Here is a 72,089-nt window from a genome sequence, read left to right as displayed (position 1 = left end):
GAAATCACGCATCTACGATATTAACATTAAATAGCTCGTGCTAATGTGTAGTTTTCCTGACGTCATGAAGTTGCGTATTTTTGAAAAATAATTCGAGAGAAGCGAGTAGCTCTTATTAACACCTCAAAACGTTAAGTATAAAGGGCAATCAAATGAAAACCGATCAACCACGGAATGGTTCCATTCAAAAGTAATCAACACACATTAATCCCACAGATAGACGGGACAATCTACTCTTGTTTCATAGGACGCGGTCGGCCGCTAGCGAATCGACAACAGCACACATTTTGCACTCCTTCGTCGGACTGAAACCGATGTGCACGCATGTCTTTCTTGATGTCACCGAAGATGTGTAAATCACACGGTGAAAGATCCGGCCTACACGGAGGATGTTGCACTGTTTCAAACCAAATCGCCTATGCGTGGTCTTCATCCGTTTGGCAGTATGAGGACGAGTTTGTCATCCAACAGGATGATTCCTCTGCTCGTCGAGTTCCTTTAGCGTGGGACCACAAACATTCCCCTACGCTATGAAGACACGTCGCAGAAACTGCGATGCGCCATAAAGTTAAAACGCCCAGGAATGCTGTCGGACGGAATAGTCCTCTCGTCTCGTCCCTGAAATGCTAAAGTGAGCTGGTATGCAGTGGTTGGATACCAGTCCATAATTCTGTTAACAAATTTAATAAAAAATAAACCAGTTTATAACCACGTCAAAAGGATGTATAAAAATCTCAGCAACCACTATCAGAATTTAAATTACAAGTGACTTTTTCTTTGGGAAGCAATGCGACTGATGGTACAGTTAAAAAAAGCCTATAAATAACATTTAAGAAAAGGATCTAAGGAAATGATCTTAGGAACAGTTTTCTGAAATCTTGATATTAAATGCAAGCGTTAACATGAATGTTTAATAAGATCAATAATGTGACATTTAACAATACAGTGTCCGCCCCCCCGTAGCTGAGTGGTCAGCGCGACAGAATGTCAATCCTAAGAGCCCCGGTTCGATTCCCGGCTGGGTCGGAGATTTTCTCCACTCAGGGACGGTGTTGTGTTGTCCTAATCATCATCAATTCATCCCTATCGACGCGCAAGTCGCCGAAGTGGCATCACATTGAAAGACTTGCATCAGGCGAACGGTCTACCCGACGGGAGGCCCTAGTCACACATTTACATTTACAGTAAAACGTCACTAACACGAATCCGAAGGGACCGAAAAATCAGGAGTTCATGTTAAAAAAAATCGTGTCAAGTGAAAAACACAGATTTTAATAAGTATACATGTACAGCAGTACACTAATGTGTAATACACTACACTATTAATCACGTTATTGTAGACTAATAACACTATAAAGTGATTGTAAAATTACAAGTACTCATAAATTATGTACGATACTTTCCTGCAAAGAAATCGGTAATTGTAATGATAGCATCCGTAAACCCAGCAGCGACGTCGGATGTTGAAGCGAACCGTTCTAAACAGTCCAAGGCTGTAAACATCTCCTGACGGGTAGGTGGAATGGTATCTGTATTCTCTTCCCCTTCACTTTCTTCTGATGACCCTTCTTGCACCTCGTTCACAGCTTTTGGCACATCCGATTCCACAGAAGTATATACGGCAGCATCGTCGTCTACACTAATGAATCCTTCCAACCTAATCCCAGGATTCGCAACGTCCTGCAGAACGGTCCATTCATCACATGAAGTGCCATCTTCTAACTCGTGGACATCTTCAGTGTTGCTATGTCTCCAAGCTCTGTTAAAGCACTTCCCTATATGATGTGGCGATACTGAGTTCCAGGCTGCTGCGATGGCTTTTATTGCGTCAAGCAGATTCCAATTTGGGGTTGCACTATTGTTTCCAGCGGCACAAATTGCAGCTCTTCATGAGAGAGATTATGCCTTGGTCCAAAGACTAAAGGCGGCTTGTGGCATTGGGTGGAAAAAACTGAACCTTTATGTTGGATAGGTTCAGATCATGAACGTTATGGGCAGTAAATCTGTCCAATGTAAGAAGAACATGTCTACTTTGAGCAACCATACGACTGTTGAAACGGAGAAACCACTTGCAAAATGATGTGCCAAAGATCCAAGCTTTCTTTTGGTGAGAGTAGATGCAAGGTAAAGTGTCCATATTTTTGTTTTTAAAACAACGTGGTTTCACGGATTTACCGATAACCCAGAGACGAAACTTCTCACTGCCGTTAGCATTACAGCACAGTAGAACAGTCACACGTTGTTTGCTTCGTGCTCCATCGCGACACTTATCACCTTTTATCTCCAGGGTGTGATTTGGAAAAAGATTGTAGAAAAATCTAGTTTCATCCATGTTAGACACATCACACGAGGCATACTTTTCCCTCGTTCGGTTGAATTCATGCAAACAACTGTCCGCACTTTTTTCATCAACTTTATTTGCTTCACCACAAATTTGTACAGATGAAATTGAATGTCTCTTTTGGAACCGATACAACCAACCAGCAGAACAACGGAAGTCTTGGAAGCCCATATGTTAAGCAATATCATTTGCTTTGACTGAATCACAAGGCCAGTTAAAGGTATGTTAGATACGCGCATACGATTGAACCATTCTAGCAGTAACGTCTCGATGTCTTCATACTTGGCGGTACGAAGTCGTTTAGATTCGTTTCCAGAACATGATGCCACAGCATTAATAATTTTTCTCGATTCTTAATAATCGTAGATAAAGTAGATTTAGGTATTCCAAACTGCTCTGCAACTGCTGTTTTCTTGATACCACGGTCCACTTCATCTAGAATCTTAAGCTTTAACGGTACATTTACAACTGTCTGTTTCCTCTTTGCCATTTTCGCGTACCGGTTGTAACTGTAGTTTTTATTCAGTATTCTAACTTGATACGGCTACGGCTAACAGAACACCTGTGAAATCTGGCACTGAGTACGTTCCGAAATGCTGCTACCCACATTATTGAATGTCTTACAATGTACAGCATACGCTAATTGTTGAGGTGATAATCGCTGCTACCGACGTACAATACGTTAAAAACAAGTTAACAGTAAGTATAATTAGCTTTGTAGCTTCATTTCCTACATTCATTTCGGAAAAAAATTACGCTTTAGAATACTCTAAGGTCGGAAGTTTGTGTTACAGTGAAATTTAATTACGCTAGGAACTGAAACAGAGTTCGTAATCGCCTTAACCGAAATTCGTGTTAACCGATAAAACATACCATAAGAACTAATGTTTTCCTGGTGGGACCAATATTTTTTTCGCGTTAACCTCGAGTTCGTCTTACACGAGTTCGCGCTAACGAAGTTATACTGTAACAATATAGTCCATATTTATGCTTTACGTATCTCCAGAAACGATTAACAGATAATTAAAATACCACATCCACTGGAAAATAAAATACATCGCAAGTAATCAAGAAAAACAAACAATCCAAGTAAATAGGCTGATGACAAGTTTACATATAATACAATCAGTTGGTTGTACGGACGACGTGCCCGTACAAGGCCAAAAAAGCTACTTCCTTCTGTTTGTGAACACGTTTTTAGGCTCTCGCATTAGTGCAGTTAACAGAGAAAGCCACCTCTTTAGAATTAACCTTTCTTTTACTGAAATCACAATATAAACCACATGTGAACTCAGGCTATCCTGTAACAAATAAATTACTAATTAACAAGTTTGGAAGAAATTACAACACAAAAGTCACTGTAGGACACAAAAGTCACTGTAGGAAAGTGGGAAAAAGCGAATTGTGCGCTGAAATTACGTTATGTTGTGCTTAATTTAGATAACACTAGTTAGCGCGGCCGAACTCAGGGAAGAGGTTTCCATACTGCCAGTTTAATAGTAAAAAATAGACAGTAAAATGTCTTGAATGAGATCAGTTCAAAGGTTCACAAAAACTGCTTTACAGACGACGATGGATAACCAGGATGGCACGTAAGAGAATAGCCTTTTGACACAAACTATTACCGTTTGACCTATAATTGATTGCTAATCGTAATTTCCAGGAAGTAGGAACGTAAGTCTACAATCGCCAGATCAGTGGCTGAAGTCGGTTTAGCATAAACACCAATCACCCTCGTGTTGAATCCTTTGGAACTAGCTGACAAGAAAACAACACAGCGCCACAGTGGACATAGGTTCTTTCCGAGTGATGTAAATCCAGGAACAAGTAGGTGCACGAGCAACACACCGAAATAAATTGTGCCGGCCGGTGTGGACGAGCAGTTCTAGGCGCTTCAGTCTGGAACCGCGCGACCGCTACGGACGCAGGTTCTAATCCTGCCTCGGGCATGGACGTGTGTGATGTCCTTAGGTTAGCTAGGTTTAAGTAGTTCTAAGTTCTAGGAGACTGATGACCTCAGATGTTAAATCCCATAGTCCTGAGAGCATTTTTTTTTCGAAATAAGTTGTACAGTGGGCTGTCTCTACTGATCTTGCCGACACAGGACATCACATAACCCGCTTCGACTAACATTCCAAATGCAGCAGAGCGTCAAGGATCTTACCAGCAACGACGTCACGACGGTTACTACCTGCCGCCGCCACACAAACCGCTTAACACCCGATCACTGACAGAAAGTCCGCCCCTGGTCAGCGCGACGGAATGTCGTACCTAACGGCCCGGGTTCGATTCCCGGCTGGGTCGGAGATTTTCTCCGCTCATGGACTGGGTGTTCTGTTGTCCTTATCATCATCATTTCATCCCCATCGATACGCAAATAGCCGAAGTGGCGTCAACTCTAATGACTTGCACCAGGTGAAAGGTATACTCGACGGGAGGCCCTAGCCACACGGCATTTCCATATACTGACAGAAAACAACCATCCCTGTGGTCAAGCTTAAATGAACATCATCGTCTCTGTACTTCCTTGTGGCGGCGGAAAGTTGCTCTGACTCTACCACCGCCAGTGATGCTACCAGCCAGACGGGTAGATCGATATTGGATAGCGCCAGGATATACTCTCATGACACAGTCTCCCCGTTAGATAAATTTCTTAACGCCTGTGGTGAAATGGAATAAAATTATCGTGTGGCATTGTTGGTCGGGGGACCCAATTGGGGAAGTTCAACTGCAGTGCTGCAAGTCTTACTTTATGTGGCACCCCATTGGGCGACTTGCGAGTCGGTGATGGCTAGATGATGAAAAGACAACACAACACCCAGTCCACGGGCGGAGAAAATACCCAACCCGGTCGGGAATCGAACCCGAACCCGCTTCATAGCAGGCAAACGTGTTACCACTCAGTTAAGCAGGCTGAAAACGCCTGTGGTGATGGTTTTGAATGGAATCATTTCATATTTCCATTACGGCGGGTATTCAGTTTTCGTATGACTGCCCCATTTATGTACTGAAGATAACATGACAGTTTCAGAATACCATAACGACATTGTATAAAGTAAAAAATGCGAATATAACATATGCTTTAGTAATCCAAGGTGTCGTATATTCTAACTGTTTATTTCTAAGAAAGTTACATTTCAGTAGTTGGTTGGCTGATTTGGGGGAGAGGACCAAACAGCGAGGTCATTGTTCCCACTGGGTAAGACAAGAAAGTCGGCCGTGTCCTTTCAAAGGAACCATGCCGTATTTGCCTGAACCCATTTAGGGAAATCACGGAAAATCTATATCAGGATGGCGAGGCGCGGATTTCAACCGTTGTCCTTGCGGATGCGAGTCGAGTGGGCAAACCACTGCGCCACCTCGCTCTGCATTTCACTCAGTCGACTGTAGACTGTAAGTAACTATCAGATTTTGGACCTCTTTTTGGGACAATGTAGATTACATTTGATTTACACGTACAACAGGAACGTTTAACTATTATTCTGTTTCGGCTTCTGAGGTTAGGACTTTTGAACATCGTCCTTTCTGTTATGTAAATTGAAGGTGGAGGAAGATGGAAGGAAAGTAAAGGAAGGGAATTGATGATACAAGCGGCACCGAGACTTGCTGGACCAGGTCTGAAAGTCGGGATTTTCTACTTAGTAAGCAATTACGTTAACCACTGCGCTACCCGGAAAAAGTGCTAATCGCCAAAGCGCGGACAATCTAATCACTCTCCCCGGCCGACCCACACATCCACCTAACGCCACCACTTATCCGCAGTCACCTTCCACGTTCTCCGTGCTTGATTACTTTAGATTCCCGCTGGAGCTCTACATCTACATGGATACTCTGGAAATCACATTTAAGTGGCTGGTAGAGGGTTCATCGAACCACCTTCACAATTCTCTATTATTCCAATCTCGTATAGCGCGCGGAAAGCATGAACACCTATATCTTCCCGTACGAGCTATGATTTCCCTTATTTTATCGTGGTGATCGTTCCTCCCTACGTAGGTCGGTGTCAACAAAATATTTTCCCTCTCGGAGGAGAAAGTTGGTCATTGGAATTTCGTGAGAAGATTCCGTCGCAACGAAAAACGCCTTTCTTTTAATAATTTCCAGACCAAATCCTGTATCATTATTGCGACACTTTCTCCCATATTTCGCGATAATACAAAACGTGCTACCCTTCTTTGAATTTTCTCAATGTACTCCGTCAGTCCTATCTGGTAAGGATCCCACACCGCGCATCAGTAATCTATAAGAGGTCGGACAAGCGTAGTGTAGGCAGTCTCCTTAGTAGGTATGTTCCATTTTCCACGTGACCTGCCAATAAAACGCAGTCTTTGGTTAGGCTTCCCCACAACATTTTCTGTGTGTTCTTTCCAATTTAAGTTGTTCGTAATTCTAATACCTAGGTATTTAGCTGAATTTACGGCTTTTAGATTAGACTGAGTTATCGTGTAACCGAAGTTTAACGAGTTCCTTTTAGAACTGATGTGGATGACCTCACACTTTTCGTTATTTAGGGTCAACTGCCACTTTTCACACAATTCAGATATTTTTTCTTAATCGTTTGTCAGTTAGTTTTGATCTTCTGATGACTTTATTAGTCCATAAACGACAGCGTCATCTGCAAACAACAGAAGACGGCTGCTCAGATTGTCTCCCAAATCGTTTATATAGACAAGGAACAGCAAAGGGTCCATAAGACAACCTTGGGGAACGCCAGAAATCACTTCTGTTTTACTCGATGACTTTCCGTCAATTACTACGAACTGTGACCTCTCTGACAGGAAATAACAAATCCAGTCACATAACTGAGACGATATTCCATAAGCACGGAATTTCACTACGAGCCGCTTGTGTGGTGCAGTGTCAAAAGGCTTCTGGAAATCCAGAAATACGGAATCAATCTGAAATCCCTTGTCAATAGCACTTACCACTTCATGTGAATTGCTTCACAGGCACGATGTTTTGTAAACCCATGTTGACTGTGTATCAATAGACCGTTTTGGTTCAAATGGATCTGAGCACATGGGACTTAACATCTGAGGTCATCAGTCCCCTAGAATTTAGAACTACTTAAAACTAACCTAAGGACATCACACACATCCATGCCCGAGACAGGATTCGAACCTGCAACCGTAGCTGTCGCGCAGTTCCGGACCGCTCGGCCACCGCGGCCGGCCATAGACCGTTTTCTTCGAGATAATTCATAATGTTCGAATGTTGTTGTTGTGGTCTTCGGTCTTGAGACTGGTTTGATGCAGCTCTCCATGCTACTCTATCCTGTGCAAGCTGCTTCATCTCCCAGTACGTACTGCAGCCTACATCCTTCTGAATCCGCTTAGTGTATTCCTCTCTTGGTCTCCCTCTACGATTTTTACCCTCCACCCTGCCCTCCAATACTAAATTGGTGATCCCTTGATGCCTCAGAACATGTTCTACCAACCGATCCCTTCTTCTAGTCAAGTTGTACCACAAAGTCCTCTTCTCCCCAATTCTGTTCAGTACCTCCTCATTAGTTATGTGATCTACCCATCTAATCTTCAGCATTCTTCTGTAGCACCACATTTCGAAAGCTTCTACTCTCTTCTAGTCCAAACTATTTATCGTCCATGTTTCACTTCCATACATGGCTACACTCCACACAAATACTTTCAGAAACGACTTCCTGACACTTAAATCTATACTCGATGTTAACAAATTTCTCTTCTTCAGAAACGCTTTCCTTGCCATTGCCAGTCTACATTTTATATCCTCTCTACTTCGACCATCATCAGTTATTTTGCTCCCCAAATAGCAAAATTCCTTTACTACTTTAAGTGTTTAAGTGTTAATGTTCGAATATATGTTCTAAAATTCCGCTGCATATCGACATTAACGATATGGGCCTGTAATTTAGTGGATTATTCGTCCTACCTTTCTTGAATATTGGTGTGACCTGCGCAACTTTCCATTCTTTGGGTACGGATCTTTCCTCGAGCGAACGGTTGTATATGATTGTTAGGTATGGAGCTAATGCATCAGCATACTCCGAAAGTAAATGTGCAACTGCACTGACTTTTGTGGATTCATACCACATCGAGGCGTACCAATTCGACGAATGCTTGCTGGCTGTTCTTTGGGACATGACCGGAAAACCAGACACCACGCATTCTCGCAATCGTCCTTTCTCCTTACTTACATTTTCCCCTTATGTCACCAGTAGACTATGTACAGAGTGACAAGCCAGTGTCGGGCTTTTCCTGTCCATTCGCAGTGCACAGTGAATTGGACGCCTGGCCAAGGGACTCACAGTGAAGCAGAGTAGACCGGACTCGGCGGCCACGCTAGAAGCTGCAGCTCACCCCCTCGATGCCACGCCACGCCACGTTATCGCGACACGGTCGCGGTGCTGCGGTGCCCGGCTGACCCGACGCGACCGGGCAGCCAATTAGAGGCTGCCGCGCTGTAATTGGCAGTGACTAATTGTGGCGCCTCGTCACTCTCAGGGAGAGGCCTTATCCGCTCTCCGCTACCGTCTCTCCTTGCAAGGCGCCCTGCTCCGTCCTACTGCTCATATGGTACTCTGTTGCAGTTTACCGAAATCTTCGGACAAAAGTCTGTCGTTGCCTTGGAAGAGGTTTCGATGTGACACAGGCATCACCGATTTCCTGCTGTCAGCATTAAAAAAAATGGCTCTGAGCACTATCGGACATAACTTCTGAGGTCATCAGTCCCTCAGAACTTAGAACTACTTAAACCTAACTAACCTAAGGACATCACACACATCCATGCCCGAGGCAGGATTGGAACCTGCGACCGTAGCGGTCGCGCGGTTCCAGACTGGAGCGCCTAGAACCGCTCGGCCACTCCGGCCGGCGTCACCATTCAAAGACAGACAGCAGCACTCTATAGGTTTATGAACGATTGGCTCTTACTGATATTTCTTCGATATTCTTGTTTATGAGTCAATGGCTGCTGTAAATTTGTTAGTTGTCTTCTTGCGTAGGCTGTTCTTTTGATATGAAACAAACATTGTATTTCATTTTAAAAAAAAGTCCAGACAGGCCTTGAAGACCCTACGGTGACGACGGGTCGCCGTGTCATCCTTAGCCCTAAGTCGTCACCGCATGCGGATGTGGAGGGGAATGTGGTCGGCACACCTCTCTCCCAACCGTTGTCAGTTTTCGTGACCTGCGCCGCTACTTCTCAGTCAAGTAGTTCCTCAGTTGGCCTGACAAGGGCTGAGTGCACCCCGCTTGCCAACAGCGCTCACCAGACGGTGACCCATCCAAGTGCTAGCCAAGTGATCTGATGGGAGCCGGTGTTGCCACTGCGGCAAGGCCGTTGGCACTTCATTATTTAGCCGTTACCTGCACTACTGGCCATTAAAATTGCTACACCACGAAGATGACGTGCTACAGACGCGAGATTTAACCGACAGGAAGAAGATGCGGTGATACGCATTATTAGCTTTTCAGAGCATTCACACAAGGTTGGCGCCGGTGGCGACACATACAACATGCTAACATGAGGAACGTTTCCTACCGATTTCTCATACACAAACATCAGTTGACCGGCGTTGCCTAGTGAAACGTTGTTGTGATGCCTCGTGTAAGGAGGGGAAATGCGTACCATCACGTTTCCGACTTTGATAAAGGTCGAATTGTATCCTATCGCGATTGCGGTTTATCGTACCGGGACACTGCTGCTCGCGTTGGTCGAGATCCAATTACTGTTAGCAGAATATGGAATCGGTGGGTTCAGGAGGGTAATACGGAACGCTGTGCTGGAACCCAACGGCCTCGTATCAATACCAGTCGAGATGACAGGCATCTTATCCGCACGGCTGTAACGGATCGTGCAGCCACGTCTCGGTCCCTGAGTCAACAGATGGGGACGTTTGCAAGACATCAACCATCTGCACGAACAGTTCGATGACGTTTGCAGCAGCATGGACTATCAGCTAGGAGACCATGGCTGCGGTTACTCTTGACGCTGCATCACAGACAGGAGCGCCTGCGATGGTGTACTCAACGACGAACCTGGGTGCACGAATGGCAAAACGTCATTTTTTCGGATGAATCCGGGTTCTGTTTACAGCATCATGATGGCCGCATCCGTGTTTGGCGACATCGCGGTGAACGCACATTGGAAGCGTGTATTCGTCATCGCCATACTGGCGTATCACCCGGCGTGATGGTAAGGGGTGCCATTGGTTACACGTCTCGGTCACCTCTTGTTCGCACTGACGGCACTTTGAACAGTGGACATTACATTTCAGATGTGTGACGACCCGTGGCTCTACCCTTCATTCGATCCCTGCGAAACCCTACATTTCAGCAGGATAATGCACGACTGCATATAGCAGGTCCTGTACGGGTCTTTCTGGATACAGAAAATGTTCGACTGCTGCCCTGGCCAGCACATTCTCCAGATCACTCACCAATTGAAAACGTCTGGTCAATGGTCGCCGAGCATCTGGCTCGTCACAATACGCCAGTCACTACTCTTGATGAACTGTGGTATCGTGTTGAAGCTGCATGGGCAGCTGTACCTGTACATGCCATCCAAGCTCTGTTTGACTCAATTCCCAGGCGTATCAAGCCCGTTATTACGGCCAGAGGCGGTTGTTTGCTTACTGATTTCTCAGGATCTATGCACCCAAATTGGGTGAAAATGTAATCACATGTCAGTTCTAGGGTAATATATTTGTCCAATGAATACCCGTTTATCATCTGCATTTCTTCTTGGTGTAGCAATTTTAATGGCCAGTAGTGTAATTTCGCCCCTTCTGGCAATGAAATGAAATGAACGTACGGCATGGTTGCCACGGAGTCGTCACCTAGTGATGTTGGTCCGTCTAGTTGCAAGTCTTTCCAGGTGACGCCTCACTTGGTGACTTGCGTGTCGATGATGATGAAACGATGATGAGGACAACACAGTCCACGAGCGGAGAAAAGCTCCGACACGGCCAGGAATCGAACACAGGCCCGCTGCGCGGCAGTCAGAAGGGCTGATCAGTCAGGTAAGGGGGCGGCACCGTCGGGCAATACTCAGCTACATCGCAAATAAATGTTTATAATGTTGTCCACATTATGCGTGTTCCCACTTCAATAGTTACGCTAACGCATTTAAATGTGATACATATGATGATACAGTGACATACCCCTCGTAAAGGTTGCAATTATTTTCATTTTACATATGAGGACACGTCTGTAATGACTCTGCCCTTACATCCCTTGCTTGTGCGAATCTCTCATTAGGGGCGCCAGCAGACGTTGCCCTTTCCCCACAGTGGTGAGTGGACTGTGAAATGCTGGAGGCACAACAGCTTTTACTGTGATGTAGCTTGACAATGGCGAGCGCGTAAAATATTAGCTAACTGTTAACTGATGAAATAAATTACTCTGAAATATTTCGTAGGTTCCTTACATTTATTTCATTAAGCCGGCCGATGTGGCCGAGCGGATCTAGGCGCTTCAGTCTGGAACCGCACGACCGCTACGGTCGCCGGTTCGAATCCTGCCTCGGGTATGGATGTGTGTGATGTCCTTAGGTTAGTTAGGTTTAAGTAGTTCTAAGTTGTTGGGGAGTGATGACCTCCGATGTTAAGTCCCATAGTACTCAGAACCCTTTGAACCATGGGTTTTCTTCATATTTTACATTAAATTCATTATAAAAAGTCTTACACCTAATGCTGAATCTAACAACTGGAAACAGTTGTGAAATAAGTAGTGAGAACAATAACAGCTACAGCATATAAACCACGGCTTATACTCGTTTCAGAAAAGTAGAATAACAAAGATTAATTGTAGGTAGGTAGATTTAAACTGTGGGGTTGGCAGCAGTAAAAGTGAGAAAAGAAGTGTTAGATGAAGAGTAATAGAAAAATGAGTGACGGAAACATGAGCAATAAAGAGACAGGAAGAAAATGAGTGAGAAATGGCTGGAGATTGAAACCTACCTAAGCGAAGAATTGAACGTTTGCGTTTTTGTTAACAGATATAAATGGCTACACGGTTATATGTTAATTATTATGGAAAAGTTATGTAGTTGACAAAAGGAAGAGATATACCAAGATTCGGAGAGCAAACAGCTTTAACTTCGAATTGGTTCCTTACAAGGTCCTCGACAGGCACAGCAATTGGAATCTGCCATCTAAGATATGAAGCTGAGTAACTCACGGACTTCACATTCCAAAGGAACAACACGGTTTATTCCGTCATTGATACACCTCACCAACATCGTTTCTTCGACTATATCTCTGATAGAATACAATGCGGCAGTCAAATAATTAAACCAGTCTACAGCCAATCACATTACGTTTCACTTTGAAAGTCAGAACTACAAATAAGCTACCTCTACGAAGGGTACTCGTAGAGTTCCAATTTTTTTTGTGTGGTGCATACTAAAAATCCCCACGCCGTAATATCGTAGCACACCGCAACCCAAACAAAATGATACACCCCACTGGTAAAGCGATTTCTACGACAAATTGTTTTTTTTTTTCAATTTTAATTCTTTTAAGGGACATTTCAACAATTCATAATCTATATTGAGTTAGTAGACAAAGCATTACACACAGTAGTTTGGTGGCGTAGACGCTTCCACTGTTTTCAGACAAGTCTGAATTATAACGGATGAACTGGCGGACCATATCTCAGTGAAGAACCGAAAATAGAAAGGGAAGTTGATGCCTTGGCCCTCAAATGCCGGTGCATCACAACTGGTGCGAATATGCAGAAAGTGAAATATGTCTTGGGTTAATTTTAATCATCACGCACGGCATTTTGAACTCGACCAAATCGAGGCTCGTTGGATTCCACGACTGCTCATTTGCGGTCAGAAAGCCTTCCGAACTGAGGCAACAGCGAAATGTTGCTGCTACGTCAGCTCCTTTGTCCGCATAATAACTATGGCCTAGTCCTGGGCGTATTAGTATGACCACTAGGAAAGCAAGCAATGAAAACACGTACATTCACCACTGTCGAAAGAGACCAAGACCCATCCATTTCCGGGTGCTTTCTGAGACCACCAGTGCGTGGCGCTAACACAGTATTCTCGTTAAGCAGACAACCGTCACGGTAGCATACTACCGATATCTCCTGACGAGGTTACGGGATATTGCCAAGACGAACCCTCGTTGGGAGCTGCCCAATAGGGCATTGTTACTACAAATCACGATCTAGGTTTTTCTGAACAGGACACAACTACACATGCCACTAGACTGGGCTACCCAATTTTGTGTCACTCCACGTATTTCAAGGTAGTATGTTTCCTGAACAGCAAGTCATGCATCCATCGTTAGAAAACATGTGTTGTATTGACGAGCAGATAACGCAGAGAAGGGCTAATATTGTCAACAATTTTGATGGTCTGAGCTTATTTTCGAAGTGATAATTAAAACTTTATGACTACCCCTCATACAACAGAATTGTTGCCGTACAATTACAAAAACTCACGACAGAATGACACCCTCTATCTTCGTCGCTCTTGTCCGACAGTAACAAACACTATGCATTCCCTTCCCACTGCACCTCCACAGGAGGCAACGTAAACAGAGATCGTAGTTTGGTTAGCTCTCAGGATTAATTTAAAATGTAGTTATATTACAGACGATTCAACTTCAAGCGGTGTTCACTGTTGTTTTTAGCATTTCGACAAGCAGTTGACACAGAAGTTTCGTTTGCCTGGGACACGGATGGCGGCTTTTGCGTCCGTAGTGAGGGGACTCGCTGTGGCACTTCAGACGAAGTGCTGTTCTCTTTCGAAGTCTCGAATTTCTATTCGTTCTGTGCATTACAGTGTTGTGAAAAATTTTGAATGTGGCGATAAAGTCTTTTAGTTTCTTTGTTTTCGCCTGCTGTTAACGACTGACCTGGTTACCATGTTTCCCAGGGAGCTTACTCTAAGATTTGGATTTGACAAAGCAACGTGTAATGTTCAGTCAAATTCACTGTAAATTCATGACTGGGTCGTTGATGTTATTGGCACTAATTTGGATCAGACGCACACTGCTTATTACGATTGGAGTAATACTGCTTTTTCCGTCTGTGCTGGAACGGATTATACAGAAATCCGAAGGGAAAGCTGAATTCCGTCACAGACACAATTCGGTGACTACAGTTAGCATTTCGAATTCTCATTTCGGTTATAAACAGGTCAGACTATTTCATTGGCCCCTGAGGTAGAAAACTGCTACCTAAAAGACGTATTTTTTCAATACGGAAACACAAAGTAAATTCGTAATGAACGATGGTCAAGTCAACGTAGACTGCAATGTTTTAGTGGTTTTCGGTCTGTCGATATGCATGTCAAACAAAACATCCCATTTCATGTTTTGGTTTGTGGTTACAAGACGAAAGTGATATGCGATGGACAGACCTTGACTTGTCATATACTTAACGAAAGTGGGCATCCACGGCAAAACTGTTCAAGTAAGGTTTTGTATGGCAGAATAATGTGCAACCGTGGAAACGATGAATAATGTTTATCTTGTGACCGAAAATCAGATGATGGGTGGTGAAGGATCAAGCATTATGGGGAATGTGGAGGAGGGAGCCACAAAATATTCTTGAAGCATTTCCACCTTTACTTAGGTGAGACACTGTAGACAATGCGGTTGTTAAAAGTACGAGGGTTGGAACTTAAATAGTGGCAACTATTTATTCACAAGTGATACAAAAGAGTTACATGTTTTCACCCGTTACTGCCCTTCAAAGTAGTCAACAGCGTTGTGCAGAACCCGTTTCCAGCGATGTGGAAGGCGTAGTATACCATTAGCGGAGACTGTTCTGTTGATGGTGCGCATGGACCGGTCTAAAGTTATGGTGATTCTCGTGTACGGCTGTGATGGTGCTATCCTAACGCATCACGTTCCTCGACGGCAGACCGTCAATACACAATATTAATGTTCGTTTTTGGAACATCATCCGCAACCAGCGTTGCGAAAGGAGCGGCTACACTTTCTGCGCAACCTACCCATCATTTTGCACGACAATGCGCGGGCGCATACAGCGCAAGCTGTGGCTGCTCTGTTCCGTCGATGGGACTGGGAAGTACTGTACCATCCACCTTACTCCCTGGACTTAAGTCCGTGTGACTTTGATTTGATTCCGAAAATGAAGGAACCACTTCATGGCATTCACTGTTCCAGAGATTCGACAGGCAGTAGACCGCTCCATTCGCACCATCAACAGAACAGGCTCTGCTAACGGTATACTACGCCTTCCACATCACTAGCAACGGGTTCTGCACAACGCTCGTGACTACTTCGAAGGACAGTAACAGGTACAAACATGTAACTCTTTTGTATCGGTTGTGAATAAATAGTTCCCACTAAGTTCCAACCCTCGTAGTATATTCCCTAACAAGAGCTGTCGAACTTGTGACGGCAGTAGCACAGATGAAGAGAAATCAACCTGCAGCTCGATGCTGTAGGCGACATTAAGAAAACATTACTGCAGACTATAATTTCAGACAGTAAAATGAGCACAGATTCAAACTCAGAGTCAAGTGTAAGACAAATCGAGTACGCCACCGTCAACCGAACAGGTCGGAACTGCAGTACGTGCAAGTCAATCAATGCAAACCGACTGCTGCAATTGAAAGCAAACATGGCGAGGTAGCGAGTGACTGACAACAACAAATGACGTCACCACCCAAATCCCACGACGAACAAGTGGAGGTTTACAGCATTAATAAGTAAACTGTAAATGACGGTGATCGCTGAAGTGACCGGACATCGGAAGAATGTTTGGAAACTACACAAGCGCCGTGTTCGGCACGCGAGAAGCTGGCACACGACAGCCTCTGAGATTCACCGACAACACAATCCACGGAGAACTGCTCAGGGTGTGGGCGGAGACCATTGTCCAGGCAAACTTAAGAAGAGTAAGAAGGAAGATTGAAAATCAAATCGTGACAGAAATCTTCCGTCAGATTTTCAGGAAGGATCCGCCACACAATGGCATGAAATGACAGACTAGAAAAATAAATCACTCTCCATTCTCATAGTTATATACATTACCACTTTCAATGTTAACAGGATACGATCGGACGTAAAACCAGTTGCTTTGTAACAATTTCCATAAGAATCGGGTAAGGAGATTGCTCTCCTAATGGAAGTGGTGACCCCCACAACAATTTTTTTTCCGGTGATGTTGGTTTTTACAATATAACCACTGAAACGATAATGGTAGTTAGAGAAGGCATTCTTGCACATGACATTGGTAAATTATAATCATGGCGAGGTCCTGGAATGAATATAGCAGGAGTTGCTATTGTCAGTTTATATTCACCTTCTGGCAGCACTTACAGAGCTTCAAGAGCCACGTTTTTAAAGAAAGCATAATCTATTTACCGACGAAAAACCCCTGCAACTCAAACTCGGGGGAGATTTTAACTTTGTATTGAATCGTAAGGATCAAATTCCCAACTTAAGTTGCTCAACTGACTGAAGAGGTCTTGTTGTAGGTTTAAAACTATAACATGCATGGCAAATAAAATACCCAACAATGGCGAACTTCACGCATATTGTTGCGAATTCATGCAGTAGAATTAACACAATTTACTTATCGGAAAACTTAGTAGACAAAGTGTTGATAGCAGAAACTGTTCCCTTTAATTTTCCTGACCATAGTGCGTTGTTAACATGCATTAATTTAACATAGCAACCTACCCGAAAACTAAGACGTCAGTGGAATCTAAATACGTCATTATTATCAGACGAAATTTAGAAGATGACCTAACCAGACCTTGGGAAATGCCACCGTTCAGAGAACAATTTTCGAAGTGTGCTAGAATAGTGGAGCCGGCAGGCGAAACCGGAGTTAAGGAAAATTTTAATATCTTTCAGTGTAGGTAAGCCCAGAGAAAGGAAACAGACAGTAGAATTTTACTATAGTGTGTTGAGAGATCTCAACGATCTGACAGATGCAGTACCTATAAGATTAAAAGACATCCAGCAAAAGCAAAATTAATAAACGTGAAACGTAAGGAACTGGAGGGACTTAAGACAAAATCCAAACCAAAATCAGTCACTGAAGATGAGACTGCTGCATTGTACCATCTTGTAGGACACACGGAAAACAAAGGAAGAATTTCCATGGATGAACTTTAGTTTTCGTCCGCAGCTTGTGGTCGTGCGATAGCGTTCTCGCTTTCCACGCCCGGGATCCCGGGTTCGATTCCCGGCGGGGTCAGGGATTTTTCTTTGCCTCGTGATGACTGGGTGTTGTGTGATGTCCTTAGGTTAGTTAGGTTTAAGTAGTTCTAGGCGACTGATGACCTTAGCTGTTAAGTCCCATAGTGCTCAGAGCCATTTTAAACCATTTTTGAACTTCAGTTTGATGATGGTACCATAATAACCACCCAGAAGGGAATAATTAAAGAAATCTCCAAATATTATGAACGCATGTATGCATCGGGGGAAACAAACGAAGAAACAATGTGATGAGCTATTTGGTACATATTTTCCACGAATATTGCGAGATGACGACGAGAACATTTCTTCGCTCATCTCCAAGGGAGATGCATTCGAAATCATACGGAACTCTCCAGCTAGGAAATCTCCAGGACCTGACGGACTGCACGTTGAATTCCATAAACAATTTTGGACCCCAATAGGAAAGAAGTTTACCAAAACCGTCAGTGAAGCCATACGGGAAACGCCATTACCTGCAGAGTTCAAACAATGCAACTTGTGATAATCCCGAAGAACAGAGGTTGGAAATAACTCCAAAAACTAACAAGCGCTTTATACGATGCACCTCTGACGTCAGAGGCCTACAGCTTCTGTGCTTTTCAAAGAAAGATTTTACAAACTGCGGCTCTGTGCCACGATGTCATTGGGCTAAAACGGATAAGTAACATAAAATGTGGACCCCTTTTCACAGACTTCTATAACGCATTTGATTACACTAATCACAAAAGTCTGAGAGAGACAATGCACCGAATCGACTTCTCGCCAAAAACCACAGACATCCACAGGAATCTGGCAGTGGGTATTTCTGCACAAACCTCATTTAATTGTCAACCGACAAAAGAAATTGAAATAAAAAGAGGCGTTTCGCAAGGAAGGCCCTAATCAATGTTTCTGTTTGTTACATCACTTGAGTATTTTCTGAGACAACTACAGCACAAACTACAGCACTACCGTACAAGGAACAAAGACCATGGTAGGTGCCTACGCGGACGATATGGGTGTAATCGTCAGGGACCACCCAGATGTGATATAACTAGAGATGGCACTTGTAAAATATTGTTCCGTATCAGATGCGAAGGTAAATGAAAACAGAAGAAATTCTGAATATCTAGGGGTTGCTAACTTGCCCATTGAGTGGGAGAATCAAGTTAGTGAACACACGGCTCATGGAACAGCATTGACAACTTCCATTTTAAAAATGATAGTAATAAATTGGCGAGAGGTGGCAAGGAAAATCGAGGGAGTTTTGACAGAAGATTGTCAACGTAGCATAGACCAGTGTCTATCAACACTGGCGAGCCAGATCATTACGACCACCAGGTTAATAGCTTGTTTGTCCGTCTTTGGAACGAAATACGACACTGATTCTGCATTTCAGGAATCCGACAGTTTGTTGGTAGGCCTGTGGAGGCATAAAGCGTTAGACGTCTACGCGCTGGTAATTCGCCTAAAAAACGGGCCGGTGATCTGCGTACGCGCTCGATAGCGGCCCAAGTGGTTTCCACAGGATTTACATCAGGCGAATTTAGTCACAAAAGCATCAACGTGAATTCACTATAATGCACCTCAAACCACCGTAGCACGGTTCTGGCTCCGAGACACGGATAATTATACTACTGAGAGATGATAGCGCCTTTGGGGAAGACATCAAGTATGAAGGAATGCGGGGGTTTCGCAGCTGTCAGAATGTCTTCTATTACTACCGCAGGTCCCAAGCAAGCGCAGGAAAATGTCTCCCATAGTGTAATAACTGATCCCACCATAATGCGTCTGTGGCGCCCTACACGTTTAGAGGTGCCCTGAACCTCGATGAGGATGACCATCGATCTAGAATAGCAAAAATGTGATTCACTCGAAGAGCCGACACGTTTCCTTTGACCGACGGTCGAATCCCGATGGTCCCGTGCCCACTGCAATCGTAATGGACGATGTAGTTGTGTCAACAAGTGAACACGTAGGAGTAGTCTGCTGCGGAGCTCAATGTTCAACAACGTACGATGAACGCTGTGCTGCAAAACACTTGTGCGTGCACCAGTATTGTGATCTTTTGGCTGAAATTCTTCAGATCACCATCTATCCTACTTTACAGAGAAGACAAGCCTCAGAATCCCACGTTCTGTGAAGAGTCATGGGCGTCCAACCTTTGAGCGCCTAGTATTAGTTTCACTGTCCTTCTACCTCTTTCCGTAGATGCTGTAAGCAGGCTGTTTAGGTTTTTTTGTTGGTAAAGCCATGTAGCGCTCTATATGAAAATCGCTGACTGTGCTGTGTGAAGTCTGTGGCTTGTTTGCATTGTTGGAATAGTTGCTATTGTAGTGTTGGTCAGTTGGATGTGAACAGCGCGTAGCGTTGCGCAGTTGGAGGTGAGCCATCAGCAGTGGTGGATGTGGAGAGAGAGATGGCAGAATTTTGAAAGCGGACGATCTGGACTGTGTCCATGAGAAAGAGTAAATTTGTAATACTGGATATCATGAACTGAAATTTTTAAGATGACTTTTGAACATTATTAAGGTAAACACATTGTTTGTTCTCAATAAAAATCTTTCATTTGATAACTATGCCTATCAGTATATAGTGCATACAGCAGTGAGAATCTTTTATTTAGCTGGCAGTATTGGCGCTCGCTGTATTGCACTAGGGCCGAGCGGTTCTAGGCGCTCCAGTCTGGAACCGCGCGACCGCTACGGTCGTAGGTTCGAATCCTGCCTCGGACATAGATGTATGCGATGTCCTTAGGTTAGTTAGGTTTACGTAGTTCTAAGTTCAAGGGGACTGATGACCTCAGATGTTAAGTCGCATAGTGCTCAGAACCATTTGAACCATTTGTATTGCAGTAGTTCGAGTAACGAAGATTTTTGTGAGGTACGTGATTCATGAAAAGTATGGGTTATTGTTAGTCAGGGCCATTCTTTTGTAGGGATTATTGAAAGTCAGTTTGCGTTGCGCTAAAAATATTGTGTGTCAGTTTAGTGTTGATCAGAATAAGTACAGAGAGAAATGTCTGAGTACGTTCAGTTCTGCTCAGCTGTTTGAAAATCAAATAACGTAAGGTGTTTACCAGCACAGTAATTCATAAATTTTTCAAAGGGGATGTTTCAATGCTCGCCACAGTAGCACGTGAACTTCGGCCAGCTTCGCCGTTTTCGAGATAGTCGTTTACAGGCTCTGCTTAATAACAATCTGCCCTTTGTCAAAGTCGCTTGTCTCAAACGGTTTCCCTACTTGCCGCCCTTATCTTCGCTGGTTGGTCGCCCGTCCGTTTCTGCTTCGCTTACTTATTTTGGTTACAGTGTGACGTGCCCGTAGCACCACCAGGCGGCATCCAACGTCGTGGTGGTGAGTGGACATAATGTTCTGTCTTATCAGAGTATTTTATTCAAGGCCTGCTATATAGCACAGAATCCCCCCAGCCTATCACTGGTAGCGAAGACTATCATGCCCACTTTAGAAAATTTCTTATGGAAAGAGGAATTATTCGATAGCCATTGAAGACAGCAACGTTGGATCCAAGTAATGGAGGAATGGGACTAATCAACATCAAGCCTGAAGTGATGGTGTTGTATGTCGAACGAACATCGATTATAACGTGTAACAACACAGGATGCATTACAGCAAAACTATACGACATTGCCAAGCCGGAAAGTGTAGAACCGCCGATCAATATACAAAAACTGTTTCAACCTAAAACGTATTAAGGGATTTTATCTTGAACGAAGCTACCTCCGCAAAACGCTTTTAAAATCCAAAAGTATTGCAGCAAAGGCGATTTTAGCAGAATGAAGGGAAAACGGAAGGAAAATAGTAATTAAATATACTGGAATAGTATGGAATTTACTCTGGCAACACATTAGTAACAATGTTATTCCGTCTGATGTGAGAACAGTGAGGTACAAGGTAGTCAATAACATCAGCAGCATTAATGGGCGTCTCTTTACCATCGGTTCAAGTGTCACTAATCTCTGCAGTAAATGCACCTTTGTTGACGCTGTGCCTCATCGGTACACGTGTGGAGATCTGATTATCAACTGGAGGTGGATCAGGGAGAAAATTGGTCAAATAACTTCCACAGACTATGTTACCGACTAACATCTTCTACAGAGCAGATAAATAACGCAGTGACCGGTCAATGGACACACGTAAAGGCTACAATTTTAACAATGTTGGAAGTGACGAACATTTTGAATGTAAAACGTACATGAAAACTGATTTCGGAAAAACACTTAAGTAAGTAGACAAACCACAATGAGAAATATGGTGTCATGCTCTGTATTCTCTTCAAAAAAATGGGTATAGGCTAGGGGCACGTGAATTCCTCGTGGAGAGGCGTGAGTTAGGCCACGAAGCACTAGCAATGCTATGAGGAGGTCTTCTACTGCAACGCGTTCCCGACCGTAAGCGCCCCCACTAGTCACACACATGAAAATAAATCAGTAGTATAGCAGACAAAACAATATGACGGCAAACATATGGCGTCTGTTACGAAAGAATTTCTTGAAGTCCGTTAGGATGCTGTTGAAAGGCTGAAACTGGTAAAAATGAGAAAGCACTGAAGGACTTTCCGACGCTGCTGTTCGGGACTGCTCTGCTTTCCCAATAATTTACTCTTGAGGAGACTAAGGAGCATACATCAAGGATTTACTGAATTATTAAGTAGGGTGTGGGTATTGGTGAAGAGGAACCTGAGGCTGCAGAAGAAGAAAATGTGGATGCTGAGCTGTGACCAGTTGAAGGTGACAGTGAAGCTGCCTCTCGAGTGGAGGACGTCGTTAAACTGGTTTCCGTGTGCTACAGTTAAATACTGAATATCATTCCTCATTCTATGGATGTTTTAATTGATCGCTACAATTAGCTGTCACCTTATTAATATCATTTCATTGTAAACAAGTCATTTTTGTTACTGTTTTTGTGGAAAAGAAACTAACTGGTTACGAGAGTTCATGGCGACTGCAGAAATTTGTCTCTTATTGGTAACAAATGTATGTAAACGGTGCAGACTCGAACGAGGGGTCACCTTAGCGCAGATATGGTCTACAAATGGGGAAATCCATTGAGACAAGGGGCAGATTATTATTACGTAAGGTCTGTGAACGAGTATCTCGGAAACGGCGAAGCTGGTCGAATGTTCACGTGCTACTGTCGTGAGCATCTACGGAAGTAGGAAGAACGGCAGTGAAACTACCATTAGGCGCCAAATGGTTGGACGTCCACGACCCTTCACAGAATATGAGGTTCGGAGGCTTGTCTGCTCTGTAAAGTAGGGCAGACGGTGATCTGTGTCATCTCTCCGGAAAGAGCACACTGATGGTGCACGCCAAGTGTTTTGAAGCTCACCATTTACCGTACATTGTTAACACGGAGCTCGGCAACAGACCACCCTTACGTTTTCACGTGTTGACCCAACGAAATAGTCCATTATAACTTCAGTAGTCACGGAATCTTCGGGATTCGACCGTCGATCAATGAAAACGTGTCAGGTCTTCGTGTGAATTATATTTTTGCTGCACCAAGTCGATGGTCGTCTCCATAAAGGCGATCATCGTGGTGAACGGCGGCTGGAAACGTGCAGCGCGCCACGAATGCAGGCTGGTGGGAGCAGTATTATGCTATGGGAGACATTCTGCTGCGCCTGTGTGGGACCTGTGGTAGTAATCGAATACACCCCGACAGCTACGAACCATCTGCATCCGTTCATACTTGTCTTTCCCTACGGCGATGTCATCTTTTAGCAGTATGGTTGCTCGTGTCTCGGAGCCAGAACCGTGCTGCGGTGATTTGAGGAAGATTATAGTGAACTCACGTTGATGTCCCAGAGACCAAATTCGGTTCACGTAAATCCTATCGAATCCCTCTGATACTAAAATGTAGACTTTCACGGTCGGAAATGTCATGTACATTATAATTATCCGGGCTGTTATGCCGTGTCGGTTGATGAATTCTGTGTCAATTCCCAACGTTTCGTCCCCGTCTGCGGAGGACATCTTCAAGGGGGTCTGTAGCTCGATGGAAGGTCCAACACCCCCACTGGCTCGCTACTGACTGCCGTGTCCGCGCACTCCCGCGCCGAGGGGTGACCTCACGTGTTTTAAAAACGTCAGTGCAATTGGCCGCTGTCCGCTGCCGTCGATCGCCATAGCCATCACCCAGTAGTGGACGGGTGGTACACATCTTCTTCAACACCGGCATCCATATACCGTTTAATTTCACGCCCTCCTCCTTTCCTTTGAAATTATCAATGTGTTTGGCGATTTCGATTGCCACCCTGTAGAGCCTTTCGTGATATCCGCTTGTGGCCGCTAGTACTTGCGTCTCCTCGAAACGAATATGGTGGTTACCTGGCTGGAAAGCATGCTCCGCAACAGCTGATCGTTCCGTTTCTCCTCTTCTAGAATTGCCCTTGTGCCCTTCCAAACGTTTTGAAACAGTACTTTTAGTGATACCCACATAAACATCTCCACAGCTGCATAGGGTCTTATATACTCCAACTTTTTCCAATGATTTGCGAGCGTCCTTGGCAGGCTTAAGGTATTCCTGTATCTTCCTGGTGGGCTTGTAAATTACAGTAATATTCCGCTTCGTCAAGATCCTCCCTGTTCTTTCCGTTACATTTTCAACAAACGGCAGGAAAACCTTAGATGTTGCAGTAGCCTGTACGTCACTATGATTTCTGCGTGGCTGTCTCAACGCACGTTTTATTTCGGCGGACGAATATCCGTTCTTCATTAGTGCATTGTGGAGATGTTCCATCTCAGCGTCGAGCAACTAAGGTTCACAGTTATCAAGACGTTAGTGGACAGCGCTAGAAATATTTGTATCAGCGGCCCATTACGAGAATTGCATGACCTGTGCGTAGGCATCTGAGCCCATATACCTCCACAAACGTACCAACAAAGTGTCAGTAGCCTGATACTCAGAATCAGTTATGCGTTTCGTTTGAAAGACGGATAAACGAGCTATCAAGCAAGCGATCATAATTTTTCTATCATCTGCGTATGTTTTGGATATTCTTGAAAGCCCGAAACCTTGCGATTAACATTTATAATGTTCTTGGACTTAGCAGCATCGTGCTCAGGGAAATTGCCATTTCGAGATTATTTTCACATTTCGAACAGATGTGAAGAAGGATTTCGAGAATGTCACGCACCAAAAGTTTAGTTTGGAGTGCTGTCATGCAGCAGACCTTCATCTGGGTTCCAATGAACCAGAAGGACCTGTTAACGCCCGCACGGAAGCTTCAAACTTACAAAACGAGATAAAACCAAATGTAGGCAGTCTCGGTGATTTGCACTTGGGTGGGAGCGCCATTACTCGTTATCTGCGGATCTGCGCAGGCTGCATCTGCTGCTCGTCCCATCCGGCTGTTAGCGGCCGGTCACGACACACGTGTTTGCGGCGGCAGATTCATTAGGACGCAAACAAATTGCCGGCACGGTGAGCGATCTCGCTGCACTGGGGCCTCGTTAGCCGCGTCCCTATCTGCCGGAGCTACCGTCCTGTCCCAGGGGACGCGCGCTACAACTCCACGCAGTACGTCGGGAGCCGGACATGCTCGTAAAAACTAGGCTGCAGCTCCAACAAGCGTTCCGAGCCAGGTACCATCTTGCAAACTACGACGGTGGATCGACACATCTGCAATATTTCTACCAAACAGCGGGAAATCCTGTTACGCATCATGGTTGTTTGCAATGTTGAATCTTGTAACGCTTTCTGACGCAAACATTTCTTTGAAGTACGAGGGAAGTTAACATGTGTCAAAGTGACTGACGATTTAGGTGTAACAACTTTCATACTTCCTCAAACCGGTCAAAAAGGGCCATAAAGCTGCTTTACTGATATCAGTTTGAAGACGAAACTTGCATATTTGTCGCAGTAGCGACGTTTGTGGATGTCGGATGTTACGAACTGCACTCATGTAAAGTTAACCTAGTAAGTTCTAGTTTACGGAGTCGGCATGTGTCCGGAGACGCGATGACATCTCAGAGGCTAATTGTCTGATCGCTAGCCGGCCGCGGTGGTCTAGCGGTTCTAGGCGCTCAGTCCGGAACCGCGCGACTGCTACGGTCGCAGGTTCGTATCCTGCCTCGGGAATGGATGTGTGTGATATCCTTAGGTTAGTTAGGTTTCAGCAGTTCTAAGTTCTAGGGGACTGATGACCACGGATGTTAAGTCCCATAGTGCTCAGAGCCATTTGAACCATTTTTTTTTTTTTTGTCTGATCGCTAGAGAAATAAGTGTCGTTGGGGAAAAAGTGCTGTGTCTTACCACGAGGCTGCTACGGTCGCAGGTTCGAATCCTGCCTCGGGCATGGATGTGTGTGATGTCCTTAGGTTAGTTAGGTTTACGTAGTTCTAAGTCTTGAGGACTGATGACCTCCTGAGATGTTAAGTCCCATAGTGCTTAGAGCCATTTGAATCTTACGACGAATTCCAAGTGCATATGCCAAAAATTCCAAATGAAACGAAGAAGTTCAAAACATTTTAAAAATCCAGTTTCTTAAACTTTTAGGAACCTTTAGTCAAAGTGGAATGGGAATTAGGGAGTACGAAACTGGATCGAAGATGACACCAAAACCGGACCCGGAACCAAACCGCAGAACTGGTACAAATACAGGAATTGTAGGTGCGCTACGACTACACCAGCGGCATCTTACAGTCTGAATAAGTGTGGGAGTGGATAGCCGTGCTAATGAGATCGGGCGTGCAATGGAAGTTTACTCAAACTCATCGGACATTGGTCTTCTCAGTATAAATACAGGGGCAAAATATGTTGTTGCACCAGGGCCAATAGTTGCTTAAGTATTATTGAATTTCAGTTTATTACACACGATTGACGTCATCACTAAAACAGCCGCACCAATATGCGATTCTGCTCACGCACTCACTCTCTGAACGGTCTTGCGTTTGATACAAACTGATAGCCACTGGAGTCGTGTAGGGACACAAATCATCGCGAATTATCCGACGTTCCGTTGCTGACACACGGTATCCTCTCTGGCTTATTGGTTGAAGGTCTCCAGTGCTAATCCGGTGCTTCGCCGTCGATTTGCCTAATTTGCTCTTCAACTGTTGGTTGAAGCATTCAGAGAACTCTTGAAGAATGGCAAGTAGCTTCTTCTGTTGTTCCTTCGTGAGATCTGGTGATAGTCGAGCTAGAAGATCCTGTCTCGTAGTGGTAGCGCTAGTTTCGCCCACAGATTCGGCATGGGAGGTTTCTATGGCGCTCAGCTGTTCTTCAGTTAACGGCTCAGCGTTTCCTACGCACATGCGTCTTGGATCTGTGGTTCTCGAGGACAGTTAACTATCCACAATTCACCGAATCCGTTCTTAAACGAGACGACAGAGGTTGAGATGACCAAGTTATTCGTCAGTGGTATGCTTCTCTTACATTCCACTACAAGATCCATGGGTTGATGCATTGCATGACACATGACATTTACCTTTCGAGAGCCGACTGCAGGGATGATCACTTCTCCACACACTCACATGCGCATCTTCCTATCCACAGTATCTCATCTCGTCTAGCATAATCTTCGAGAGACCACAATCTATAATTGCCTGAGAAGCTTTCAAAAAGTCCCATCCGAGAATGACGTCATGACTACACTCTTGTAAGACGATGAATTCTGAGAGCTGTGTATGGCCACTTATACCCACACAAATGATACATCTTCCTGTAGGTTTTACATATTTCCCATTAGGCACCTTCAGCAGATATGTTTTGCTGTTTACGAATACGGTTTTCTGCAACTGGCCACGGTACTTCTCCGAAATGACATAATATGATGCTCCAGAGTCAACAAGAGCTTGGGCAAGTCAGCCATCCATGAGCATATCGACGTAGTTTCCGATCATTTTTGTAGTGATCGACGGCGGAGGATTTTTCTCTTGGCGGCCTCACCTCCAAGGAAGGTCGCACCCTTTAGTTTTCCAGGTGGCGGCGGCTAGGTGATCGGCTGGAGCTTCTAAACGGCGATGGAGACCTTGATCGGCGTGTTGGGGTACGTCCTCTCCAGCGGCTAGCTTGCGGTGATGGTGGTCTTCGTCGTCCTGCACTTACATCTTCTGGTTCATTTTCGTCGTCCCGGAGTTGTCGTCGGCTAAGATTGGTCTGCTGTCTACTGGCGCGGGCGTCATCAAATATCTGCCGCCTTTCTCGACAATAGCACACCACATGTCCCGGTCGTCCGCAGTGGAAACATACTGGTTGGTTATCCTGGGTCCTCCAAACGTCAGCCTTCCCTGGCGCCCAAACAGGTTCCTCAAGTGGCACTGTAGGAACGTTGCTTCGCCTGGGTCTCAACTTTTCCACCGTTTTAAAGGGAAATGAAGGACGAGAGATTGGGTTCAGTGACTGGTCTACTTCCTCCCTTGTGGCCTCTTGAAGCGTCAAGGTTTTTCGCTCGCCGTACAACCCAAGTGCCTTCTGAACTTCCTCTCTCAATATCTGACGAAGAACACTCGTGAAATCAGTTTCTTCCTCCATCACTGACATCGATACGACGTTTGGAAGCCGTTGAAACTTCTTGGGTGTAATTCTTTTTTGATGCAATGTCTCGATATACTGACACCATTTTATGAAGTCGTCTGCTGTCAAAACCTCCTTCAGGAGTAGGGCTTGATACATGCCCTCAGTAACACTTTTCATGAGATGTGCAACCTTATCTTTCTCCTTCATTCTAGGATCTACTATTTTACACAGCTCCAAGATGTCTTGAATGTAGCATGCTGTAGTTTCTCCTGGACGCTGTGCCCTGCACTTTAATTTATCTTCAGCCTTGCACTTCCGTCGCTGTGTGTCGCCGAAATACCCGCCTGGAATCCTTCCCAGCTTGTGGACTTTCCTCGTTGTTCTCATACCATGGTTTGGCAGTGCCCTTCAAGTAGAAAAATACGTTAGCCAAACACACTGTGTCATCTCATTTGTTAAATTTGGCTTTACGCTCGTATACCTTCAGCCAGTTGTTTGGATCTTCGCCATCGTCACCAGAGAACCCGGAAGGATGTCTCGGGTGGTGGCATACAGTTGCTGTCATGGTAACATCCTCTTCTTCTTCTGTATCCGATAGATAGCGATCTGTTGAATATGGCTCGAACTCGGCTTTGTCGTGGTCTGATGGGAGCCACTGTGTCGCCGACAATGTGCGTTTCAGTACCCAGCGAGTCGCCCAGAATAGTGTCACGTTGAATGAGGTATAACTAGACGAGCACTAACTTCACTTAGCGAAGGTTTATTCAGCACTTGCACATACAAGAGCGCGGAGCGAACTGCTCAAAGTGGTTCAAATGGCTCTGAGCACTGTGGGACTTGACATCGGGGGTCATCAGTCCCCTAGAACTTAGAACTACTTATACCTAACTAACCTAAGGACATCACACACATCCATGCCCGAGGCAGGATTCGAACCTGCGCCTAGAACCGTTCGGCCACAACGGCCGGCTGCGGAGCGAACTGCCTCCGGCCCGAACACATACAGTATATACAGGGTTGTCCATTGATAGTGACCGGGCCAAATATCTCACGAAATAAGCATCAAACAAAAAAACTACAAAGAACGAAACTCATCTATCTTGAAGGGGGAAACCAGATGGCGCTATAGTTGGCCCGCTAGATGGCGCTGCCAAAGGTCAAACGGATATTAACTGCGTTTCTTTTAACATAGGAACCCCCATATTTTATTACATATTCGTGAAGTGTCTAAAGAAATATGAATGTTTTTGTTGGACCACTTTTTTCGCTTTGTGATAGATGGCGCTGTAATAGTCAAAACATATGGCTCGCAATTTTAGACGAACAGTTGGTAACAGGTAGATTTTTTAAATTAAAATACAGAACGTAGGTACGTTTGAACATATTATTTCGGTCGTTCCAATGTGATACATGCACCTTTGTGAACTTATCGTTTCTGAGAACGCATGCTGTTACAGCGTGACTACCTGTAAATACCACATTAATACAATAAATACTCAAAATGATGTCCGTCAACCTCAATGCATTTGGCAATACATGTAACGACATTCCTCTCAACAGCGAGTAGTTCGCCTTCCGTAATGTTCGCACGCGTTCTATTTAGCTACGAAGCGTCATTCACCAACAGCGGTAGCGCAAACCGGCATAATATGTGTAAGTAGGCTGTTTATGATTTTATACTGGTAACGCCACGTAGCGCTCTGTATGAAAATCACTGGCTGTGCTGTGTGTAGTCTGTGGCTGGGTGGAATTATTGTAATACTCGCCATTGTAGTGTTGGGCTGTTGGCTGTTAACAGCGCGTAGCGCTGCGCAGTTGGAGGTGAGCCGCCAGCAGTGGTGGATGTGGGGAGTGAGATGGCGGAGTTTTGAGAGCGGATGATCTGGACAGAGACAGTAAATTTGTAAGACTGGATGTCATGAACTGATATATATATATATATGACTTTTGAACATTATTAAGGTAAATACATCGTTTGTTCTCTATCAAAATCTTTCATTTGCTAACTATGCCTATCAGTAGTTAATGCCTTCAGTAGTTAGAATTTTTTATTTAGCTGGCAGTATTGGCGCTCGCTGTATTGCAGTAGTTCGAGTAACGAAGATTTTTGTGAGGTAGGTGATACATGAAAGGTATAATAGGTTAATGTTAGTCAGGGCCATTCTTTTGTAGGGATTATTGAAAGTCAGATTGCGTTGCACTAAAAAATATTTGTGTCAGCTTAGTGTTGATCAGAATAGGTAAAGAGCGAAATGTCTGAGTACGTTCAGTTTTGTTCAGCTGTTTGAAAATCAAATAATGTAAGAGGTTTATCAGCACAGTCATTCATTAATTTTTCTATGGGGACGTTTCATATGTTGACCCTTAGCCGAGGATACCTCGCTGGAATATTCTGATTTTTTCTTGTAGTTTCTGTAATTAGTGTAGCTATTGTTTATTGCTAGCACGTAATTATACAGAGAATTTCCTTTGTAGTTGTAGTTTTTCATTCTTGTACAGTAAAACAGTTGTGGCATGCATGTAGATTTGCACCAAGTATTTCCCAGCTGCGCTTGCAATTAACTAGATATTATTTTCAATGCTATATTAATGTGCTTTCTTATTTTGCTCTTCATATTGTGCTTTTCTGTGTTTTCGTGTGAAATATTGTGACAATAATGGCGTGTGAAAAACGTAATACTAGGCTCCAAAGTAAACTGAGAAGTGACAGTGAGGACGAAAGCAGTGTGTTATCGCCACCGAGTAATGAATTAACTAATGTTCAAAGTAGTAATTTGGTAATTGTGCATAGGGAAATGGAGTGGGTGGCAAACAATGGTGTAGACAGTGAAACAATTAGTGAATAGGGAAGCATTATCGATCGATCTGTCTGCAACAGCTCGCCTCAGGAATCCGAAATGACAGGACACAATCTCGCAGATACTGTAGATTAAGGTTTTGGGACCTCACCGTTTTCTCAAATAAGTCAAGACACATTTTCTGCTTTTCAAAATGCGAATATTGCCGGTTCAAATGCACTGCCGAATAGCGCTGAGCAACATGTTTCAGACACCGGTGCATTGTTATTACAGTTAATGCAACAAATGGGACAAAGGCTACAAAAGTTAGACACAACGCTTGAACAAAATCAGAAACAACTGGGACAAAATCTTCAAAAGTTAGACACAATGGAACATAATCAGAGACAAACACAGAAAAAGCTTCAAAAGTTAGACACAATGGAACAAAATCAGAGACAAACACAGCAAAAGCTTCAAAAGTTAGACACAATGGAACGAAATCTTCGGAAGTTAGACACCACGCTTGAACAAACACGTGAAGATTTAACTACTGAGTTACATAACATCGAATCGAAATGTCAGAAAGTATGTAATGACGTAAAACACAAATTTGTGAGCATTTTCAACCTATTTTTTCGCGGCATGAAAATGCATTACAGAATCACGAAGCAGCCATAAAAGAACTGCAAACTATTGTTCATGAAAATCAAGAGACCTTGCGGGCTAAAATTGACTCAGTTGCATCTACCAATTCGGTTACGCTACTTGCAAAAACTCAGGAAAACTTAAAGGACACAGTAGATAGTCTGAAAATTGGTTCAGAAAGACACATGGAGGAAATTAGTTCATTATCAGAGAAAGTAGTTGAACTTTCGGATCAGCTGAATAATTTATCTACGAAGGTAGATGATAATCTGAATGACACAAAACCGGTAGTCTTTAATGACACAGAAGAGTGCGAACAAATTATGAAATTCAAACAAAATCAGAATCAAATTAATACGCAACACCAAAGAGAAATCCAGGAAGTACAAGATCAGCTGACACAGGTAATACAAGAATTACGTATTTCAGAGGACACTCGCTTTCCAATACTGGTAGAGGGACATAGAAATATGGAACAGCCACAAAATAATAACACGATGCAGTTCGGAAATTATGAAAGAAATTGTCAAGGTGCACCGAATTTTGAGATGGAACCGCCGAAACGACTTAACAATGACAGACATGCGACTCGCCGACATGATGATTTTGACTACAAGCTGTTTATTACTACACGTAAATTCAAAACATTTAAGAATTCTGGCAACGACATTCATCCACAAGAGTGGCTTCATGAATTCTCTCATTGTTTTCTTCCCAACTGGTCATTACAGAACAGGTTAGAATCTATGTGTGGCTATTTAGAGAATGAACCAGCTGTAAGTATGCGATCGGTCATTCACGATTGTCACAGTGAAGGAGAATTTTATCATGCCTTCCTCTCAGCATATTGGTCTCAAGCTACACAAGACCGAGGAAAACATAGCATCATAATGATGAAACATTTCGAACAATCTGAATTTTCCAGTGTTGTGAAATATTTTGAAGACATGTTGCACAAGAATCAGTACCTGTCAAACCCTTACAGCCCCTCAGAACTCATCCACGTTTGCTTAATGAAATTGCCTGAACATTTACGACGTATTTTTTGGCAGGACGTTGCAAAGACGACATTGAAGCTTTTCAGGGACTCTTACAAGAATTGGAAATCGAGACTGACAATGGCGGGACGCGAAAACAGGAACACAACAATTACAGGTCACATCCGTCACAATTCCGCGAGGAAAGAAATAATAACTGGACACGACAAGGCTATTCTTACAACGCAAATCGTGAACAAAACAGACACCACCCATATGACAACCACTGGCAGAGTAATAGTTACAGAGAAAGATCGCATTTCCGTAGTAATGAATATGACAGAGACAATCATAGAAACAGACAATATGGCAACCAGAACTATTATTATCACGGGAGACAGAATAACTTCAGACGCAACGGTCCACCGTGGAGTGATAATTCAGGGAGAAATTCTCCACCACTTAACCGACAAGAAAGAAACTACAGGAACTACCGACATGACGACAGACGATATAATCATAACGACAGACCTGAATTTCATCAGAACTGGGAGGATTCAAACAGGGCTGGGCCCTCTTGGCAAGGTGAATTTGTGGAAGTTAGATCTCCTAATCCCAATAACGACGCACGCCAACAAAGAGACAGACGATGACTCGCACCGCAGGCAGCCACGTGCGCCGGCTGGCTCAGGGAAAAGTAACATAGACCAGGCTCATCCAAGAATTACGCCCGGTGAACGCGCCCGCGCCCCGCGGGCGCAAGACAGTGTAGTTCAGCGCCCCGTCCGCGACCGTGTGTCGCTAGTGTCGCCATGGGAGCGAGCGAGCGAGAGAGAGAGAGACACCGCACAGCACTGCTCTGCGCGGTCACATCTAACGTAAACAAAATATTCTATTTTAGAATTAATTTTATGTAAGGGATATAGAGTCTCATTCTTACTATTAGTAGTTACAAGTAAGTATTTTTTGTTATACTTCGTGCTACAATTATTTGTATCCCTTTTCAGAGTTTAGAAATCGGATCCTTAGTTTGCTGTTTTGTACGTAATTATTTTAACTGACCAAGTTTGAAAACTTATTAAAATAGAATTAAGGTTATATAGCTCTTTAATTCTTACAGTCACCATTGTTAAAGAAGACAATTAACATTTTACACGTTTTTCTTTTTCGAGGAAACGATTTTGTCTAGGCTTCGTACAATATTCTGTGAGACGGCTAACCTCAAAGAACTGGTCAAATTTTTATCGCCAAGGAATGAACGGTTCTTAGTCTTAGCAAGCTTTAAAAGAGAGGAAAAGCGCTCACAAATATACGTGGAACCAAACATTGAGAGAACTTCAGCCGCGTGCTTGTGCAAAAGAGGATATTTCTCTCGTGGAAGACAGTTGTAAAAGTCATCCAAAGTTTTACACATAAGAAAGCGGTCCTTCAAGCGGATATGGCACTGTAAGTAAATCAGTTCTAGTTGAAGCACTTGTGAGACATCCTCTTCCCGAAGGGAAAATGGGCTAACAAATATATCTATCGGCTGCTGTTCGGGCGGTCCGCACGAGTCTTGTGAAGTTAGCACCCCTTTTTCGAGAAATATACATTTTTTTCACAGTTCTTGTTAGATGTGCCATAGTTCTAGAGTTCCTTGCACAAAATTTCAATAGTTCTGCAGAATGTAACGAAGAAAACAACATTACTAGAAAAAATTTTCGTATCGAAAACATTCTTTGTCAATTTCCGCAGAATGTAAATAAGTACAAGAGTTCTGAGCACAGTTCTGAACAGAACTCCAAGAGTTCTATCGACATACCGAGTAACATTTTTTTGTGCAGCTAATAGTTTACGAGATAGTTGCAATTTAAGGAGAAAATCTTTTCACTTACTGTGAAGTTGGCACTCTTTTTTTCAGAAATGTATATTTTTTTCAGAGTTCTTGATAGATATGAAATAGTTCTAGAGTTCATTGTACAAAATTTCAATAGTTCTGCAGAATTTACCGAAGAAAACAACAATATTCGAAAAAATTATCGTATCGAAAACATTCTTTGTCAATTTTTGCAAATTGTAAATAAGTACAACAGTTCTGTGCACAGTTCTGAACAGAACTCCAAGAGTTCTATCGAAGATCGAAATAACATTTTTTTGTGCCGGTAATAGTTTACGAGATAATTGCAATTTAAGGAGAATTCTTTTCACTTACTGTGAAGTTGGCACCCTTTTTTCAGAAGCGTATATTTTTTTCAGAGTTCTTGATAGATATGGCATAGTTCTAGAGCTCTTTGCGCAAAATTTCAATAGTTCTGCAGAATTTAGAGAAGAAAACAACAATACCCGAAAAAATTTTCGTATCGAAAACATTCTTGTACAACAGTTCTGAGGACAGTTCTGAACAGAACCCCAAGAGCTCTATCGAAGATCCCAATAACTTTTTTCTATGGCGATAATAGTTTGAGATAAATTGATTTAATGTGGGACACATTTTCTCTACAGAATATATAAATATATTCATACAACAGTTCTGAAGACAGTTCTGGACACTACATGAAGAGTTCTATCGAAAATCCTAATAGCATTTTTTGTGCAGGTAATAGATTAATAGGTAATTGCAACTTAATTAAGAACTCCATCAGAGCTCCTACTGTGAAGCTGGCACCTTTTTTTTTAAATATATATTTTTTTCAGTGTTCTTGATAGATAAGTCATAGTTCTAGAGTTCTTTACACAAAATTTCCAATAGTTCTGCAGAATTTAGCGAAGAAAACAACAGTACTCGTAAAAATTGTGGTATGGAAACCATTTTTTGTCGATTTTCGCAAAAAGTAAATTCGTACAACAGTTCTGAAGACAGTTCTGAACAGAGCCCGAATACTTCTATCTAAAATCCAAAGTACATTTTTTTGTGCAGCTAATAGTTTGCGAGATAATTGTAATTTAAGGAGAAAATCTTTTCACTTACTATGAAGTTGATACCCTTTTGTTCAGAAATGTATATTTTTTCAGAGTTATTGATAGATATGGCATAGTTCTAGAGCTCTCTGTACAAAATTTGAATAGTTCTATTACAAAAATATAACCATTGACCAGCGGCGCACATTTCTTGCAGCGTTGTACAAAGCATTCAGCTTATCCCCTGTGAAAATACGACACTTAACGCTATTGTAACATTTTCGATGGATGGCTCCCATTTATCTACAGTGTCAGCATTTATCGAATTATCTTCATGCAAACATGATGCCAGAATCACACACTTCCCCTTTTTAGGTACAGAGGAAACTAGAGCTCAGTCTTATGGAAGCCAAAAAAGGAACTGTGGGCAGCCCTTCTTTTACTGATAGCAAACTCTAGAGAAATCTCACGGTTGATTTTCTTCATCGTCCCAACAACAGAAAAATTCTCCCTTCATAGCTCTATTATCATTCCAGTACTAGTAAACCAGTTGTCCGCTTTCACATTTCGACCTGACTGATATGTAGGTTTACACAGTCACAGAACAACATCAAAATGTTTATTGCTCAGTTGGTAAGTCCTTCTGGTTGCAACACAGCATATATTTCCAAATTGTACAGGTAAAAGTCTTAAGAATCCACAAAAGCATAGATTTTAAATCCATGCTTGTTTGTTTTGATAGGTCCATATTGGCAAAAACTGTACCTTCCACAGAATCCTTCCAGCTTCTTGTCTACTGTAACATTTTCTCCAAGGGTATAAGATTTCTGGTAGTTGGGTACAAACACAGTAAATATTTCCCTAATTGCTGTTAGCTTGTCTAATTGTCTCCTTTCATCACGAATAGCGCGACTGTAAACTCTAAGGCACTCCACAATAAATTTGAAACGTTTTATGTTCATTTGCGAGGTGAAATTTTTCAGTGCCATCCCTATCGGTTCCACACAGATCTTCCAGGCTTTATCTGTTGCTATTTTTAGCAACAATTAAATACAAGAGACTGATTATGGCTTTCAGTTCAATAACATCTATTGAGTTTACCCGTCTCTTACGCTGAAATGAAGCTTTAATGCTCTCAAAATGCTGATTGAAATACAAAACTACAATAGACAAATATCTTCTATGAGGCAATTACAGCATCACAAAGGCTACTTTGGCTGCACCTATCAGTCCAGGTAAATTTCGAATAATATTATCGTCTTCGAACTATATGCTTTGGATTTCTTCAGCATGATCAAGTACATCCCACTTAAATTAATAAAATTCCTATAAAATAACGCAACCAGGCACAGTGTATTAATTTGATATTTGACGTTCAGACAGCGGACACTGACGGTTAAACAGTTCAAACAGAATTTAAGCGCATTTTACAATCTGGATTAGCTTTTTACTACTTACTGCGTTGATAAACAAATAAATTAACCGCTGAAATGAAATACGAAAGGGCACAGTAGATAAAAACGAACAATCGGCTCATATCTCATCAAGAGAGGATTAGCGTCGATACTGAATCATACAACAATGAAGGGCATACAGAGAAAGGAAGCTATAACGAGAGGGCGCCAGTGCTACCAGTTGTTGACAAGTAATTTACAGAATCACACAACGGTGAAAAGCATACAGAGAAGGGAAGCTATTAACGAGAAGGCGCCAATACTGCAAATTGTTGAAAAGTAATTTACAGAAAATGTCGACATGTATCAATTTGAACAGATGGGGCCGTTGGAAGGATAATGAAAACAATGATACGTCCCTGAGACCTCTCAAGACCAAAAAATAGTAAGCAAAGCACAGCAACAATGCAAAAGTCGTGGCACTACATCTGGAAACAATGGACACTTGAACTGCGTCTTTTAAACAATCGGCAAGTGATGTCAGCGTAGCAGTTACAATAGAGGTAGCATCAAAGCTTCTCGCGGTAGCATCAAAGCTAATGACAACAACAGCTGCACTTTTTGGGTGGCACGCGCCGCGTCGTGTGAAGCCGCCCTCCGGCGCTGCATTTCGCTCCTTGATCTGCCCCTAATGACTAAACGTAACAATACAACTCACACTCATGGGAATAATAATTATGCTCGTTCAGTCAGAGTTCTTGTGCAGTCGGTGCTTGTTGTGCAGTCGGTGCTGTTGTGTAAGTGATATTTATGAACCGTAATACCCATAAAAATGTACAATCTACCAGAATTGAAACGTCTTCTTAACATGGAGGAATTTAAAGTAATCGATGATAGAGGCATTCAGTTAACTCTGTCTCATCCGGTCTTCCAAAAACTGTCCGATGCCATGGCCGACATCGGCTCGAAAATGTCTTCAAACATATTTACACAACAATTAAAGAAGATCATCATGATCTGCTTACTTTTGTTAGAAACACTTTCAGGCTGGAATGTTTCGTTGAAGAAAAAGACGACTACAGCAAAGATGAGTCGTGGAATGTGTTTGGTTTTTCGTGCTACAAGGACATGACAAAGCAATTCGACTTACTACTGTCAGCAGAAAAATGGTCTACCATAAAACCAACAAAGAGGAAACTTGGAAAGCCTTCAAAACTGGAAATAGGGAAATGGACCGATTTGATGGCTGATAAAATTTATGAACATCACAAAATTTCCATGTGCCTTTTCTTTCAAATACGCGAAAGTGTGTGAAAGTTCAAGTTCAAAGTACTTCTTGAAGATCAAAGGAAGATGCACAGAATGTGGAGCCACTTTCGAAGGGATTGCTCTGAAGATGCAAAAAAAGGACAACGACATTATTCTGAACTGCAGACTTTCAAACTTTTCAGACGATAGAAATCACCTAAAAAGAAGACAACTTCGTGGCACAAGAAGACAACAGGTAGCTGCTAAATTGGTTGATAGGATTCCTGCAGCTGTTTAGCGAAATTATGAAGCGAGAAAAATGTCTTTCGGAGACATGATTCCTCCAAATTTACCAAATGCTGATGTCTTGAGAAAGGCTAAACAAGAGGAAAGGGAAAAACGATTTGGTATAATAACTAGTATGCCTGTTGAAAACCTGCAAATCGCAAAACATACAACCCATCGGAACGAAATTTACGCAATCGGATTGGACCCATTCTTCTGTATATATTGGTTGAAAGATCAAAGTCAGTTGCACAAATACTGTCATCAAATCAATAGCAGTGTATACGATTCAGTAGATGCTACAGGTGGCGTTGCATTTCGAGTTATTTCACGATTTGAGTATCTGACAAACAGGGCTGACTGTGTGGAAATTAAGTCAAACTACATATACCTGTATCAGAACATGTGCATCCGCGAAGTAAACGTCACTAGTAAAGATCCAAATATCGTCAATGGATCATCAAGCAGTTGCCCAACTTATCAGATGATATCCTCTAGGCATGACGCATCATTCTTGTCTTTTTTCTTTATGCAAATCGTCAGATCTGGAGCTCCCAGACCAAAAATCATGGTAACTGATTTTGGGAAAGCTTTGTTGGTTGCCATTTCTAAAGCAATAACCAATTGCTCGGACTTAACAGATTATTTGAATAGGTGTTATAGTCATATTGTTTTGCATGAAAGAGTAATTCTACCCTCGTGTTGTTTGAGGATAGATTTAAACCATTTTATGGTCATGATTTCGAGGTGGAAATGCTTCTCAAGATGTAAATCACAAGTCAAACAACTTTATCTTTGAGTTTTGGCCCATATTTACATGATGATAGATTTTCGTGATATTGAAAGTGCTTTGCGCTCACTTTTGGCTGTTGCGTTGAGTGAACATCTTGGTACTGATGAGTGCAGTCAAGAATATTCATCAATGGAACATCAGTACCACCTTGATAACATTATCAGAGGTGGTCCACGTCATTCATATATTGAAGAAAAGAAAGATGATGGCAAGAAAACTGATGATGTTGAAAACAGTGATGACTGTCTTTTGGAATCAATTTTGAACTCTAAGAAATCTACTGCAAACGCGTGGATTGATAGGGAAAAACTTATCTACAATGAAGCTGAAGTCATTGCGAATCAGACTAAGGATGACAACCTCTTTGATGTGAATCTGTACAACATTCCTAATGCTGCAGAGATGCTGAAAGAGTTGATGTACTATATACCACTGTGGACAGCTGTGATGTATCCTTCTTTCCATATTCGTCTATCTATTCGTTCGGCAGCAGCGACTGAAGGATAATTTTCTAAATTAAAGACAATGGGCTTTGACAAGCTGCCTTTACGAATAGACAAATTCGTTTTTCAACATTTGAAGTGGCTGCGTGAGGAAACAAAAATGTTTGCGCCACTTATGATGGTAAAACAAGATTCAAAGCAAGCTGTGAAGCACAAACCAACTGAAGCATCATTGCCTTGCCATGAAGAAAAAAACTGGAGAGGAAAAAATAAAAAGCTGAAGATAACAAACCCCAAAAGCAATCATATCCTTGATAATTCTGAGAGCACGCTGAACAACACCTTACGAAGTGAGACAAAACACGATGATGGCAATGAGACAGAGTTAAACAAAATTTTTAATGGTTTTGAATACACATTTTCTCTTACTTCGAGCTCACTTGTTATGAATGCGGGAAACAACAGTCTCTCAGTCAAGAGTGATAATGTGTGCTTTCAGCGCTCTTCAGATAATAATTTACTGCCGAATTTGGATTCTAAAGAGATATTTCATTCCACAAATGACTATCGAGAACCATACTTCACCAGGGATGTCACTGAAATTTCATCCTGTGGTTCGAAAACAGAAGAAAACCGAGAGAGCTGTAACAATTAAATGGAGGAGAGTGCAGTGCTGAAAAAGCTTCAAAATGAAATCATTGTCACATCGAGCATGCAAACTAAGAGCAAGAAAAACTACTTAGATGATTTCTCAAACTGGAATTCGACTAAGAAATTCATAGACATTAATTTGCCACTTTTCCCAAATGGGTCTTCAAGCAAATTCAAATCTGCTACCTACAACTTGAGGGGAACGTGCGGTTTCGATTCTTCGATGACCTTATTCATGCAAGCAATATCACTCGGTGATGATTTCAAAAGTACCATTCAAATGGTGAGCCCTCCATTTTTGGATGTGGCTTTGGATGTTTTGGACAAAAAAATTGTAAACTTCCAGCATGTTAAGCAGAGATTTGATATTTTATATGTGATACCATTCCTAAAAAAGGGAGTAATCTCTCGAAAAATATTGTCTCTGAATGCAGAGTCGAATGTTGGGGAATTATACGAGACAATATTAAAAGATATCCCGATTTGCAACAAAAAGATATCGTGTCTGACGTGCCTAAATTCACGCTGTGTGAAACTACATTATATTTCCGTTGATACATATGTGCTTTTCAAACTTGGTTATAATTTCATGCAAGAGGCTGTAGATGCAAAAAATGGAGGTCTAAAGACTATCATAAAATGCAAGAAATGTAAAGGAGAAGCAGTCGAAGAAAAGAGATTTGGATGCTACTTGATGATGGATACTAGTACAACAACTTGCCCACTAACTGAAGATCAGTTTCCTCCAAATCAAAGGAAGAAATGTGTGTTGCAAACGATCACGAAAGAAATCTTGTTGGTGCCATTCATTGTAATAGCTCCATCAAACACTACACGGCATATGTCTTTGATGAAACCTACTGGAAGCAGTAAGATGACTTGTATAAAGATGTACAGAGAGTTTCAAAAGGAACGATAATTTCTCCACACCTGTTCATGTATGTCAAGACAGGAAAGTTTTCAAATGGCGGCTACAAGACCGACGAGACGAAACAAGTAGTTCCTACATAGGAACTTTGCTTTATAAGGTAAGTAATTGCTAAAAGTTGATATCTAAATATTACAAATACAGCTCTTATGTTAATTCTTAGTATCTTTGTTTCTGGAACCACAGCCCTCCCGTTTTAGCTACTAGAATAAGAGCATTTTATGCCCGACATTACATGTATATATTTTTCTGCACTTATTTTTCTTAGTTGTTTCACACCTCATAAATTCTATGCTTACTTACTACTGAATTCCCTACATGTGTATTTCCTTCTGGGTTTTAGTGTATTCTGAAGAAGAGCTGTTAAGGTGACCTTTACATCACGGCCTGTAGATTTTACTGTTACTTTGAAATTTAATAATGCAAGACTGTCAATAGATTCATAAATGAAACTTTTATCAAAGAATAGGTATATAGTGAGCTCTAGGTGAAATACATTGTAAATCTGTGGAATACATTGCGCAGTGAATATTGATGTTTTTCTTACGTACTGAATTACACGTAATTGTTATTTTAGGTTCAATGTACTTACACACTATTTCAAGCAAAAAATAAAAACTAATTTTATTCTTTGAATTATTACCTTGTGGAAACAGCAAACCAGTAATACTTACCAGTTTCATGTTTTGATTATTTTAAAAACAATGTATTTTAAGAGTCAATTGTTTCTCCTAATAATTTAAGAACATAATATGACATACTGCAGTTTAAAATATTTAATCCATTGTTGAATAATGTGGTTCAGTGTGTAGGCAAGCACTTTATTATTATTCATCCATAGCTTTGTTTATGTAGCTTTAATAGTGGATGAGATACTGGTAACAGTATCTCTGTATGCAAACACGTTGATTACAGAAAATTGAAATTAAAGATTTATATGTCATTTTCTTCTCAATGACGACATTGCAAACCATTCCTGCTCCATAATCTTGTTGTTATCTTTCATGTCCTTTTCATTTCCTTTAGTTTTGCTTCTTTTCTTTGTTATTCTGGCCTCCTTTTTCATGCTTTCAGCAGCTTTTTCAGTTTATGTGACATGTTGCCTGTCCGCGCATACCAGCACAATTTTCATGTTGTTCCTAGTTTTGATGCCTCTTCTGCTCATTGTTTTTAATCTTTACTCCATCAGGCCGGCCGGAGTGGCCGAGCGGTTCTAGGCGCTACAATCTGGAACCGCGCGACCGCTTCGGTCGCAGGTTCGAATCCTGCCTCGGGCATGGATGAGTGTGGTGTCCTTAGGTTAGTTAGGTTTAAGTAGTTCTAAGTTCTTGGGGACTGATGGCCTCAGAAGTTAAGTCCCATAGTACTCAGATGCATTTGAACCATTTTTACTCCACCATTAAAACATATTGCAACTGTTGAAACGCATTCTGATTTTGTTTTATGCCATGTAAACATTTTTCCTGCACATACGACAGTCGACAGGCTCTTCAAAGATATTACATAAACGAGGTTCTACGGAAACTGCGGCGCCAAAATTAAATGTTCAAATGTTCAAAAGTGTGTGAAATCTAATGGGACTTAACTGCTAAGGTCATCAGTCCCAAAGCTTACATACTACTTAACCTAAATTATCCTAAGGACAAACACACACACCCATGCCCGAGGGAGGACTCGAACCTCCGCCGGGGCCAGCCGCACCGTCCATGACTGCAGCGCCTAAGACCGCTCGGATAATCCCGCGCGGCACGCCCAAATTAAACAAAGTGACATTTAAGCACGAGAATGGCGAGGTACTGTACATGAAGTGTATATTTTTAGAATCAGGAAGAACCAGATGAATTTTATTACGTAAAACAGTAATTGTTTTGAGCTCTCATGACATCCAGGATCCACTAACAGCTAAAAATTGCCCAGGGCCCTCATGGATGAAAGTTAGGTGGCAACATCACCAGACGCTGGGATACATAAAAACATGTGCTGTGTGTAACGAATAAATTAGAAATTTCTGTCGTTAATATTGTTGCAAACATTTGTTCTAGTTAGAAAGGAAGTGTGGAAGTTTGATGAGTTACACCACAGCGAGAGTCAAAAGTCTTTACAATGTATAGAAATGTAAGCACACTCCTGGAAATTGAAATAAGAACACCGTGAATTCATTGTCCCAGGAAGGGGAAACTTTATTGACACATTCCTGGGGTCAGATACATCACATGATCACACTGACAGAACCACAGGCACATAGACACAGGCAACAGAGCATGCACAATGTCGGCACTAGTACAGTGTATATCCACCTTTCGCAGCAGTGGAGGTTGCTATTCTCCCATGGAGACGATCGTAGAGATGCTGGATGTAGTCCTGTGGAACGGCTTGCCATGCCATTTCCACTTGGCGCCTTAGTTGGACCAGCGTTCGTGCTGGACGTGCAGACCGCGTGAGACGACGCTTCATCCAGTCCCAAACATGCTCAATGGGGGACAGATCCGGAGATCTTGCTGGCCAGGGTAGTTGACTTACACCTTCTAGAGCACGTTGGGTGGCACGGGATACATGCGGACGTGCATTGTCCTGTTGGAACAGCAAGTTCCCTTGTCGGTCTAGGAATGGTAGAACGATGGGTTCGATGACGGTTTGGATGTACCGTGCACTATTCAGTGTCCCCTCGACGATCACCAGTGGTGTACGGCCAGTGTAGGAGATCGCTCCCCACACCATGATGCCGAGTGTTGGCCCTGTGTGCCTCGGTCGTATGCAGTCCTGATTGTGGCGCTCACCTGCACGGCGCCAAACACGCATACGACCATGATTGGCACCAAGGCAGAAGCGACTCTCATCGCTGAAGACGACACGTCTCCATTCGTCCCTCCATTCACGCCTGTCGCGACACCACTGGAGGCGGGCTGCACGATGTTGGGGCGTGAGCGGAAGACGGCCTAACGGTGTGCGGGACCGTAGCCCAGCTTCATGGAGACGGTTGCGAATGGTCCTCGCCGATACCCCAGGAGCAACAGTGTCCCTAATTTGCTGGGAAGTGGCGGTGCGGTCCCCTACGGCACTGCGTAGGATCCTACGGTCTTGGCGTGCATCCGTGCGTCGCTGCGGTCCGGTCCCAGGTCGACGGGCACGTGCACCTTCCGCCGACCACTGGCGACAACATCGATGTACTGTGGAGACCTCACGCCCCACGTGTTGAGCAATTCGGCGGTACGTCCACCCGGCCTCCGGCATGCCCACTATACGCCCTCGCTCAAAGTCCGTCAACTGCACATACGGTTCACGTCCACGCTGTCGCGGCATGCTACCAGTGTTAAAGACTGCGATGGAGCTCCGTATGCCACGGCAAACTGGCTGACACTGACGGCGGCGGTGCACAAATGCTGCGCAGCTAGCGCCATTCGACGGCCAACACCGCGGTTCCTGGTGTGTCCGCTGTGCCGTGCGTGTGATCATTGCTTGTACAGCCCTCTCGCAGTGTCCGGAGCAAGTATGGTGGGTCTGACACACCGGTGTCAATGTGTTCTTTTTTCCATTTCCAGGAGTGTATATTTAAATGAATATATTGTATAAACGAACTAAGTAGTGTGTTTAAATCCTAATTCAGTACATGACTGATAGAGGTGTTATGTTGAGGGGATACAGTATTAACGTTAATAAGGAGTTCGAAATTTGTAAACAATGATCTCGTTTATTTGGTCCTCAGTAGTCCGGATTTCCGGTTTATCCGGATTCATATTTTGTGTGCCTTGGTATTTTTCTCTTTTTCTCTTATAACACGAAGATATGTAGTCGGTGAGGTACATAGGCTGCTTGTCACTAGGCCGGTAATTTAGTCTAGTACTGAGTGATAAGGAACTCAGTGTGTGTGAATGACATTGTTTCTCAAGTATTGTACCATAAAGTAAGTTGCATAGTAACCACGCCAACAGCACTCCACCACAGCTCATTGTACCTCTGGTGCGCTTCTCGACAGGTGTGACACCATCTGGTTAGTGGCGCGTGTGAATGTATCTGCTCTCTCAGCCATCTGTTTGTTTTGCACTGACGAGCCTTCTCTCTTTGAATCATCTAAGCGTGCACATCCCACGCTTCCACCTACAGTTACTACAGTCAGTCTTAAGAAGGTGTACTGGCATTTGTACGGTGCTGAACATTTAGACTTTTTGTATTTAGTAGAATATAAATCCGGATTTTCGGTTTTCGGTTTTCCAAAATAAAAGTGAGAATTTACGATCCGTTCTCATAACTGTAGTTCCAGCAGTACCTCATCTCCTGCGTTCCCAATTTCGCAGAAGTTATCCTACGAAAACTGCAGAAGTAGCACTCCTGGAAGAAAGGATATTGTGACAATATTCCTTCGTCACAGCCTGGGGTTAGAGACCTGGTCCGGCACACAGTTTTTATCTGCCAGTAAGTTTCACATCGGCGCACACCCACTGCAGAGTGAACACACAATCTATTTCATAATCAATTGGCACAATAAAAATGTTATGAGGTATAATGTAGACCAAGTGGGTCTCTCGTAAATGATATTATCTCATTAACTGTTATCCCCACAAAAAATGTTATTAGAGTTTTCGGTAGAACCAATTGGCACAATAAAAATGTTATGAGGTATAATGTAGACCAAGTGGGTCTCTCGTAAATGATATTATCTCATTAACTGTTATCCCCACAAAAAATGTTATTAGAGTTTTCGGTAGAACTCTTAGGGTCCTATTAAGAAATGGCATCAGACCTTTTGTACGAATTTATTACTTTTACATGACAAAAGTGAGTCCCACATTAATTATCTCATATAATGTCATCGTCACAAAAAATGTTATTATAGTTTTTGGTAGAACTCTGTGGGTGCTATTCAGAACTATTCTACGAATTTTGCTTTCGTAGAGAAAGTGAGTATCAGATTAAAACAATTATCGTATAAACTATTATCGCCACAAAAATGTTCTTATCATGTTCAATACAACTCTTTGGGTGCTATCCAGAACTGCCAACAGAACAGTTACACAAATTTATTTTTCCCAAACTGACAAATAATTTTTTACCATACTAAAATTTTGCCGAGTTATTGTTTTCTTCCCGAAATTCTAGAGAACTATTCGTGTTTTGAGCAGGGAAATCTAGAACTATTGCATACGTATCAAGAACTATGAAAAAAATGTATATTTCTCGTAAAAGGGGTGCAAACTTCACAGGAAAGGCTCGTAAGCATTCCTTATTAAATGCAGTTTGCCAACATTGACAAAGAATGTTTTCGATGAGAAAATTTTTTCGAGTATTGTTGTTTTCTTCGCTAAATTCAGCAGGACTATTAAAATTCTGTGCTAAGAACCCTAGAACTATGGCATTTCTATCAAGAACTCCGAAAAAATATATATTTCTGAGAAAAAACTATTAGCTGTACAAAAAAATGTTGTTTGGATTTTCGATAGAACTATCGGGGCTCTGTTCAGAACTGTTCTCAGAACTGTTGTACGAATTTACTTTTCGCGGAAATCGACAAAAAATGGTTTCTACACCACAATTTTTACGAGCACTGATGTTTTCTTCGCTAAATTCAACAGAACTATTGTAATTTTGTACAAAGAACTCTAGAACTATGACTTATCTGCCAAGAACCCTGAAAAAAATATATATTTCTGATAAAAAGGGTGCCAGCTTCACAGTAGGAGCTCTGATGGAGTTCTTAATTAAGTTGCAATTACCTCTCAAACTGTTACCTGCACAAAAAAATGCTACTAGGATTTTCGATAGAACTCTTCACGTGTTGTCCAGAACTGTCATCAGAACTGTTGTACGAATATATTTATATTTTCTGTAGAGAAAGTCTGTCCCACATTAAATCAATTTGTCTCATAAACTATTATCGCCATAGAGAAATGTTGTTGGGATTTTCGATCGAGTTCATGGAGTTCTGTTCAGAACTGTCCTCAGAACTGTTCTACGAGTTTAATTTTTGCGAAAATTGACAAAGAATGTTTTCGATACGAAAATTTTTTCGAGTATTGTTGTTTTCTTCTCTAAATTCTGCAGAACTATTGAAATTTTGTACAAAGAACTCTAGAACTATGGCATATCTATCAAGAACTCTGAAAAAATTACTATTTCTGAAAAAAAAGGGTGCCAACTTCACAGTAAGTGAAAAGATTTTCTCATTAAAACGCAATTATCTCGTAAACTATTAGCTGCACAAAAAAATGTTACTTAGATTTTCGATAGATCTCTTAGAGCTCTGTTCAGAACTGTGCTCAGAACTCTTGTACTTATTTATATTTTGCGGAAATTGACAAAGAATGTTTTCGATACGATAATTTTTTCGAATATTGTTGTTTCTTTTCGCTAAATTCTGTAGAACTATTAAAATTTTGTACAAAGAACTCTAGAACTATGGCACATCTATCAAGAACTATGAAAAAAATGTATGTTTCTCGAAAAAGGGGTGCTAATTTCACACGACTGTCCGCACGGCCAACAAAGCGGCACGGTTCGGCCACTGCAGCAACAAACGAATTCGCCCGGGGCGCTGGCCGTGGACGATCGCGGGCGCTAGCGCCCCAGGGGCACAGTTTGGACGAGCCTGACATAGACGCTAACCTTGAGAAAAATTTGAGCATTCTTTACCGATGTATCATATACCATATGATAATTCCGTTGAATCTGGAGTTCTGCATAGTAGGAAGAGTAAAGGCTTGCACCACATTTCCATGTAAGGCCGCTTCTTGAGAGATAATCTGATTTTTAACTAAGTCTTTGCTATAAAATTTTTCACTTCACGTCACTAGTAATCTTTGTCACACTTAGAAACTGTCAACTTGCAACAATGTTTTGAAGTTAACTATCCAATCTAAAACCTAGGGAACATTTTTAGACAGTATTTACGAGTGCACTGTTATAGTGAACAGACGACACAGTGTTATTGTGTGCGTACATTCTTGCTTGTTAGTTGCACGATTCCGTAACGACTATAAGGCTTACATACTTCGAACATAAACCAGTACTGCTAATGAGATATTGCTGCAACATTTTGGTTTACTTGAAAATACATTATGGATTTAAAGTGCTTTCTGAGAGATACCAGATGACACAGTGGTTAGTTTATTTGACAGCTACACGACTATATCACGACGCTACTAATGTGTGACACAATTTACATGGTTGCTTTTGTGCTGTATCTGTTTTATATCTGCACAGTTTTTCTGAATTCTTCTGGAAGGAATACATGTTTTAGTAGTAACTTTTGTGGTATAGCTAGAATAAGACTGCCTTTTCCGTAGCACAACAATACGTTACAGTACAGTAGTTACTTCATCACGGCAATAAGCGTAACAACTACGATATCTATACTCATAGCAATTCACTTTGTTTATTACGAGGTAAGTCCTTACGAGGTAAGTACATTGACTTCTACAGAACTTTGCTTACGGACGACGATAATTACGACATTTGGCACATTTTTTACCCTTAAGAAATGACATAGATTCTCTTACAACAAGATGCACAGTTTAGCGCTACAGTATACGTATTTGAGTGATTGATTTTGTACTTAAAACATTTATTTTTAAAGATTTTTGAACTACAATGATACAAAGGTTTTCCGTGATACATTTCATTCCATTGCTGTAATCTGTAACAGCTGAGGGTATAATTACATTTATCCTCGGGGGGGGTACACGCTTACTTTGTGTACCATGTGTTTGGCAAGCACAAGGAGCCCTAGCTGATGTGGTATTTGATTATACAACTTTACACATCGGTACCATATTTCTCTAACACAGAATTACACAGCTATCTGATTATTTAACAGAGAAACAAACTTTTTTTTACTACGTCAGTGACACATGTTTACGCAATTACACAGCTGGATAATTTCACACTTATGAAATTGTATTTTGTATGTAGTTTGTGCACTGTTCATATTTTTTTCGGAACCATTCTCATACTATGAGAGCTTTGAATGATATACTTGGTATGGGATCGCGATTTTTAAAGTACGATTGAGGTAGATGACACTATTCAAATGAGCAGAGAGTTTTTTTAGGTTTTGAAATTATTGCAGAAAGCTACGACGTTTTTGAGATTTTGCTGAGTTTTTATGATGTTATTATTACGATGACAATGTGTATTATGCTGTTGAGGTATGTTTATGATCTATAAGCTGATGCTATATGAGGAATCTGATTATACTATGTATCTGTTATGATGAAATATTGAAGAAGTGTCGACGAATATGTATATGTGTAATAAGGTAAGGAATAATGAGTAGTGGTTATGGTCTCTGGTTTGTGAAAAAGGTTGTTGGAAACCAAGAATCGTACTTTAAGAGTTATGAAATGTGTGTAAATGCGTGAATGTATCACAATGCCTGCGAAAATTTTTTGGACACTGTAATATTTATAGGATTTTGTTTCTACACATTTGTAACGCAAATTCTCGACCTGTGAAATTTTTTATATGAGACTGTCACTGTAGCGCAAACTGCTGTCATAAATATTTCGGTAAGGAAGCTAACTGACCCAGGTGGCGCCCAGGTGTGCCAGTCGCCTGGAGAAAAAGCCATTAGGTAAAAAGAAGGCCATTATCCTCGCTATTGACATTTCTTTGTAGAAAGCATCGCAAATATGACACGCTCAAACTTGAAAACATATGATTACACTGTGGAGCTCTTAATTTCTGATATTTGCTGAAATGCCTTGAGAGGCACCCACATGCCTTGCTTATACTGTGGCATCAAGCAGTCAGGCCTGCAAGATGAGTGGTCTGCCAAGCGAGTGGATTCGTTCTTAATTTATCGAGTAACATGAACCCTCGTACTCACAATTTAGTTACAAATTATCCTCCTATATAATTAATACGCAACGGAAACGCATATCTGACCATCAGTGATTTACAGAACTCTGACTGTTCACTATGCACTGGCAATACCACATTTTCTTTTTGTCTTTTATTTAACGGCTTTTGTCAACACGTGGCCACCGCACACATTAGAAATTCAGGACCTTATGACAACATACAATTCGAAGTAAAAGTCCACCAATCTTTTTTTTTTCACTATCTTATTTATTCCAATAAATTCTCTAACCTAAACACACAAATTCTACAACCTACAACAATTACCTCACACTTCGACTCTCACAATCATCATCACGAAACTTTCCTCCAGACCGAGCGGTACCGAAGGAACAAGCATAACCCACTAATCTTTTGAAACTACCTCGCTACTCTCCCATGCAAACCACACATACCCAAATTACATGACATACACCACACTACAACATGAAATACTACACAGAGAATGGTCACAACATTATCACTTTCAGCATTCCCACTTCAATCAATATTTATCCCAGTTTCACACGACACTGCCCCACTTTGTAATTCTACTTTCCTACTATGAACTCTGGAGATATTTGCACGTCTTCCTGTGCAATGCAAGCCAAGTGGTGTTGCTGGATAGACGGCCGACTCACCTTGCTTCTCTCTCAGAGTTTGAATCAAGCGTCACACGGAATCATATCACGCAAAGTAATATTAAGAACATCACACACGCGAGTCCTCAACTGATACCATGGACGAGTACTTCTCTTTATCCTTTGTCTCATACACGGATTGAGACTCAAACAATACTCACCACGTGGAAGTACTCGTCTCTAATTTCAAGTCCTGCACACGCCATTTCTTAAATATTTCAATTTATGGTACACTCGCTATTTCTTAAATATTTCAACTTATTGTACACACGCTAGTAATTCAGCTTAACTTAAGCACACGGAAGTATTTCAACTTAATGCTACATGTGGTTTCATTGTGACCGTTGGTCACTTCCGAAGATTCCTACAATCCCTTTAATATTACCTGCCTGACATTTAATTCTCCCCACAAAAGTTCCTGAAATAGAGAAATTATTATTTCAAACTACTCTTAAGTATTTCACATGCATACCATGTCTCCACTCTTTCATCATTACGAAGCACATCTAAAACAGGTCTTAACAGCACAAGATCCAGCGGCAGAGTGCTGAAACATGGCCGTTCTCGAGGTCCTCTCCCATCTCTGTCGAGGTGGGGGAAGCACCTTGCTATCGTATTGGTTAGCCACATTTCAGGTGCTCAAAGCTCTGGTAAATTTCATCTCTTTGGTCCCACCAAAGGTGGCCAAAGGATCGACTCAAAGATGATCATACATTCACATTCACTATCTGCGGTTAGCAGATGACCATACATTCATTCATTTCATAGATCTCACCAAACTGGATGTAGGGATTTACTTTGTGGGAGTGCACATGTGATCGATTAAATAAATAAATTGTCATTCTTTCCCACACTGGTATCCGGCTTCGCTGTATTAATTGAAATTGAGTTATTTTACAAAAAAAATGTGTTCTTCTGACAAAAATAATGAAGTATGTTGTACCTATTTTCAATGTCGGGTGGTACTGTACCCTTTCAGCCTAATGAAATGATGAGAAATATTTTATTTCTGTACACCTGATTATGACTACTGTCTTTCTAGTTGAGAGAATTTTTTTGCTACCTTGTGAAATGCCATATGGCTAGTGAATGATGTTGCATGCCTTCCTTTGTACATATTTGCTCATTTTGTTTAAATCTGGTTTCTAGCTGCACTGCAGCATTGGTTAAAATAAAATTTAATAGATGTACTAATATCACTATTTGCTGTCTACAGACCCAGTAAAGAATAATTTTATGATGTGCTTTCGTAGAAAAAAGAGCACAAATAGACATTTCCCTTCACAGGAATTGGAAAAATAATTTTTTAACGGTTTGGTAACTTGTCTGCTAGAGTAAGTCAAGGTGATGCATCACTCTAGTGTTAGATGTGACATAGGTATTAGACATGGCCATCTTTAGTGCAATATTTTTTCTGCTTGAGCTTTGTCATGTTTAGAAGTAGCATTTGCTGCTGCTGTTTGCCAGGCATAGTGCTACTGAATTTATCTTTGTATTACTCTGTTAAGCCAGTTTTACTACTGATTTATTTTTCTTGTTGCTGCATATTGGCTCATATTAGTTATAATGTTGCATTTGCTTTGCTAATTTATATTTATTGCTGCTAACTTTGCCAATTTGCATTTTTTTGTCATTGCTGTTTGTGTTAATGTTTTTGTGCTGCTGCATTGCCTCGTCCCTTAGTATATATATCTGAGCTCAGTAGAATTAAGTTAGCTTAAGAGAGGGTAGACTGTATAAGAAACTAACTATGAAGAATAGGGAAGAAATGCATTGCGAAGTTATATGAAAAAGATTTGGGCAAAAATGAGTATTGTACAATGAGAAATATTTATATGGAATGAAGTTTTGGGTTGGAATGCAGTACCAAATGTGACACTGAAAACGAACCCTGTCTTTCCTTTTGTATAATTCTGCTATGTGTTTGTATACCCCTGTGTATTTGTGTTCTTCTTGTCTTTATGTGTTTATCTGATGAGAGTTATGTTGTAGAATTTTTATAATACTATGTTATTTACTTTGTAAAGATGTTTAGACATTATTTACTCTGTTTTGATTTAATGCTCATGTGTGAAGTTAATGTTTCGAACGTTATTCTGATCTTTTATGTATGTACTTATGTCATAATTCCTGTAACACTGATGTATGTGTTATTTCGATTCTTTTGTAAAGCCTGCATTACCACAAATGTTATCCATATTGTTATGTTCTTTAATGATGTATTTTGTACCTTTGTAATTGTATTCTTACATTGTAAATTTATAATTGTGTAGATGCCAGTTCTTCAAATTAAGTTTCATTTCACTGCACACATTTCTGTTGGTCATAGTATATGCACAATATGTGAAAAAAGGACTGTTAGTACTTGCACGTGTGTTGATAATTCAGCAAGGGACTGGTTAACAGCATTGCTGGCTCTAAAGACAATTCAAAAAACTTTGTGAGTGCGCAAGTGGTGGTTTATGGACTTGTTAAATTCTCCGCAAGACTCTTCGATGGTGATTGTGCACCTGCACAGTCGCAACATATGGCTGCTGGCCGTCTCTACAAGGACTTAAGTGGGTCTGCACCTTTGATGGCCCACCAACACCATCATTTGTACAAGGACTGCAGTGGGTCTGCACCTCTGGTTGCCCACCAATACCATAATCTCTACCAGGACTACAGTGGGTCTGCTCTGTGATGACCCACTAACCAATACTCTTCAAAACTTCGACTGACTCTGCTGTGGGTTTGCTCTGTTGTGGCCCAAAACCTGTCTGCATATCAAGAGTCAGCACTGTCTTTCCGTTGGAAGGACAACACGACTTCTTCAAGACTGCATGGAAATCCACTACTTCTGTGTGCATTTCTTTTACTGCTCTGACTTTGAGAAAAAAAACTGCAATTTTACTGTGATGAATGATCAGGTCTGTCTTTATGGACTGTGAGAAAATTTTACCTTTGACCAACATTGCATCAATAAGTGTGTTCATTTGATTTCTTTGTTATTGTAATTATGAAAATTTTTTTAAAATCTGTATTGGCCACTGCCCAAAACAATTTGTGAAATTTTTTGTGGGGATCATGGGGGCTATGTAAGTAGGCTGTTTAGGATTTTATATTGGTAACGCCACGTAGCGCTCTGTATGAAAATCACTGTCTTTGCTGTGTGCAGTCTGTGGCTGGGTGGCATTGTTGTAATACTCGCCACTGCAGTGTTGGGCAGTTGGCTGTTAACAGCGCGTAGCGCTGCGCGGTTGGAGGTGAGCCGCTAGCAATGGTGGATGTGGGGAGAGAGATGGCGGAGTTTTGAGAGCGGATGATCTGGACAGAGACAGTAAATTTGTAAGGCTTTTGAACATTATTAAGGTAAATACATTGTTTGTTCTCTATCAAAATCTTTCATTTGCTAAGTATGCCTATCAGTAGTAAGTGCCTTCAGTAGTTAGAATCTTTTATTTAGCTGGCAGTTTTGGCGCACGGTGTATTGCAGTAGTTCGAGTAACGAAGATTTTTGTGAGGTAAGTGATACATGAAAGGTATAATAGGTTAATGTTAGTGAGGGCCATTCTTTTGTGGGGATTATTGAAAGTCAGATTGCGTTGCGCTAAAAAATATTTGTGTCAGTTTAGTGTTGATAAGAATAGGTAAAGAGCGAAATGTCTGAGTACGTTCAGCTCTGCTCAGCTGTTTCAAAATCAAATAATGTAAGAGGTTTATCAGCACAGTAATTCATTAATTTTTTTGAAGGGGACGTTTCATATGTACTATTGGGCAACGAAAAATCCACGATGGCTGCGACAAGTGGAACATCAGCGACCTTGGCGGGTTAATGTATGGTGCAGCATTATGGGAGGAAGGATAATTGGCCCCCATTTTATCGATGACAGTCTAAATGGTGCAATGTATGCTGATTTCCTACGTATTGTTCGACCAATGTTACTAGAAGATGTTTCACTGTATGACAGAATGGCGATGTACTTCCAACATGATGGATGTCCGGCACATAGCTCGCGTGCGGTTGAAGCGGTATTGAATAGCATATTTCATGACAGGTGGATTGGTCGTCGAATCACCATACCATGGCCCGCACGTTCACTGTATCTGACGTCCCCGGATTTCTTTCTGTGGAGAAAGTTGAAGGATTTTAGCTATCTTGAGCCACCGACAACGCCTGACAACATACGTCAGTGCAATGTTAATGCATGTGCGAACATTACAGAAGGCGAACTACTCGCTGTTGAGAGGAATGTCGTTACACGTATTGCCAAATGCACTGAGGTTGACGGACATCATTTTGAGCGTTTATTGCAATAATGTGTGATGTGTTGGTAAATGTGCCAACACCTTGTAGATAGAGGAGGCCTAAATGCACGCTATCTAACGCAGACGGGCGTGAATTCTGGAACAGTATAAGTAGTGAATTCTAATAAGAAAAGTATGCAGCTCCACGAATACTTAACTTTTATTTCTCCTTGTTGTGAATACAACGTTCTTGATGAGACATTTCATATGATCACTATCAAACTATGTAAGGCTAATGGCGCCTTGCTAGGTCGTAGCCATGGACTTAGCTGAAGGCTATTCTAACTGTCTCTCGGCAAATGAGAGAAAGGCTTCGTCAGTGTAGTCGCTAGCAAAGTCGTCGTACAACTGGGCCGAGTGCTAGCCCGTATCTCGAGACCTGCCTTGTGGTGGTGCTCGGTCTGCGATCACACAGTGGCGACACGAGGGTCCGACATGTACTAAATGGACCGCGGCCGATTTAAGCTACCACCTAGCAAGTGTGGTGTCTGGCGGTGACACCACAATGTGGTATTTACAGGTAATCACGCTGTAACAGCATGCGTTCTCAGAAGTGATAAGTTCACAGAGGTGCATGTATCACATTGGAACGACCGAAATAATATGTTCAAACGTACCTACGTTCTGTATTTTAATTTAAAAAATCTACCTGTTACCAACTGTTCGTCTAAAATTGTGAGCCATATGTTTTGACTCCCCCCATGAACCATGGACCTTGCCGTTGGTGGGGAGGCTTGCGTGCCTCAGCGATACAGATGGCCGTACCGTAGGTGCAACCACAACGGAGGGGTATCTGTTGAGAGGCCAGACAAACATGTGGTTCCTGAAGAGGGGCAGCAGCCTTTTCAGTAGTTGCAGGGGCGACAGTCTGGATGATTGACTGATCTGGCCTTGTAACATTAACTAAAACGGCCTTGCTGTGCTGGTACTGCGAACGGCTGAAAGCATGGGGAAACTACAGCCGTAATTTTTCCCGAGGACATGCAGCTTCACTGTATGATTAAATGATGATGGCGTCCTCTTGAGTAAAATATTCTGGAGGTAAAATAGTCCCCCATTCGGATCTCCGGGCGGTGACTACTCAAGAGGACGTCGTTATCAGGAGAAAGAAAACTGGCGTTCTACGGATCGGAGCGTGGAATGTCAGTTCCCTTAATAGGGCAGGTAGGTTAGAAAATTTAAAAAGGGAAATGGATAGGTTAAAGTTAGATATAGTAGGAATTAGTGAAGTTCGGTGGCAGGAGGAGCAAGACTTTTGGTCAGGTGATTACAGGGTTATAAATACAAAATCAAATAGAGGTAATGCAGGAGTAGGATTAATAATAAATAAAAAAATAGGAATGCGGGTTAGCTACCACAAACAGCATAGTGAACGCATTATTGTGGCCAAGATAGACACAAAGCCCATGCCTACTACAGTAGTACAAGTTTATATGCCAACTAGCTCTGCAGATGATGAAGAAATCGATGAAATGTATGACGAGATAAAAGAAATTATTCAGGTAGTGAAGGGAGACGAAAATTTAATAGTCATGGGTGACTGGAATTCGTCAGTAGGAAAAGGGAGAGAAGGAAACATAGTAGGTGAATATGGATTGGGGGGAAGAAATGAAAGAGGAAGCCGCCTTGTAGAATTTTGCACAGAGCATAACTTAATCATAGCTAACACTTGGTTCAAGAATCATAAAAGAAGGTTGTATACCTGGAAGAATCCTGGAGATACTAAAAGGTATCAGATAGATTATATAATGGTAAGACAGAGATTTAGGAACCAGGTTTTAAATTGTAAGACATTTCCAGGGGCAGATATGGATTCTGACCACAATCTCTTGGTTATGAACTGCAGATTGAAACTGAAGAAGGTGCAAAAAGGTGGGAATTTAAGGAGATGGGACCTGGATAAACTGAAAGAACGAGAGGTTGTAGTGAGTTTCAGGGAGAGCATAAGGGAACAATTGACAGGAATGGGGGAAAGAAATACAGTAGAAGAAGAATGGGTAGCTCTGAGGGATGAAGTAGTGAAAGCAGCAGAGGATCAAGTAGGTAAAAAGACGAGGGCTAATAGAAATCCTTGGGTAACAGAAGAAATATTGAATTTAATTGATGAAAGGAGAAAATATAAAAATGCAGTAAATGAAGCAGGCAAAAAGGAATGTAAACGTCTCAAAAATGAGATCGACAGGAAGCGCAAAATGGCTAAGCAGGGATGGCTATGGGACAAATGTAAGGATGCAGAGGCTTGTCTCACTAGGGGTAAGATAGATACTGCCTACAGGAAAATTAAAGAGACGTTTGGAGAGAAGAGAACCACTTGTATGAATATCAAGAGCTCAGATGGCAACCCAGTTCTAAGCAAAGAAGGGAAGGCAGAAAGGTGGAAGGAGTATATAGAGGGTTTATACAAGGGCGATGTACTTGAGGACAATATTATGGAAATGGAAGAGGATGTAGATGAAGATGAAATGGGAGATACGATACTGCATGAAGAGTTTGACAGAGCACTGAAAGACCTGAATCGAAACAAGGCCCCGGGAGTAGACAACATTCCATTAGAACTACTGACGGCCTTGGGAGAGCCAGTCCTGGCAAAACTCTACCATCTGGTGAGCAAGATGTATGAGACAGGTGAAATACCCTCAGACTTCAAGAAGAATATAATAATTCAAATCCCAAAGAAAGCAGGTGTTGACAGATGTGAAAATTACCGAACTATCAGTTTAATAAGTCACAGCTGCAAAATACTAATGCGAATTCTTTATCACAGCTGCAAAATACTGACGCGAATTCTTTACAGACGAATGGAAAAACTGGTAGAAGCGGACCTCGGGGAAGATCAGTTTGGATTCCGTAGAAATGTTGGAACACGTGAGGCAATACTAACCTTACGACTTATCTTAGAAGAAAGATTAATGAAAGGCAAACCTACGTTTCTAGCATTTGTAGACTTAGAGAAAGCTTTTGACAATGTTGACTGGAATACTCTCTTTCACATTCTAAAGGTGGCAAGGGTAAAATACAGGGAGCGAAAGGCTATTTACAATTTGTACAGAAACCAGATGGCAGTTATAAGAGTCGAGGGGCATGAAAGGGAAGCAGTGGTTGGGAAAGGAGTGAGACAGGGTTGTAGCCTCTCCCCGACGTTATTCAATCTGTATATTGAGCAAGCAGTAAAGGAAACAAAAGAAAAATTCGGAGTAGGTATTAAAATTCATGGAGAAGAAGTAAAAACTTTGAGGTTCGCCGATGACATTGTAATTCTGTCAGAGACAGCAAAGGACTTGGAAGAGAAGTTGAACGGAATGGACAGTGTCTTGAAAGGAGGATATAAGATGAACATCAACAAAAGCAAAACGAGTATAATGGAATATAGTCAAATTAAATCGGGTGGTGCTGAGGGAATTAGATTAGGAAATGAGACACTTAAAGTAGTAAAGGAGTTTTGCTATTTAGGGAGTAAAATAACTGATGATGGTCGAAGTAGAGAGGATATAAAATGTAGACTGGCAATGGCAAGGAAATCGTTTCTGAAGAAGAGAAATTTGTTAACATCGAGTATAGATTTAAGTGTCAGGAAGTCGTTTCTGAAAGTATTTGTATGGAGTGTAGCCATGTATGGAAGTGAAACATGGACGATAACTAGTATGGACAAGAAGAGAATAGAAGCTTTCGAAATGTGGTGCTACAGAAGAATGCTGAAGATAAGGTGGGTAGATCACGTAACTAATGAGGAGGTATTGAATAGGATTGGGGAGAAGAGAAGTTTGTGGCACAACTTGACTAGAAGAAGGGATCGGTTGGTAGGACATGTTTTGAGGCATCAAGGGATCACAAATTTAGCATTGGAGGGCAGCGTGGAGGGTAAAAATCGTAGAGGGAGACCAAGAGATGAATACACTAAGCAGATTCAGAAGGATGTAGGTTGCAGTAGGTACTGGGAGATGAAGAAGCTTGCACAGGATAGGGTAGCATGGAGAGCTGCATCAAACCAGTCACAGGACTGAAGACCACAACAACAACAACAACAACAACATGTTTTGGCTATTACAGCGCCATCTATCACAAAGCGAAAAAAGTGGTCCAACTAAAATATTCATATTTCTTTACGTACTACACGAATTTGTAATAAAAATGGGGGTTCCTATTTAAAAAAAACCAGTTGATATCCATTTGACCTATGGCAGCGCCATCTGGCGGGCCAACCATTGCGCCATCTGTTTTCCCCCTTGAAGCTAGACAAGTTTGGTTTTTTGTAGTTTTTTCGTTTGGTGCTTATTTCGTGAGATATTTGGCCCAGTCACGATCAATGGACCACCCTGTATACATTCCAGTATAATGATTCTTGACATTTGTGAATACTTCTAGAATGTACTCGAATAGAATATAGACATTAAAATCTTACATTCCAGCTGAGTTTTAAACTCACGACCCTCCATGCAACAGTATAGTATTATAACCACTATACTACTGTGCTACTCAGCTTTTTCTGCGGCAATATTCATACACTCCTGGAAATGGAAAAAAGAACACACTGACACCGGTGTGTCAGACCCACCATACTTGCTCCGGACACTGCGAGAGGGCTGTACAAGCAATGATCACACGCACGGCACAGCGGACACACCAAGAACCGCGGTGTTGGCCGTCGAATGGCGCTAGCTGCGCAGCATTTGTGCACCGCCGCCGTCAGTGTCAGCCAGTTTGCCGTGGCATACGGAGCTCCATCGCACCCTTTAACACTGGTAGCATGCCGCGACAGCGTGGACGTGAACCGTATGTGCAGTTGACGGACTTTGAGCGAGGGCGTATAGTGGGCATGCGGGAGGCCGGGTGGACGTACCGCCGAATTGCTCAACACGTGGGGCGTGAGGTCTCCACAGTACATCGATGTTGTCGCCAGTGGTCGGCGGAAGGTGCACGTACCCGTCGACCTGGGACCGGACCGCAGCGACGCACGGATGCACGCCAAGACCGTAGGATCCTACGCAGTGCCGTAGGGGACCGCACCGCCACTTCCCAGCAAATTAGGGACACTGTTGCTCCTGGGGTATCGGCGAGGACCATTCGCAACCGTCTCCATGAAGCTGGGCTATGGTCCCGCACACCGTTAGGCCGTCTTCCGCTCACGCCCCAACATCGTGCAGCCCGCCTCCAGTGGTGTCGCGACAGGCGTGAATGGAGGGACGAATGGAGACTTGTCGTCTTCAGCGATGAGAGTCGCTTCTGCCTTGGTGCCAATGATGGTCGTATGCGTGTTTGGCGCCGTGCAGGTGAGCGCCACAATCAGGACTGCATACGACCGAGGCACACAGGGCCAACACCCGGCATCATGGTGTGGGGAGCTATCTCCTACACTGGCCGTACACCATTGGTGATCGTCGAGGGGACACTGAATAGTGCACGGTACATCCAAACCGTCATCGAACCCATCGTTCTACCATTGCTAGACCGGCAAGGGAACTTGCTGTTCCAACAGGACAATGCACGTCCGCATGTATCCCGTGCCACCCAACGTGCTCTAGAAGGTGTAAGTCAACTACCCTGGCCAGCAAGATCTCCGGATCTGTCCCCCATTGAGCATGTTTGGGACTGGATGAAGCGTCGTCTCACGCGGTCTGCACGTCCAGCACGAACGCTGGTCCAACTGAGGCACCAGGTGGAAATGGCATGGCAAGCCGTTCCACAGGACTACATCCAGCATCTCTACGATCGTCTCCATGGGAGAATAGCAGCCTGCATTGCTGCGAAAGGTGGATATACACTGTACTAGTGCCGACATTGTGCATGCTCTGTTGCCTGTGTCTATGTGCCTGTGGTTCTGTCAGTGTGATCATGTGATGTATCTGACCCCAGGAATGTGTCAATAAAGTTTCCCCTTCCTGGGACAATGAATTCACGGTGCTCTTATTTCAATTTCCAGGAGTGTAGATTCAGCCTTAAAAATTCTGACATATAAAATATTTTCATAAAAAGCTTCATCCCCTGTTTCACCCCTTAGAGCTTCAGTTCCCAAAAATACTGAAACACGTATTTCGTATTTGTAAGTGAAAAGTCAAATACCAATGTTTATAGAGTTTGCTTTTAAAGGTAATTTAGTAGTTTTAGTAACGATTTGTTTTCAAAAAACTCATTCCCTGCCATTTCACCCCGATAGGGTTAAATTTTCAAAAATGCTGCAACACATATTTATTTATTTCTGACCAAGAAACCAAATATCAATATCTATACGCCTAGTTTCAAAATGGCCTTAATGGTGACATTTTTCAAGAAAACTCTTATTCCCTATTTCATCCCATTAGAGTTGCAATTTAGAAAAATCCCTTCCTAAACGACACCTACAGAATATGATTCACGCTGTCTCCAAATTTCAAGTTTCAATCCTTAGCAATTTGGGCTGGACGATGATGAGTCTGTCAGTCATTCAGGACATTGCCTTATATAGTAGTTCCTGCTCTGTCTCCTTTATAACTGCTGTTATCTTCTTTCATTTTAAATTGATATCTTCTCGTTCTTTCTTTGTTACTCCTTCCGTTCTCTAATTCTGTGAATCTGTTTCTAAGCTTAATGTAAGTTTATTCACCTTCTCTTCCTTTTTTTCTTTTAGCCTACTCGCATCTACTCTTTGGGTTGTTTTGGTAATGATAGCTTCATCTTTATTGGCACGAGAGAATGGTCCGATCCTACCTCAACTCCTCTAATTGTCCTCGATTGGCGCACTATCACTTCCTAATGAGATATTTCGATATTTATCTTTCATTCTGATGTAGCACATCCTTTCATTGACGTTTTCTAGTGTCGTCACATTGACCATTATTTTATTATGTAACGCAAATCCTGTTCCAAATATATGGTGACCATGTTTGTTTCTGCTCTATATTACTGTATAGTTTTTCTGTCTGTGTATGGCTTGCCCTACCCACCTTACCTCCTGCGGGACTTTAATGTCTATCGTGCACTCTGCTAGTTCTTCATCCAGGATCCTTGTCTTTCCTGGCGTGTATAGTGCTCTTATATTCCTTTTTCCTATTCATAGTCCTCCAGTTGTAAGCTTGGGTCTATCCCAATCTGAGGCTGGGTGTGATTATGTAGGAACCTCTCCATTTTTTTACAATGTTGAATGGTTAGTCGAACGATTAACCCTCCCACTTCATCTGGGTGTGGGACCAGCCGGAAGGCTGTCTTCCTCCCAGAGAAGCCGTCGATACTTCAGTTGTTGCAAATGTATTGTAACTACTACGAAAAATTAATGATTGTGCTATATCATAAATGTTTATACCTCCAGCGAATGAAAAGAAGGAAAAATATTTAGCACAAATTCCAGTCAGTCACAAATGTTCCCTGTTCTCTTTACCAATGGTCAGGCAGATGAACTGACAGTTAATGGTTTTGTGAGTTCACTATGAGAAGCTATATAACATCTGTGTGTACTGAGAGGCATTTTGTTATAATTTCTGCTAAAACATGGAGCATTTTTATACAACCTTACTATCTCGCAGAGTATTTTTTCCAACAACTTTAAGTCTCTTTCTCACACTCTCTGACATTGCAACAGCTGAAGTATTAAGTTTCATCTCAGATAAATATGTGCTAGATGTGCCTGACATAGCAATAACTGGACTGTAATTTCATGAACCCTCTTATCAAGAATTGTTCTTTTAGATATGTATGTATGCTGTGCAAGTATAACTATCTGTTTAAACTAGAGTTACAAGTCTTCTCACATCCTGCGTGCAGGTAAGCATTTCCGCCTCTTCCCTGAGAAATGTCTTGATTCTTTCTTTGTCTAGATTACTGTACAGGTAAATGGGTTCTAAACACGCTTCTGATTGGTAAGAAGCGATTGCTATGTTTACATTGTGTACATGATTCCACTTAGCGCACATAATGCATTTTGAAGCCGACCTGTAAGGAAACGCGCTATTACTCACCAAGGGTTTAGACTTCAGAAGAATAACTGCCATAAATGTTCCTAAAATATTTTAATGAGGTAGGAAGGGGACCTCTATCTTTTAATGGACAACAACTATTCGCTGTAATTGTATTTATTGGAATCACTTTTGCACATGTTGGGTCATTACAATGCACAAAAGTAATCTCAGGTTCGCCTGCAAAGACAAGGGGATTCTGGTATTAAATATCTCAAATAACGTGAAATATAACAGATCATCACAAAATTCAGGATAGTTAATTACTTTAACTGAGAGAAAGAATCTCTGGTGGAAGGCTATCCTATTTTCGAGCTGAACTGTATTACGGGGTGTAAGAAATTTTTATCTTTCCCCACAAATTTTAACCAAACGTGGCCATCGAGCACACGAAGGAAATACGTTAATTTCGGGAAATACTACAAGGACGACAGATCTTCCTATTTTGCGCTTTGTATCACTGGAGTAAAACCAGGCTTGCTACACGACATTTACATTTAATGGCGTGCTGCACTCTTTCCCTTGTGTTTCACAGCGTCGTCGGCTTGGCTGCTGCCTTGTGTCGTCAGATCTGTATCAAAATCCTATATTGAGCCTCCCTGATTCTATATAAGCAAACTTGTGCTACGTTTTCCTGAAGCGAAAAATGGTAACTTCACCATAGACTGCTTTTAATGGCTGAGCGCACGTGTAAGGCTCGAGCGCTGTGTGTTACGTTGCACTCGATGTTCTCGTAAAAACTTAACTATATTAGCTCTCTTCGTTCTCTGCTCGGGAGATTTACGAAAAGAAGCTCTTGACTGAATTTTGGCCAACTGAACAATGTATTCACACGAATATATCTCCTTTCCCCGTCATCAGGTCAGAGAGGGATGACCTCTGACCACACTCGATGTCGTCTCATGGGAAAGTTCCCGTCGTGCCCGGCAATTGCGCGTCTCCTCAGCATAGCTTCCCTTGCCTGTACAGTGGGGTTGGACGTTGGATGGAACAGCCAATGGTAGTCGTTCTTTCATTTCTAACAGCCATGGCTGTCCAATGAGCAAATGTCTTAACAAATACAGTGTCATATAACTGGCGCCGCTCACATGATATACTGTTCATCCCCCAGTTCTCTGCGGCGCCCGTCACTTGCGCTTGAGCTTGACTAGTCTGTGGCTCTGAAGGCCATTGTGTCACAGTGTGGATAACTAAAACTGGCTTCCCCTCCGTTGGTGCTTCCACCCTGTTTCTACCTATCTCAAACATGGAGATTTACGTAAGGAAGTTATTCTTATCACTCTCGATGCCACATGTATTAAATCTCAAACACGTGAAGCATACAAACAAAAACTGTCCCATATTGCAAAATCAGTGTCTTCAACGCTATAAATGAGACGTAAAACTGAGTTACCCAACATGTAAGGTGTCCAAAATCCCGACATTTTGCATATATGGCCCCTTTCGCTTCAATTTTGAGCTAGGCTGATCAAAGGTTGAGCGTTGATTAAGTGCAGGACAAAATCTCTAACCAACTTAATCTGGTATCAACTCTAAACTCACGTATTGTCCAGATCGATTCTAAATTTCTACGCTTAAGGGGACCTGGAACATCCTATACCTCCAATGTTAAATTTAAGGAACATTTTCTTATGAACTATTAACACCAGAATGATGAAACTTTTACAGTAAAATATTACATATATTTAATACAATGTACCATATGGATTTTAATTTATTGGTGTTTTTTGAGAAGATATTAATTATTTTGCTACTGAAAATAACTGACACATTTTTTTGGCATAGTATCTTTGAAATAAAATCTGTTATCAATTATGTATCACATAAAGGCTATGATACAAGGTGTATATTGGCACTGTTTACATTCCTTGAAAATTTTAAATCTTAATCTCTAATAGTTTAGCAGAAAATGTTCCTTATGTGGCAAAAAAGTTAATTTGTGGAAATGAGTTTCAAAGTTTCACTAACATTTTAGAGGAGTCCAGCATCATAAGAGGAGTTTTCACTGTCACTAGACATCTTCCCATCTAACCTTCTTTTCACGCCTTTCGTTCTTTGTCTGGCTTGCCTCTCACACTCCTTTTCTTTCCTTTCAGCATCCCGTTTTCTCTCATTGTCTATCGACACCATTGCACTCACCATGTACTTTCCGGGAATCACATCCAACTTCTGCAGCATATTGCACTTTATTAATGTTACCTTTGTTGTACGTAGCAATGGCATCATATACTCCAAAATGAAGAGTATGAATTTCCACAAACACATTTTTTGGGATTGTGGTACAAATTACATTATTCACACTCTCATTTTGATTTTGTTTACGTCCATGGAGATATTCCTTCAAAAGTTCAGTTGCAGAAAGATCTCTGAAAACTGGTTTATAGCCTTCATGAGAGTTTCTCGTAGATTGTGATGATGCTTGTATACACGTTCAGATCCCTGATATCTGTTGTACTTGCACCAGGAATTGGGTCCCTGTGGGCATAGTCCATGTAGTGGTTCCTCGTCAGTCGATAGGTTGTGGTAGTAAAGTGCCATTACAGTCTTTTCCATTGCATCAACACTGTGAGTATTTTGTCTTATTGCCAGTCCATAGTCTCTCTGAAATCTGTTGATTACCTCGTCTGTCAATCTTTTAGCTCCACCCAAAGGTTTTCCATCACTGAGTACTTGGCCTTTCATTGTGGTCTTCAGTCGACGCAGCCTTGTTCCCATACGTTTCTGAATGTGACCTATGCACTCCCGTTTAGTAATGGTAACATCATTTCCACAAGGTTTCAGCTCAGATACAGCAGCAAAAGACTTCGAATCACCATCACCCAGGAACTGTAGGTATCTGACCTCGTACCACAGAAGAGAGCGACTGAAAATATCTTTCACACCGGAAACTTCCATGGCCCCACTAGACCCACTGTAATTCCTTCGACAGTTTTCTGCATGCTCATCCTTCACTCTTTTAGGACACCTACAGCGCTTGGATTTAATTACAACATCTATAACTTTTGTAGTATCAACACTTGTTGCCGTTATTACCCCATCATGTGAAGTGTGCCCGCGCTTTTGCCACGTACCATCTAGTGCGACAGTCAGGTCCCGAGGATTCTGAACATCTTGAATATCTTCATTCACCGCCACAGCCTCCTCCACTGCTTCTTTCATGGATTCTTGGGCAATATCTTCAACACAGGATCCAACAACAGAGTTATATTTTGAGAATTTCGTCGGTGGTGGTGGTAGATTCATTACACCACAAAACATTTGAGCAGCAGAGTATGCCTTACCGATTGATCTTAGAGCATAAACACATCTAATATTTACGCCACAGTACTTGCTTTACTCACTATCAGTTTCACCGTGGCCTATTTCGACATATTCTGAGTTCCAAAATGAAACACTGTAATGACAACAAGTAGAATGGAGACAGATTTCTGCTGCAAGTCCTATGTGTCGCTTGACATTTACTGACATACTCAATTTGCAACATTCCTTACACAGTACTGAACTCTCAATCACCTTTGAGAGCAATGAAATGTTAATTATTTCGTTCACATTATCCTCACTACACTTCTCCAATAAACTGGAGTATTTTTCAGTTGATCCATGCAAACTTCGTGCTTGTGCTAGAGACAGGAGTAGATTTCACTTCATGAATAACCTCACTATTTTCAGAATCATTTCCCAAGGTTGGAGAAATTGCCAACCCTGAATGTATGAGTGTGCATTGGTTAGCTCTGGCGAGGGACTGGACACGAACGAACGAAGTAAAAAACTAAATTACGATTGATTGAGCGTGATAGCATGAATACAAGTTAAATACAATGAAACGAATCTAACAGAGACGATTCAACAAGATTACTGTATTGTGGGTCATACCATTTTATTTTATCAATCATTTTCTCTGTCCCACTATTGCATTGTCAGTCTGACAAATATTTTAATTTACTGTGGAATTGGACAGTGGTGACCCGTAACGTCACGATTAAACACGAGAACCAACAAATAAAACCAGCTACATGTACTACAGTAACGTAGGGTACAGATTTTGAAAGAAATTCCATGACGTAATATTCTTAACTTGCTGACACAAGTAAGAAATTTGCAGCGATCACTGCGGTAGTTAGTAGATAATAACAGCATTCTAGAATGAGCTGCAAGAAAACAATTACGTTCTATATAGAGGTAACTTATGTTATTCATTTGAAAAAGTAGCATCTCCGTATTCGTCTCTACAAGGTGACTAATGAGTTAGCTGACATGGAAGATTAAATAAGATGCTGACGCAAAGAATTTAGTATTCTTACGTGCAGTCATATTTCCATTACAGGAGTGATATCAAAACTGTTACTGTTTAAAAAGTTTCGACTGTGTTTGTAGCAAATTTCGATCTCAATGGTTCTCTAACGGCGGTAACCCTGTGAAAAGGTACGTGGGACAAGATTTTCGTTGCGTCAAACAAAATCGTATGTCTATTAGCAAAGCTGCGTTCGATAACAAGATGTTAGTCAAAATTGCCGTATTTAAAGTGGTGTCGGTCTACTGTGCAGTGCTCTGAAATCGTACGGATAGACAGAGCAATGTAACTTCTACTGAATTCACAATGATTCGTATGATCTACAGGAAAATTTGGATTTTGTCAACAAATAAGTCGTTGAATCAGTGTGTGCAACAAAGATAAAAATATAGAAAATAATATTTTTACAGCTTTCTGTAGCATTGAGTCTGAAAGCTAAAATTGTAACCAATGATATTCCAATGGAACTTGGTTACGGGAATACGTAGGCGCCAAAGTATACTGTTCTGATATCGACAAAGGATGAACTGCGACAACCGGCCGCTGTAGCCGAGAGGTTCTATGCGCTTCAGTCCGGAACCACGCGGCTACTACGGTCGCAGGTTCGAAACCTGCCTCGGTCATGGATATGTGTGATGTCCTTAGGTTAATTTGGTTTAAGTAGATTTAAGTCTAGGGGACTTATGACCTCAGATGTTAAATACCACAGTGCTTAGAGCCATTTGAACCATTTTGAACTGCGACAGGCTCCCCGTTGACAGCTTATTTGTAACAGTTCAAAGGAAAATAAGGTCGTTCAAACCTGACGAAGTGGAGTCAATAGTGTCATTGGTTCCTCTGGATGTGTGGCCATCCAGTGTTACGCTGAAGAACAGAAAGGAGGTGAACATAGTTTCGGAAGAGTTGCCTCTATATAGGCCTAATATCTAGTACACTACTGGTCATTAACATTGCTACACCAAGAAGAAATGCAGATGATAAACGGTTATTCATTGGACAAATATATTATACTACAACTGACATGTGATTACATTTTCACGCAGTTTGGGTGCATAGATCCTGAGAAATCGGTACCCAGAACAACCACCTCTGGCCGTAATAACAGCCTTGATACGGCTTAGATGGCGTGTACAGGTATAGCTGCCCATGCAACTTCAACACGATACCATAGTTCATCAAGAGTAGTGACTGGCGTATTGTGACGAGCCAGTTGCTCGGTCACCATTGACCAGACGTTTTCAGTTGGTGAGAGATCTGGAGAATGTGCTGGCCAGGGCAGCAGTCGAACATTTTCTGTACCCAGAAAGGCCTGTACAGGACCTGCAGCATGCGGTCGTGCATTATCCTGCTGAAATGTAGGATTTCGGAGGGATCGAAAGAAGGGTAGAGCCACAGGTCGTTACAGCTGAAATGTAGCGTACACTGTTCAAAATGCCGGCAATGCCGACAAGAGGTGACCGAGACGTATAACCAATGGCACCCCATTCCATCACGCCGGGTGATACGCCAGCATGGCGATGACGAATACACGCTTCCAATGTGCGTTCAGTGCGAACACGGATGCGACAATCATGATGCTGTAAACAGAACCCGGATTCATCAGAAAAAATGACGTTTTGCCATTCGTGCACCCAGGTTCGTCGTTGAGTACACCACCGCAAGCGCTCCTGTCTGTGATGCATTGGATCTCGACCAACGCGAACAGCAATGTCGCGATACGATAAACCGCAATCGCGATAGGCTACAATTAGACCTTTATCAAAGTCGGAAACGTGATGGTACGCATTTGTCCTCCTTACGCGAGGTATCACAACAACATTTCATCAGTAAACGCCGGTCAACTGCTGTTCGGTTGGAAACTTTCCTCATGTCAGCACGTTGTAGGTGTCGCCACCGGCGCCAGCCTTGTGTGAATGCTCTGAAAAGCTAATCATTTGCATATCACAGCATCTCCTTCCTGTCGGTTGAATTTCGCGTCTGTAGCAAGTCATCTTCGTGGTGTAGTAATTTTAATGGCCAGTAATGTAGATAAATCGCGTGGGCCTGTACAATGTTGTCGACACAGGGAAGCATTCTTCTCCGACCACGTGGAGGATGGTGACTTTTTAGTTGTACGCTCTGTAAAATGTGACGTTGTCTAACGACTTGCGGATCCCGCTGTGAGACTGGATATTGTCAGGAGACAGGGCGTGGCAGCGCTGCGGCGGACTATGCGCTACGTGAGTTGTTGAGTCCCTGTGATACCACGTGGACATTGTGAGGCGTTAGGGTCTCGGCAGCCAGACGTGCTGTTGTGGTGGTCGCCTCGTTTCTCCAGAGTCGCCGTCAGGCTGTCGGACCTGGAGAGCAGGGAAGGTGGGGGCGGGGGGGGGGGGGAGGGGCAAAGAACTGTGGAAGGAGGGGGGAGGGGGAGACGGCGGCAGACAGGTGCGGCCGGCCGGGCGTCTGATTTATCCCCCATTCTGTTGTCTTGTTCGCGGCTTCTTTATGGCAACATTAATTAACATCTCGTGTTATGCTCTGAGCGGGAAGAAAGGTGCGTAATTTTGATTGATCTCTCTCTTCTTCTCAGCCGCCACGCGGCGCGACTGGGGAGCGACCGCCTCGCGCTAACGAAATTAATGGAGGGGCACTGCTTTTGCATGTACGACGTCCGTGGCGATGTCTGTCCCGCTCAGGAATCGTGACGTTAACTGCGCTCTTTACTCAGGTACAGGCGTTCGTGAAAAATTGCGAGACTCAGCAAGAACTGTCTGAACGAATGCAAACTTGGAGGCGGGCAATTGAAGCTGCGAAGCGGCGGTGGTATTCGCGTGGCTCAACAGCACTCGCTCTCTAGTAAATGTAAAGATCAGTGTTACAGCAAGCTCAATGAGTGTAGAGACGTCAGAAGAGGCTTAAACACGAGAGCAAATGTGACTCTACAACTTTGCGTGTGGAATTGCCGCTCTACCAAAGCTACAGTCTGGTTGTAAATGACGTAGTAAATGGTAGGATTAGTGGTAGTCTTCGTAGAATTGGTAGGGAAAGAAAAGTAAGTAAATGTGTAAGAAAGAAAATAGGGGCCGTCACTTTCTCTTTGTTTGTTGTTTGCCTTTAATAAGAATTGCACATCATTGAGTGTTGGACTAATGTGTATTTTATAGCCTTATCGGATTTAAATTACATTTTTTAAGCAATAAAAATTGGTAGATCACGTAACTTCCGCACTTTTATGCAACCAAAGCAACTTGTTTTGATGCAAATACGGTTTCCATACTCAAATATATATATATTGAAACGTCCTCTTTGAACAATTATACTTGACTGTGCATAATCTGACACTCAATATTTTTAGCGCAACGCAATCTGGCGTTCAATAATCCCAACAAAAGAATGGCCCTAACTAGCATTAACCTATACCTTTCACAAATCACTTACCTCACAAAAATCTTCGATACTCTAACTACTGCAATACACCGAGCGCCACTACTGCAAGCTAAATAAAAGATTCAAACTACAGAAGGCACTAACTACTGATAGGCATAGTTAGCAAATGAAAGATTTTAATAGAGAACAAACAATGTATTTACCTTAATAGTCATAATATATATAGCAGTTCATGACATCCAGTTTTACAAATTTCAAAACTCCGCCATCTCTCTCCCCACATCCACCACTGCTGGCGGCTCACCTCCAACTGTGCAACGCTGCGCGCTGTTAACAGCCAACTGCCCAACACTACAATAGCAGACAACAATGCAAACTAGCCACAGACGGCACACAGCACAGCCAGTGATTTTCAAACAGAGCGCTACGTGGCGTTACCAATAAGAAAACCTAAACAGCCTACTTACATAGCCCCCATGCTCCCCACAAAAAATTTTACAAATTGTTTTGGACAGTGGCCAATAATGATTTGATAAAATTTTTCATAATTACAATAACAAAGAAATCAAATGCACACACTTATCGATACAATGTTGGTCAAAAGCTAAATTTTTCTCACAGTCCATAAAGACAGTCCTGATCGTTCATCACAGTAAAATTGCAGTGATTTTCTCAAAGTCTGAGCAGTAAAAGAAAATGCACACGGAAGTAGTGGATTTCCATGCAGTCTTGAAGAAGTAGTGTTGTCCTTCCAACGGAAAGACAGTGCTGACTCTCGACATGCAGACAGGTAATGGGGCACAACAGAGGAAACCCACAGCAGAGTCATTCGACGTTTTGAAGAATATTGGTAGGTAGGTCATCACAGAGCAGACCCACTATAGTCTTGGTAGAGAGTATGGTATTGGTGGGCCACCAGAGGTGCAGACCCACTGTAGTCCTGGTAGAGATTGTGGTATTGGTGGGCCACCAGAGGTGCAGACCCACTGCAGTCCTTGTAGAAATAATGGTACTGGTGAGTCAGCAAAGGTGTAGACCCACTGTAGTCCTTGTAGAAATAATGGTATTGGTGAGCCAGCAAAGGTGTAGACCTACTGTAGTCCTTGTATAAATAATGGTATTGGTGGGTCATCAAAGATGCAGACCCACTGTAGTCCTTGTAGAAATGGCCAGCAGCCATCTGTTGTGACTGCAGGTGCACAATCACCATTGAAGAGCCTTGCAGATAATATAGCAAGTCCATAACCACCACTTGTGCACTCACAAAGTTTTTGGAATTGTCCTTAGAACCAGCAATGCTGTTATCCAGTCCCTTGCTGAATTATTAACACACAAGCAAACACTAACAGTCCCTACTTCTCACATATTGTCCATATACTATGACCAACAGAAACGTGTGCAGTGAAATGGAACTTACAAGTTAATAATATGATGAACTGGTGTCAATTACAATTTCATAACATAAGAATACAATTACAAAGGTACAAAATACATCATTAAAGAACATAACAATACAGATAACATTTGTAGTACAAGCTTTACAAAAGAATTGAAATAACAAATACATCAGTGTTACAGGAATTAAGACATGAGTACATACATAAAAGATCAGAACACCTTCCGAAATATCAACTTCACACATGAGCATTAAAACAGAACAGAATAAGTAATGTCTAAACATCTTTACAAAGTAAATAACATATTATCAGAAAAATTCTACAGCATAAATCTTATTAGCTAAACACA

This window comes from Schistocerca americana, chromosome 3, assembly GCF_021461395.2.
Source record: "Schistocerca americana isolate TAMUIC-IGC-003095 chromosome 3, iqSchAmer2.1, whole genome shotgun sequence".
Lineage (NCBI taxonomy): Eukaryota > Metazoa > Arthropoda > Insecta > Orthoptera > Acrididae > Schistocerca > Schistocerca americana.
This window is presented reverse-complemented; position numbering follows the sequence as displayed.